We start from the raw sequence: 72,089 nt of genomic DNA on the forward strand, positions 1-72,089 counted from the left end.
CCTTATTTTCAGAAGCTCAAAATTAATTGGACAAATTACCATAATTTTAAATATAAAAAATATTTTAAGATTTCATTGGAAATCCTTTGAATTTAATGCCTGCCTGAAGTTCAGAAATCATAGATAATCATCAGATGCTGTTTTTCCTCCCAAAATATGTTCTTCTAGGACTCTACTGCAGTCATATTAACTTGCTGCTTGTCTCCAGTAAATGAAAAGCATGCTCTACTGGATTCAGACCAGGTGACTGACTCGACCACTGAGGAATATCTTATGTCTTGGGTTGATTTTGCAGTATGCTCTCGGTGCATTACAAGTTTGCGCCGTGAATCTATTTTATCCGTTGAAAGGACTAACGCTGGGAGTCTGCAGTTCAGTCAATCTTATCTTGATGGTTTGATTTTAACATCAACTGAAGTGGTGTAGCTTACAGAGCAAGAAAACAGCAAAACAAAACACTAAGCTGTATCATTGCCCAAATCCATATGGACCTGACTGTAAATGAAAAGAGAGTTTAAGGAATATTCCTCATTTTGGTTTTATGGAAGAAAGCCACTCAAATCCCTTTGAGTATGCAGAGGTAAGGTATGACCATTTGCACCTACTGCTTTATCCGGGTGTTAAATAATAAATGCACATACTACTGCTGCTGGCTAAGACACTGAAAAGCGAACGTCTGTGGATTCAGTGCAGTTGGCTATGGGGTTCAGACCAATTTAAAAGAAAGTACTGTATAGCTGCGGGTACATTTGCTTTAAAGTGGAAATGAACGTGTATGATCAGAGACACTAAAATCAAAAGAAAGGTACTGCAGGAAATTCCTTGAGGCAAACCACAAATTGACTTATTAGACACACAAAAAAAATAGTTCAGGAAGAATACTTTGAATATGTCACAGATTCTCTGCACTTAGTACAATATTATTTACTAATATTTGATGTGAATAGTAGACATAACAGATGAATCTGCTCCCAGTATCAACAAACACAAGCAATTATGCACACAAGCATCATGAGATGCCATTTTACAATTTGTGACACAGCAGGACACGACAAGAAGGTTTCTTTGCTTAATTGAATCTGCAGTATAATTTGAGACTACAGGCACGCTTGTTTTGTTTATTTCGGTTCAGTCACCAGGGTTGTCTGCAGTTAGGTCAGGTTCATAAATGAGGAGGTTACCGAGTGACTTTGACAGTCTTCACCCTTAAATGCGGCACTATAATTAGCGCTTTTCATAGAGTATTTCCCCAAATTTAAGTAGTGGCTTTGCCGAAACCCAATCTTAACTGATAAAAATGTTGAATCTGTAAGCAAGGGACAAGATTTCTGATTTCCATTTGTAGTCTGAGTAGTATAGCCCAGTCACATTTGATCAGTGTTTGCTCGCATGCAGTTAAACAGTCAGTGTGAAGAGCAAATGAGTGAATGCATTAGTTGAATTGCAATCTTGACACCACTTACTATTGTCTCATGACAATTCGTCTTTTGATGAACTTTTTAAAAATCATCTGCATTCATAAACCATAACCAGGGCAGGGAAAAGATTTAAGCCTTGATATCTGCCACCTACACCAGAAGTCCAGAAATACCATCTGCCAGAGGCAAAGTCATTAGGCCATAACTGAGGTTTTTCCAAACATGCATGAACTCAACCAGAAACACCTTTAGAGTGCTTAATCTGCCACAATTTGTTTGAATGGAAATGGGGTGGCAGCATTACTGGTCAATATTCTGGGGGAAAATCTAGGCTGCAGGCATCCCCAAGACTTACACCAAAACCCTTATTAATGAACCCTACTCTGCCTTAATAATAAAGCATAAGTCAAAGAAATGCCAGGCTTCTAACCTAAACAACAACAACAAAACAACACCTACTAACTGCTCCTATGTGCCCAAAACTTACAGTGTACCATTTACAAAGGTTGGGATGCAGAAAGGGGAGTGGTGGATGGAGTATAGAATATAGAAAGGTTGATGTAATCCAGTGGTTCAATCCAGAGGATGGATAGCATTGTGGTGCGTGGTTCACTGTCACGTCACAACAAGAAGGTTCTGGATGTGAGTCCACCGCCTGGCTTGGGCCTTTCTGTATGGGGTTTGCATGTTTTCCCCATGTCTGTATGGTTCCTCTCCAGCTATTGGATGTTCCTACACATTCAAAAGACATGCATAGGGCCAAGATAACTGGTGACTCTAAATTGGCCATAGGTGTGAATGTGAGCGTGAACGACTCTGTCTCTCTTCCCCAGCTGTCATATGCCTCTCGCCCTGACAGCTGGGATAAACTCCTGACCAACTGTGACCTTAAATCGGATAAGCGGAAGAAAATGGATGGATGAATGATCCAGTTTTTTTTAACAGCATATTAGGAGTGTATATTTATAATGATGGATATCGACACAAAAAGTTCACAACTGAACTGAACAACGAAAATAAGAACTCTCATAACCACTGACACATTCTTGTGGGTGTGTACATTATGCATAACTTGTCAATAACCTAATTTACATAAGCAGTTAAGAATGGAAGGAGACACAACTTGTATATTTTTCATTTTAAATGTTTTCCCAAATGAGAGTTTAATCCGCTGAACTTTTTCTGGTTTTCATGAGCTCTCTGCAAGCAGAAGCCTGAAAGCACTGCCTGCGTTTAGGTTCCCTAGAAACTGTGTTTTGTAGAGAGGCATAATCCAAATATATTGCAATGACTTCATCAGACCTCAGGTCACAGCTCTAGTATATAGAATCTATCGTTCATGACTCAAAAATAATTGAGTGGAACAGCATGGTGCCATATGTTGAATTGACTTTTGGACAAATCACATTCAACCAATGGCCACCAGCTGTGATGGATCACATGAGAGTCGCTCCAGACGTCGCTCACTGATAATATTTTGACTCATTATCAGCAGCTATCAGACTTTGCCTTAACCTTGACCGTGTTATTACAGTCCACTCTTGAATCACAATCTTAAAAGTGCACGAGAGCTTTCAACTGTGACTCTTCTAATGAGACGCACAGCTTCACAGAGTGAAGGTGTCTCTTTGGCTAAATTGGTTCTACACATTACTGAGGCTGAGTGTTGTTTCTGACAGATGATGTGAACACGATGTAAGCATGATGAAATGAAACGCAAATATCCAAAAGATAAACTAACGGCCAACAGATAGATTTATTTATTTATTTATTTGTACTGATTTTGGTTGGTTTAATATCACCAGTTGATTTTGTTGCCTGATTCGTTTCATTTGTTTTAGTGCAGGAGATATACACTGTGCATATGTCCATAAAAAATGAAATGTTTCTCAAAATTACCTTTAATAGAATAAGTTTTTTTCCTTAGTTACTTACAGAGAGGAATTTAGGAAACTACTGCAGGACAAAGTTTGTGAGTTTTAAGTTATCTTTCTGCATAAACATGACCTGAAATATCATCAGGGCCCTGTTTCAGGAAGCCGGTTTAGAAATATAGTCCAAACAGGTAAGGTGTAATTGTATTATGAGCCATAGTGCTTGGTCTGTTTGTCCCATGTAAATCAATTGCAGTTAGAGGCTACATTAATTTTCTTTCTGTAAGCACTTATTGAAATTATCTGAGCACATTACAAGTACATATTTGCTTACTCTGTATGCTCAAATGTGACCCGTTATAGCCAACAGAAAAAAAGCGGAGGCCCGAAAAACAGGTGGGGGTCCTCCACCACCACCACTCACAGAGGCTGAGCAGTTGGCCCTCAGCCACAACACAGGGAGCGCCCTGTGGCCGAAGGCATCTCTGCGGGGACATCCTCTGAGTCAATAACCCCACAAGACACAAGTGCCTACATAAGGGGTAACTTCAAAATAATACATGATGTGCATACATCCTTTCTCCACAGTCACCTTTGCAGTGCTACTCATTCATTTGATAAACTCTTTACCATAATGAATTATTTTGTAGTGAAGTTATTTTCCTACTGATTTTGCCTTCCCTCAGTCTTGGTTGTCTTTGAGAGCATAATGACAATGAAGTGTAAGGTGCTTGGTATGTTTGTTAATTGCCATTTGGTCCCTTGTAAGTTATAAGTGACCTGTATAAACCTCATATTCTATCAGTTGATGGTGGTGGTGTACTGCATCTGGTGCAGCCTCCTGTTGAGCCAGACCAACATGCAGTTGTGAGTAATACTCCACAGATTATATGAGTTTACAGTAGAACAGCAATGTTGTTTATTTCTTTACTACAGGAAAATAATGAAGAAACATTGACAGCTGTTACAGAGGAGGAAGCAACAGAGACACTTTATGAGGTTTACATCTTTTAATACTTTGTGTACAGGAAACACAGGCGACCAATAAAGCCAGTTGAACAAAAAATCTGTTCATTCTTCTTTCAACATGTTGAGGTGATGGGTCAAAGGAAATGATTGTGACATATGGTGTCTCTGACTGCTCTTCCATCTTGTATGTCCGTGGGAGGGTCAGGATGTTCATGGTTTGGATCACTGCTGATGTTTGGTTCAGAAGGACAGTGTTCTCCTCTAATTGTGGCAATGTTGTGAAGAATCACACATGCCACAATAATGTCACATGCCCTTTCTGGGGTGACCCTGAGTCTTTGCAGGCACTGGAACCGGGCCTTAAGCATTCCGATAGTCATTTCAACTCTGGCTCTTGTCCTGCAATTAGCCAGATTATATCGCTGCTGTGGGCCCGGTTCAGGGTCAGAGTAAGGGGTAAGCAAATAGGGTAAACATGGATACCCCCTATCACCAAGCAAGTAGCCAGTGAACTCTCCTAAGACAGAAGGATACACTTCAGTTCAAATGTCCCTGAAGCAATTGGTCTTTATATATTTTAAAGTATTTTCAACTCACCATGTCCAAATTTTGTGCTCAGTGTACATTCACGGAATATTTGTGAGTCATGGACAGAGCCTGGCCACTTGGCTTCCACATTTGTGATAATGTTGGCAGCATCACATATGATCTTCACAGTGCAGAGAACACAAATTAGCATCCATTACTATAATGAAATAATTTGTTAGTTTGAAATGCTACAGGGAACTATGTACCTGTACATTAATGCTGTGGAAAGACTTCCTGTTCACATAGTCTCCTTCATTTACTGAAGGAGCAATGATTGGAATGTGAGTGCCATCTGTACAGCCAATCACGCCTGGGAACCGTGAGAATAAATGTACAATTTAAGTAGTAGTTCAAGTATCACCACATCATACATTAAGTTTTGGTCATCCTGATACCTGCAATTTTGTGGCATCCCTCTTTGATAAATCTTGTGGGTCTGTGACCGGGGAACACCACAAACGAGTACAGGAGACGTTTCAGTGCAACTGTAACATTCCTGACTGCCCGACAGACGGTAGCCTTGGAAACGTGCTCAGCGTCACCAATATTATACAGAAAGCTCCCGTTTGCAAGAAACCGAAGTGCAATACAAATAATATGTACAGAACTGAGAGCATGTCCGCGATGTGTCACATGCGTAATATATGGCCTGAGGATGTTATTCAAATAAATTATAGATTGTGCTGAGAAACGGTAACGTTCACACAGGAAATCATCAGGAAATGATAAAATGTCCAAACGCGCTCTGATCACTCTCTCCCGGCGGAGAGCTCTGCGGAGAATTTGGGCTTCACGATCTACTGGCTCTTCAAGGAAGGAGCACGCCATGTCTGACACTTCCTACTGTCAGGTTTCCGACAAAGAGGCGGAGACAGTCAGGGTTAGTTGTAGTAAACCTGCTAGGGGGCAGGTTAGCTTCACGGCGTGTGTCGTCATAGTGACTCACTCAGGCTGCAGCTGAACTCGCTTTGTGAAACCGAAAACCCAGAGTTTTCGTTAACTCAGGGTATACTTACTCAGTTTTTCCACTAAACCGGCTTCCTGAAACAGGGCCCAGATTTTCTAAAGTCCTGAAACCGGATAACCAAGGTAAACAAAACAAAATAATTAGATGTCATTTTTTTTATTGAGGGAAATTATATACAAATAAATTTCTATGTGTAGAAAAACCTTTGCTTTCAGTAATGTGATCCCCTAGTCCAGCAGTAGTGCCAAGAAGACATTTATTGTTTCATCTAGCATCGTCTTATAGAAATTTTAGGTCATTTTCATAGAACAACTTTAACTTTTACCCGGTAGAAAATATTATGATGCTTCTGGTGACATTTAATATAGCCTGTATTTATATAGCGCTTTACTAGTCCCTAAGGACCCCAAAGCGCTTTACATATCCAGTCATCCACCCATTCACACACACATTCACACACTGGTGATGGCAGCTACATTGTAGCCACAGCCACCCTGGGGCGCACTGACAGAGGCGAGGCTGCCGGACACTGGCGCCACCGGGGGTTCACAGACATTTCACCATAGCTTTATGCTGTTCCCCGGTATAACAAAGTAAACTAATGTGGTAGTCGCTTACTAATTATTAAAAAAAATAAAAACACATTGTTCACTGGAGATTGTCATTTAACAGTCAAGCAAGCTACTGTATGTGTTACTGCCTATGAGCTATGCGTTTGCATTTATTGCCTTCATTCATAATTCAGGTGACAAATGGTGTAAACCACGTTTGTATTTTTACCTAATGAATAACTGACTCTTTTCTTTGTAAATCAAACTAACAGCCCCCACAAATGCACCACACTCTGACTAACACTGAGCTGGCACACAATCTGATAAAAAGACGTAAGAAAGTGGAGAGTGGGCTGATTGCAGAGGAAAGATAACAGCATCACTGGGTGAGAAATAGTAGTCAGGAAACTATTACTGGGCACTTGCCCAACTAGGTCAACTTTATAGCTACTTTTTTTTTCTGTGCAAATCAGAATTTTAATACCAGCAGGACCTTGGAGAGTTTATTGTTAAATCCTTCATTAGCTTTCATATAGACTCTCACCACCCTTTGTGCTGTAAATCTGCTTGGAAATGATCATGGATGTGTTGTAAACCGTTATGTTTTATTATTCCTCTCCACCCACTATATTATTTATTTTAGTGTATCACCCGTTCAGGACAGCTAATTGAGTTTTAAGTAGCCAACAGGCCTGTGAAGCTCCTGTGGGAACATTAACATAGCAACACCACAACAATGAATGTGTTATCAGGCTTTGCCATGGTAACATAAAGACAACTTTTAATGAGTGCGTGTATGCTGGGAAGCTGTTGTTGTGTTAATGGAATTTTTAAAGGAATATTAATTAGTAGAGTGAAAGGAAATGTAAAGTGGTTGTTTTTAAATGACAAGCAAGCTGGAAGGATGATTTCCTCTTTGTCAAAGCCTATTTCCAAAGTGCAGAGGCACACAGCCTTGCTGAACCTGTGGCAACGGTTGAAATGGCATAGTCGTACTGATGATTAGCTGTCATATTTAAAGCTATATGGGAATTAGCTGATGTTTTTGGAAATATAGTTCCACCTTAAGGAAACACTTAAAACTTCTAGGTGTTCTCTGCGTTCCTGTTGGTTTAAATGCAAATGCAAACACTTGCCCACACACACAAATACTTAACAAGCATTAGCAAAAGCAAAAAAAATGTTTTTAAGCTCCTAATCCCAGTGCTGTACACTGGGTTATATTACCATGTAAGGTAGGTTGTATGAGGAAAGAAGCGGCTCAGCCAGCAGTGGCTGCTGCTCAGTAGGTCCGCCCGTGAGAGCTCAACCAGCAAAAGATGTAAAAGTATTTAGAGGTGTGAAATGAACCCTAGATTGTGAGAATGAGCCACCAGTGGATATAAGATATGTGCCTGTTGACTTTTCTGCAGGGTTTTTTTTCTCTATGGGGATCTGAATATGTTTGCTTTTCTATGCAAGACTTAAGAGTTGGCAGAGAACCATGAGCCTAAGGTTCTGTTTGGCAGCTGATATGTGCATTTCTTGTGGCAGGCTGGAGAATTTTGTGTTTATACTCCAGAAATGATGTCTGGATTTGTACTTTGCTTTCAGGTAATATTATTTTTATACAAGTCCAGTCCTTGTACTTGTAACCATTTTCAGAGGACTGTATGTTTGTTAAGCTACTTAACACTGACTCGTGAATCTTTCAAGCATAAAATGACAGCAAAATCAAGCAGATTGTCACGGCTGTGACGGCAGACGTGTGGGGTTGTGGTATAAGGACCCAAACGCGGGCACTGACATAGATATGGAGAGTGAGCTTTATTTAGTGAGGTGAACAGGATACAGGAGGAACGGAGAATGACATACAGAGAAACCAAGAGAAACATAAACTGAGAAAACTAACAAAACTGACTTAAAAACCTACATACAGCAGAAACACGGGGAGACAACAAAGACAGACCAGCAACAAGCAGGAGAAAACACAGGGCTTATATACTCACGGGGGCAATCAGGGAATGGGATACAGGAGGGCACCACAGCTGGGTGGTGACGAGCAGTGTTGGGAAGGTTACTTTTAAAATGTATTCCATTACAGATTACAGAATACATTTTGGGGCATGTATTCTGTAATCTGTATTCTGTAACGTATTCCGTTACGTTACTCAATGACAGTAACATATTCTGAATACTTTGGATTACTTAATATATTATCATGCTTTTTACAACTACGTGAATGTACTATTGCTGTGTGATTTATTACTGTTACTGAAGGTCCGCGGCTCCGAACTGTAGTAAAGGGACCTCTGACTAATACGGCGGGGTCCCTGTCGGCTCGTAGCCAAAAAATAGCTTTACTTTGTTGTGTGGGTCAAGTTTGCTAGCAGAGACAGAGAGAGGCGTTGAAAGGCTGCTCCAACGGAACTTATTGTTTTCGGAGGAAAACACGAACACAGTGTACAGTCGAGTCTTAATAGTGTACTTACTCTTCTTGGCTGCAGTGGTTATTATTATATTTACATGCTTCCAGCTCCCGTTTCTGCTCAGTGACAACTCTGCTTTTCCACTCTCCTTTTTCTCCCTCCTCGCGCTCACAGACACATAGGTCGTGTCCAAATTCATGGGCTGCATCCTCCTGAGGACCCGGCCTTCGCGGTCTACATGGGCCGGGTCCTCAGAAGGTCGGGTAGGCCGGAAGTAAACGGCCGTGAAATTGGACGGTCTAGCCTTCTGATTAGCGTCACCGCTGTCTCGGTGGAGTTTAATAAACTCGGCCGTCTGCTTCTTGCTATCTAAAATATAACAGGACGCTGGCGTAAACTCTCGACCGTCTCACACGTCTGTTTAATCAGTTTTCTGTTTGACGTTTAGTCAGCTGTGTGAAAACCAAGGAGGAACCCACCCGGGGGATTAATAAAGTTTTATTTTATCTAATCTAATAACTTTAATCTCAGCCAAACCGATTTACTCACGAACAAACAAAACACTGAAAAAAGCCCAACAATAACATTTTTAGGTTGTCTAAGTGACTTATATATTACGTTTAACCCGAGCAGCGAAAGTCCGCGGTGATCTGAAAATGATGCGCCGGGAGTTGTGCCGTTCTCGGCCGCATCAGTAACCCTCGAGCTCCCGGCTAGCTGTCGAGCTGGTGGGTAGCAGACGTCTCCGAAAACGTCGAAGCACTTTTGCAAATATGGGATATCTTGATAAACCGAGCAAATATTTGATGTTTACACAGCTACTTTCTCGCCTGAAAATATGTTAAAAGTTTATTTTGTGACCCAGAAAGATTAGTATGAGTAATTTTAAAACTTAGTAGCGGCCGCCATTGTTGGAAACTGGAGTTTGGCTGGGCCGCGCTATGAATTCTGGGATATGGTGGGCCACGAAAGACGCACCCGACCCATCCTTCAAATTCGGGGAAAAGGAGGACGCATTTGTCGGCTGCATTTGGAGGAGTCTACGAATTTGGAATTTTCTGTCAAACAAAACCCAAACAGTCCTGACCCGCCACAATATGAAACAGGAAGTACCGCCGTGTAATCCATTTATTTCAACAAAGTAACTGTATTCTGAATACCACCTTTTTAAACGGTAACTAACGGAATACAGTTACTCATATTTTGTATTTTAAATACGTAACGGCGGTACATGTATCCCGTTACTCCCCAACACTGCTGACGAGACAGGGGAAACGTAAAGTGAACACACTGACATAAGACAAGAACCTTCAAAGTAAAACAGGAAATACAACAGGTATGCAAAGACACGAGCTTAACACAAGACATGGCAACAGGGAGGAAACACAAAGACATGGGACCAGGGCAGGCACAGAGACACAGAAGAAAAGGAGCTCGAAATACAAAACCTGAAAACAAGAAATTCCCAACAAGAATGAACCTAAAACATAAGATAATAATCAAAACCAAAACCACTGAGTCCTCAGACTCAGGACCATGACACAGATATCAGACAACTTAGCAAAAAATTATAATTTATCCCCCTTTCTTTATTGAAATTAAGGACAGGCAGTGTGTAGTGTGTCCTTAAAAAATTCAGAAACTGGACAAGTGATCTAAAGCAGATGAATAGTATATCTAAAATCAATTCTTAAGACACAAGAAAAAATATCCAGCAAAGACCCTGACTGGACAGATGCATTGTGCCCTTTACCGAAGGCTTATCAGAAAATGGTCTCAAAGGAGGGGTGACTGTCAGGATGCCATCCATTAGTGAGGGGAAAGGGGAGGTGGTCAGGAGAGAGATGAGTATGAGTGGCATCTGTAAAACACGGTTGAGACCCTGTCATGGGTTGGGGCTGCATTACAGCCACGGTGTTTTGTTAAAATTGATGGAATTATGAACACAGATAAGCACTGTCACATTTTGAGCCACCATACAATGTGGAAAGCGTTTTATTGGTAACAACTTTGTATTTCACCATGGCAATGATGCGAAACACTGGCAACGTGATAAAAGTCACCTTGATAGAACACCCTACAATGAAACACAATCAGCATCATCAAAGCAGTCTGGGATCATCTTAACAGGTAACAGAAGAGAAGGCAGCCACCATATAAAGAAGTGTTTTGAACGTCCTTCAAGAAGCATGGAGAACTATTGCTGAATAGTGCTTGAAGAAATTACAAGAAAGCTTGCCTAAGAGATTTCAGGCTGTGTTAAAAATAAAAGTCGTCATAACTAATATTGTTTTTTAAACTCATTAGAATTCTATACAAAGTGCATGAAAATTTTTTTGCCTTATATATCACATTTCCCTGTATATTCGTACATCCATCCTTCCATTCTCTACTGGAGCCTATCCCAGCTGTCTTAGGGCAAGACGCAGGGTACACCCTGACAGGTCGCCAGTCTGTCGCAGCGCTAACACATAGACACTTTCACACTCACATTCACTCCCACATTCATACCTATGGGCAATTTAGAGTTTCCAATTAACCTATCCCCACCAACTTATACTAATATTTGCACATGTTCCAGTAAATACCTGCACCTATTTCCCTTTGTCTTAGCAAAATATAAAGAGATAAGTGGTGGCTCAACACTTTTGCACAGTAGGATAATAACTGTTATATAAACAAACTGAAAATCATGGAGTTTATAACATTACATTAACACACTATATACAGTATTCACATAGCAAGTAAATATCCTGTTTGGCTTTGAAATCAAATACAAAACGCATCTGGAACGACCACATTTTTGGTATTTATAAGCGTCTCAGCTATGACAGCAATACCTCTAATTATCTTTTAGTGCGAAAGTTTACTTTTAGCTGTCTGATAAATGTTGGTTCTCTTTGTCAGGTTAAGTGTTTTTGGCCTTATTGTTCAAACATTTTGTCACATTGTGGAGGAGTACAGGGTCTGTGTATATGTGTGCGTACACACTTGTATTACTCATGTTACTGGGGCATACCTGTGATTATACAGTCACAATGTGAGGACCCGCCTCACTTTGGAAAAAAGTCATCATAACTTAAACTACTACTGAGTTCAGAGGGGGCTGGTTTAGGGACAAGGTACTGTTGGGTCTCCAGTAAATTAATGTAAGGTAGCGTAATGTTATTTCAAGTGACATAAACAGAAGTGGTGAGAACAACTGCATGGGGATCATAGGTCACTGAGACAGGCAGTACCAAGAGTGCTGTTGAACTTGAGTGCAAGTTAAACAAATAACCACATCATGAGGACTATAGATGACATGCTGTAAAATTCAGTGTAGAGCCAGTTGTACCTTTCCTTTGTGACAAACAGCAGAACTGAAATGAGGGTTGAGATTATGAAGCACTCATGTCAATGAGATACAGGGATGTGGTCATAAAAAAAAAATCAGATCTCAGAAGCTTAAAATGTAATTCAGGTTTTGACCTCAGACATTTTCATTTACCAATTCTTCTACTTTACTGGGCAGCAGAGAAAGAAAATTAAGACTTTTTTATTCATCTTATGCTTCTGTCTTTATAACCATGGCCAGGGACTCTAACATAGTCACTCCATGACTATGTTAGAGTGTCAGACCCAACTAATTTGACGACAATTGGCAAGTTCATAAAGACACTTCGAAAATTACTCTTGGAAGGATATGATATTGAAAAAGACAATCACCCATTGTATGTATAAATATGTCAACTCGTATTTAAATTATAAATATCGTGCCAGCCTTGTTGATATAAGTTTTCTTGTGTATTGTGTGGAATATGTGATGAGGAGAATTAGGTAAATATGTGGGATTAATAAGATGTTGAGCAGGGGTAGGAGTTAATAAGTATGTGCATACTTCTTCCTACTCCTTTTCAGACCAAACAACTGTTATCTCATGTTAGACGAATGTGTTTTATTTTATTATATTTTTCTTGTTTGTCTGTACAAATACGTGTGTGTGTGTATATCTACACATATATTCATATTCGTAAATGAAAATACATGTAGACGAGTATATATTGGTTTTTTTTGTTTGTTTTATTATGTCTGAAATAAATAAAGATACAAATACAAAATACAGGACTGGACAATAGTTCATACCAGATTACAAAGTTTCAACATTTTATTGTGCAGATGTGGTCCTTTCTCTTCTCTAACCCTTAGAAACATTCAATACAGCTTTAGAGCAATATAGTTTTGTCTCTTTGAATTTTCAATAGTCCGAGTAAGATATAGCTGCCTACATGTGTAGAGGTGGGAGCAAGCACTGCCTAAAGGTTACAGAATCTTTTTTCCCCCATTGTTGGCCTGAACTTACAGACTGAAAAATACGTGTAGGAGAAGCGATGAGTAACAGCATTTTCTCCCCCTCTGCTGCTCTCCAAGTGCCTCTGAGCAAGTCACTGAGCATCAGCAGTGGACTCTTACACTCACCACAATAGGTATCTCCCACTGTCAGTGTTTAAAATGTCTGGAGCCCTCCCTCCTCTGCGTTTACTCCCTCTGGCACTTATAATTAAGGATGTGCTGTTAAATCATTTTCCTGCTAAGTAAAGGTTTGAAAATACCAAATGTGTCCAGAGGAGGATTTTCTGAGTGTTTTTATACCTGCGTATGCCTGTGGGTGGGGTAAGTCATCCTCAAAGTGCAGCTGAAGCTCAGGATGTTTACTGTATAAGTAGTGACCACTTTAAGGAGTACCCTGCAGTTCCATGAGTCACTAAAAAGGTAGTAGTTCTCATCCAGCCCCCATAGATTTGATGAGGTTCTGATTTGCTGAGCATATGCAGAATACAGAGTTGTATGGGTGTGAAATTGTGCATAGCTATCTGTAATGATGTAGCTGGTGTAAGGTACTTTGGGCTGCTGGGTTACCACATCAAGTAGTTCCACTTGTTTGATATCTATATATCAAATTTCTAAACTCCTACACTATGCAGATGGTGATAATAATTATTATTCTCTTATGTCTGTACATTAAGCATACATTTATATATGTATCAGGTGGCTGGCTTAGCTTAGCAAAGCAGGAAGAAACAACCTGGCTCCATCCAAAGGTACAATAAATATATCACCTACCAGCTTACTGTAGAGCTATTTGCCTGCCTTGGGATGTGTATTGTTTCCCTGCAGCCTTCAGTCTTTGTAGAGATATACCCTGGGATAATAGTGGGCAAAACTATGAGTTATATGTTAATTAGTGTGCACTTTTAGCATTTGTAGGTGGTTTCACTTGCCTCGAAACAAAGACAGACTTTCTTTCCCCTATTTTCACTTGAAGCTAAGTTAACTTCCTGCTGCTTAGAGCTTCATAGTTACTGGAAAGTATTATCGATTTTCTCATCTGACACCCAGAATGTGAAAAATAGTATTTCCTAGTAAGTTGAATTATTTATACATAATGACAGTATATAGCCTGTATCGCTCAGTCTGTGATCATGGAGTTGCGATGCACGCACTAGCGCCTGTTTCTTCAGGTCACGCTGGGTCAGCAGCTGAAAATATGAAAGCATTTAGCGTGCGTGTGTGTGTGTGTGTGTGTGTGTGTGTGTGTGTGCTTCGCCGCATATCAAATGTGCCAAGTTTACAACAACAGGGTTTAGAAGAAGATAATGTTTCTGCATGCTGATCCCTCTGTATAACTTGGCTTACTTAAAATAAAAAATTGTAAACACGTCAACATCCCAATAATCCCTTTCAGGCAGAGTCTCCTAAACTATAGTTCACAACCCCAGTGAAAAATGTGACTCAGTGTTTATGCCCTGCAAATACAAGTGCCACAGATACAATGCAATTATACAAATACAGTCAACAATGTTATAAATAATTTATACAAAAACCCCTAAACCTTCACACACAGGACAGTGATTTATGTTTTCCACATTGCTCTAAGAAGAGGCAAGCATAAACACCTCAAAATACTGAAATAGGAGCACAGTCGCCTTTTTGAATAAAATACTGTAATGTTATTTATTTATTTTATTTGAGGTAGGGGCGATTTTACTTGAAACTAGTATGTCTAGAAAATGCATTTCAATGGCATCACATCACAGCTGAACTGAGTGTTAATTCATGGACTCCACTTAAAAGCGCTGAATTCCCCCTAATGAGGCATTTAATTTAGAAGAGCTAGTATTGTCTGCCAGTCAGTAATAGTATTTTGACTGCTCTTCCTGTGAGAAATTAGTCTCTCAAATTGCCTTCACAAATACCCTTTTAACAAATCTGCATTTATTTGCAAATTGTCACAAGGAGTGTTACATTTATTGAGCATTCATACTGTTGAAGGACAATCATTAAATCTGAATAATAAACTGAATTACTAAGAGCTCAACTCTGTCTAAATCACAAGATGTCATTACTGTTCCCTATTAACTTTATAGAGCACTTCATACACTGTATGAGAAGTCAAGAACAATTAAAGAGCATCACTGGCAGTTCTTAAGTCAGACCAAAATGACATTTTTGAAATTTGAGCAATATAAATATCCTCTGCTGACTCTTTGGGTGTCTTCATAGTGACACACTCCACCTTGTTTATTTATTAAATAGTTCTATAGCTATCCCACTTGTCCATATTTTATCCATTCATCCATTCTCTTGTGTTTATTCTTATCACAGTCACAGAGGGGCTGGAACCTAGCCCAGGTACCATAGGCCAAGAGGTAGGTATACCCTGGACAGGTAGATAATCTGGAGCAGAGTTAGCACAGACAGACATATAACACAGATTCATACCTATGGGCAATTCAGAATCATCAATTAACCTATCCCCACTAATTGCATATTTTTGGACAGTGGGAGGCAGCTGGTGTACCTGGAGAGAGTGCACAAATACAGGAGAAGAACACGCAAACTCCACACAAAAAGGCCCCCACGAGGTGAAGTCAAACTCAGAACCGTCTTGCTTCTTGCTGTGAGGCAAGAGTGCTAGTCTCTGTGCATAAAGTTTATTTTACTGTTGGGTCTGTATGATGTCAGTGATAGCAAACATCCCTAATATCGTTACAGTGAAAGAAAAACAAAAGATAAGTCCATCTATGAAATGTAAGTCCTTTTTTAAATGAGAATTTTCAACATAGCTTGTGTAAACATACTAGTTTGTTTTAGAAAGAATTCATATAAACAGAAACAGAATTATATTATACTGACGTTTTTCTTTTTTAAAGGGTCAATATAATTAGCCCCCTGAAAAACGGACTGTTTCATTGATCCATAGAACAAACCACTGCTGTGTAGGGATATGCCCAAAGCACATAAAATCAAGTTAAAAATAAAGGGTTCTCTTCCAATTTGCAGGTATAAAAACTTCTATAAAAAAAAGGGTTTGAGCTGTCACTTCAGAAAGCATCGTGCCAACAACAAAAGACGTCAGTTTAGACTTGATGTTACACACCGGCCCGAAGCCGGGGTGCAACACAACAAAAAGATAAACCCGATACATAATAACGACAAAAAAAAATCACACCACGGCAGAATGACGAGAGTTGGTTAATTTATTTACTGAACAGGTAGCGAGCTTCAGGGTGGGCGATGCCAAAACAACAAAGAAAACACACTAGAAAGAAAAACAGAGCTAACTTACCTCCCACGATCCCAAAACAAAATACAATTCTCTAACCTGTCTCCCTACCCGAAACAGGAGAAAAGAGGGGAATAAAAGAAAACGGCTTCCCACCCCTACAGCTACCAAGCCCAGGTACAACCCCTTTTTCAGCATTAATATTGCAGCCCCGTGCAGTCACACACCACGACGGTCCCCAGACACACAGCTCACGGGAAACCAGGAAGTCTCCTCGCCGACCCAGTCCAACCCCTTTTGTAGCTGGCCTCTTTCCTTCCTCCACCAATGGGTGGCCTCCACCTGGAAACAAGCAACACTGAATACAAATACAAACAATAACAACACCGTACCGCAAATAATGACCCTGGGTCATAACACTTGAGGAAAAAGGATTGTTGATTCTCATAAAACAGGAGATACAAAGTGAATTACTGCATTTTCCAACTGTCAAGAACTGAAGTGAGTAGTAGGAAAATTTAAAGAGAGCCACACAGTACAGGACAAATCTGGCAGAAGTAGAAAGATTTCAAAGACTATCTGAAGAAAATTTGCGAGTGATGTGTCTAAAGATGTGTCTGAGAATGTCACGGTCTGGGGGGCAGACCGTGGGGGATGTTGGAGAAAGGACCCAAACGCTGGACTTAATGAAATGAACAGTGGGTTTATTTACAGTGAGGTAAATGTACACCACACATTGAATCTCCAAAAGTGCTCCCTCGACTCCCGTGACGTGTCTTCTCCCAAGTGCTGGTATCCCGTGCTCTCTGCCCCTGTGCCTTCACACACCCCGTGTGTCTTGCAGTCCTGTGTTCCACTCTCCTGAGGAAAAAACACAGACACAGCCGTTATGGCACCAACTCCAGCAGGCATACACTGACCAGCACTACAAACACTGACATGGAGTCTAACTCAACGATCCTGCGCCGGAGGAAGCTCCATCGCTCTGTTAAGTAGCTCCCCCGACGATCCTGATCAGAAGCAGGTGTGTGGTAAGCTAGGCGTGACCAGCAGCTGGCAGGGCCACACCCATCAGGCCTGCAGGTGGCTGTCCTTCATCCTCCAGCCTCACACACATACACACACCAGCATGGAACACAAGAGCACAGTGCAGCAAACATACATCCAATACACTAATAACAATAAAGGTCCACACTGTTCACGAACCCCGAGTCCCCGGCACCGGGTCCGTGACAGAGAACAACTGCCAAGGCACTAGTGAATGTCTAGACAAGTCAGAAAACAGTCACTTGGACCCTGAACAGGAGTAGAGTACGAGGTTGTGGACCAAAAAAAAAAAGAGACACCTTAAAGCCAGATTAAAGTATGGAGAAAGATTATGCATACTAGATGCAAGTCCTTTGGAACTCTTTAACCAAAGAGATTTTGTTAGGAGAAGAAAGGGATAGGTATACGTCCCAAAGAAGACAGTGGCGATGTCTGGAATTAGGAATATCATCAAGGTGGAAGAAATCATGACAACCACGTAAAAAACTCCTGGTGAAGAAGGCCATTAACTCTGGATGCACTTGAGAGATTTACCGAAGAAAAATGAGCTGGATTGGTTTAAGGTGTGTGTGACTGACTGCAGGCCGTTTTTCAGCAAAATGGATTCACATTTAACTATTACCAAAGCGGGGCTTAAATTTGACCCTGGTGGTTTTATAGTTTTTGTGAAATAATTTTGTTTCTGTCTTAAAAGTACCATTATGTCAGCCTCCCCCAAAAAAATCTAAGATGTTTGGGAAAACTGTGGTGAAGCTTATTTCTATTTAACAGGGAACGTCAGGTAACATCTGTGAAATATATTTTAAAAAATAGCTAAGAAGAGCTAAGAAGAAGCTGTAATATCCCTCTTAATAATTAGTAATAAAAATAAAGCTTTGATTTTCATATCAAGACTTTGTGACCACTAAAATTACTCGGGGAAAGGGAAATGTATTGACGTTGTGTCCAAAAAGAGACAGCGATATTTATAATAAAGATGCATAAACATAAGCAAGAATCATAACCACAAACAGAAAACATCTACTGCACAATCTCACTGTTGACTGGAGACCTTTTCTTGTTGCAGCTGCAGACAAACGGTTTAGGAGTTGATGACAATGCAGACTTGACAGCTTGACATCCCCCTCCCTTTCCAACGCCTTCGATGCTTGTGCCCTACCGGGGATGATAGCAGTCAACTGGACCAGCACAGATGCTGCAGGACTGGATGCGCTGTCTACGCCGGCTCTCTCTTACCCTTTACCCGCCCTGTTGCTTGTCTCGTGTTTCTATGGTGTATTGATAGTCATGTGCTTTTGTGCTGAGGTGTTTTTTCTTTTATCAAACTGTTCTCCCACTAGGAGCTCAGTCTGAGTGGAGTTTTTTTTTCTCCTCCTCTTACCTCATGTAGTGTATTTTCGTTGTTTTTTTCCTATCAGCCTACCTTCTGACATGTCTGCCCAATGTGATGTTTGTGTAAAGTTGGTCAGAAGGTTCCTTTGTGAGTGCACATGCGCCATTAGCGTGCTGCCTGCTGTAACCCCTAATTTCCCTCGGGATGAATAAAGTATTCTGATTCTGATTCTGATTTTTGAAACTGAATCAGGAGAGTTTTGGCCGATATCTTTGTTTCTCCAATATTCTTTTGAATAATAGTAAAGATTCTAATGATGAAACTTGCTTAGTTTCTACCACTTTCCATTTCTTTATTTCTTTAATGTGCTCCACGAGAACAAAACGACAAATGTCATTGATATGTCCTTAAGAGGACATACCATCTCACTCTTAAATGCGCCCAGACTTCATCAACATTACTTTGAAAGTACAAAGAATATTTTAGAACTAATGAAGCATCCATGTGTGTATCCATCTGTTTATTATTATCCACTGTCATTAGAAATTCAGAGCTCTTAAGTCTTTTGCACTGACATCCCTGCATTCAGTTTTAAAAATTACACTTTTGCTCCCTGTCTGCAACCAGGTAGGAGGATAGGAGTTGGGGCCATCATCTCTGCTTGCTTTTCAGTAAAAGTCACCACCCACCACTGATCCACACATGCATAATCAAAATATCTGTTATTCTGCATTTAAGGTTAAAGTTGCAGCTAGCTTTGGCAACCACGTTTTACCTATCGAATGCAATCTTTTCCATTTACTCCTCTTACACTCAGCCAGCCTTTGCAGACGTTGCTTTTTATGTTTTGCAAGACTATCAAAAACTTTGCAGCTGAAATGGGTAGCTGTCCAACATGATGGAGATGAAAGGAAACTCTTGTGCCCACACTATGAGAGCGAGAGGTGTATGCGTGGAGGACTCAATCTGTGTGGCAACAATGGATTAGGCTTTAGTGCAGTAATGCATCTTCATTAACCCTTTAAGACCTACCATAGAACCAAGTCCGCCAGAGCTTATATTATATTTTTACATGCTGTGGAGCCATTTTTGGGAGCATTTCAAGTTGCTATACATCAATACAACCATTATAGCCCAGATTTTAATAATATGTATTCATTAAGTGCATAGTAATTACATAAATTGCAAAAAAGTGCAATAAACTACAAAAAAATTGAAAATCGTTTTTGATTTTTTAACATATATTTGTAGTTAGAGAAATTTAAGAGGCTTATCCCTCAAAACTGTAAATACAAAAATGTTGCACAAAATGGTTTCCCACCACAGGAAATTTATTTTGAGTGTCTTCATAGTTTTATTTTTGAAATACACCAATTTTTATACACTGCAGGAAAAACGAAAATAAATATTATACTGCAAATTTGCAAAAAAGCAGCATATGCATCAAAATAAACTATTTCCAGCAGTGCAATATGAGTCCTAAGCATCCCAGAAACGACACAGAAAGTCATAAAGTCAAAGATAACTTTTAAAAAGAGCAGTATAGGCCCTGAGGCCCTGATCGCAAAAAAGACTACATTTCCGCGAAATGACGTCACTTCCGGTTTCGGCCAGGTAATGGCGGAAATGCAAAAGTTCGCGCTGAGGTCTATTCCAACGTAGGAAGTGTTTTGAACAGCTGATCGGATCGGCACAGCGTGTTTCTGGAATATTATGTTCCTGCAAGCGCTTTTTATGCAGTTTTTGCAAAGCTTTATGTGGAAGGAAACCGTGACCTAGGACAAGCTGATGGCACAATATGTAAGTACAACTCCTCCGGTTTCATATGCAAAAAAAATTTTTGCGCTGTGGTTGCAGTGCTACCGGATTTAAAAATAGTTATGCAAAACGGAGCGTGCCCGCTCCGATCGGCTCTAAAGGGTTAAAGTCATTTTGCTGAAGTGGTTTCTGAAGGGTGGTGTGTAGAGAAAAAATTGAGGAAAAGGTTAGGGAGACGGAGGAGAGTTGAGAGGAAGAGGACAGCTGTGACTCCCCTCGTGGAGAGTCTGGAAAAACAGCTGGTGCTTTCCTACCTTTGCCTTACCCTTCCTCCTCCCTCTCTTTATTTTCCCTGCCAGTTTCTATTGCCGGCCCAAATTACCCAACATCTTCATTAATGTCTCATTACAGCTGAGTCAGCCACTGTAACCTGCTGCAATATATGCAGAGATGTAAGGCAGGGGACACATTTCCCCTGCTGTTCAAAATCCATTTTTTGCCTCCATCTTTCATAGATACAATAAACCAGTGAAAGTCAGTGCTTTTTGTAGTATATATGCAAATACTGCATTCTTTATATGCCAGCTATATAATGTATCATAAAGTACAAGGACAGGATTAAGGAAAATAGTCATGAGTTTAACTTGTTTGTGTATTGTCAATGGAGATTACCACATATGATTTTTTTATTTTTCTATTTTGTTAATACCATTAAAGAAAACACTATACATTTTATAGACATAAATGGGCAATATAAAGCATAGAAGCATGAGGGTAAAAAAATGTATGCAAAAAATATCATTTTATGCTAAGCTACAAAGCTAACACACACCTTAATATAGGTTTAAATTACCCAGGCCCAAGACACCAGTGTGTACGTGGCCTGCTTTTGGGGCTCGTGCTCGTAGGACATGCCTGAAAAGCAGGGTAAGTTGAAAATCTTGTCTGATATATATTGTATAATTCAAAGAGGATGGAATATCATAAAAATGTATCATAGCTAAATGAGGCAATTCTGATTTTTGGACTCTTAACCAGAGATGGACAGCTTTCTAGTTTTTTGGCAAGTATTTTCAGACGACAACAACTAGAACTTGCAGTTAGAGAAACACACTCAGTTTCACAGATTGGGAGGACTTGTCTGCCAGGCAGCAGGAGGATTTGATGCTTATTTGAGAGATCCAAGGCTAAAGCTGTGCAGAGATAGACTTTTCAAGGTTCCTTGGGTGGAGAGCAATGGTTGAGTATGAACAAGCAGGTAGGAGGTGGACCAGCTGGGAGACGACAGGTAATTTTTCCACAGAGAAAAAGTTTTAGTGGATTCTGGGCGACAGAGAGACAAAAGCTCACTGCTTATGATACACAATTTTACTTATAGCGAAGAATTTTATAATACGTCCATCACTGGTCATTGTCAGTGAATGGTCAATATCTCGATGGCAACTCTACAACCTCTGGCCCTCTTTGGTGAAGTAATTTTCTGTAAAAGTTACTACACACCACAACATGATATGTAACTCAGCTGAAGCAAAACTCTTCATGCTCATAAGAAAATGTGTGGCAACTTCTCTGTTAGGAATTTAGCATGATCTACCTTCAGAAGGAGACGTTTTATCGGATAGAAAGAAACAAGTCTGTTTGAAGCACGCTGCCAGCTCATTTCCAATAACGCCACTCCTACCATTTCTGTCTGTATCAGCCTTTAACCATTTATGAAGAGGAACTCTCAGGTCAGTCCAAGTTGACTGCTAAGTGCTGTCTGAGTTTTGACTCCGCATCCATGTTATGGCTGCACTTAGACAGCTGAAGGAGGCCTTTTAGCTGTAAACCTGACCTTTATTGAACTCTGTCTATAATACATAAGTTCAGTGAAGGATGCATGGTTGCATTTTAGTCTGTTAGCGCTGAACCTCATGAACCTTTTGAGTCATTCTTAACATGCATTCCTTCCTCCTGAGCCACACACACACACACACACACACACACACACACACACACACACACACCATAAAGCAAAATGTAAAGAAGAGAGGTGGCTCAAAAAAAAGAAAAAAAAGTGATAACTTATTAAACACATACATCTCGTTTCATTAAAGCTTCTGCAAAGTTACTACAAAATTTGAAAAGCAGTCTTTGAAAATTAAGATGATTGGATTCATAAGAAGCCTGAGAAGGAAGAGCATGCGATTTGGATAATATAATCAGCAGGTGCAGATACACGAGCGCAAACAAATACGGTGACAGTATCTCTCCTCAGTTTTTTTACACCTCTGATTGCTCTCCTTGGATACCCTATTTGCATCTTCGTGCCTCCTGCCAATGATGCAAGTGAAGGACATGAGAAGAGAGAGGCTGAGGCAACAGGCATTTAACAAAACGAGACATCCTTGCCTTGGATGTCCTTCGGCACAGCTCTGTCTGAAATTGTTTCATTATAGTCCAACTACAGCAGTGTCTTATGACACTGGAGCGTGCATGAAAACACATTTACTTGCACTTTAAAGTAAATGTGACACAATTTGGTTGAGCACGTCACCCATTGTAGTGAGTCTGGCAGCACCATTTCTGTCAACATGATGCATTTAGGAGCTATCCTTCAACAAGACATATTGACATTGATTTGCAGGTTACAAACAGGAAGATGGAAGACATGAGTTAGTGCAGTTAAAGCACTCACCAAGGCACTAACATGAACAACCAGCTCAGCTAATGTTGTGGGTAAAATTTGAGTTTCTTTGAAACAAGGGGTCCTTAGTTATAACACTGAGGCCCTGGAACAAAGCTAACTACAGTTTGAGGCTCATGTCATACCAAATAACAAAATAATCAAGTGTCTTTCCTGTGAACAGTTACCCCTGACTCTAGGTTAAATAGTTTCAGTCCATGTGGGCATTACTGGCTTCGGCTCCATTCTGCAGTTAGGTAAATCTAGCAAAATGATGAACAAGTTAATTTTCTCAGATAGAAGAGACATTTCAGTCAATCCGTAAATTTGTAGACACCTACACGCTCAAGCTACAAGCTCTAGTCAGGCTTAATAATTAGCACCTGTGTGGGCGTACTGTGGCTGCACTGGGCTTTTAAACTCAGCAACATCCTTAAAATGTTGTGAAGCTGTAACCAGTTGGTGTAGTGTCTTCTGTATTTTCCCCCAAACTGCTCATTATACCACAATGCCTGTTCTCTACAATAAAATGCCAAGTACACATGTACAACTGTCTGAGAGTCTTTTAAGCAAGGCCAAACAAGTGTTAAGACACATAACTCAATACAGAACAGAGCTATGTATATACAGCTGCTTATAGGGTAACAAGTATGTTTCTTCAAAGACAACAGTTTTCCTTGAATGCATTTTTTTAGCTGTGCTTTGTCCTCCATCACTTAATCACTGCTCTTCAGCTTCCCTAACAGGCTGCAAGGGTACTTTGTCAGTTCTGCTTTTAGATAAGTGGAAAATAAATATAGGAGATTATTGTTATTATTATAGTATTACTGGCATAGTCAGATGACTTGACAGTCTGAATGGAGAGCTCCCTCTGTTAAATTGTCACTTTGTCTGCATGGAGAAGTGCCTTAATTTGATTTAATTCTGATTTATCTCTCATTTTACCCGAGCCATTTGTTACACTGTAATATAGTGTTTTTATTTTTTAGAAATAAACCCTTTTCACTGTAAGAGACGTATGTACAAGATCCCGCCGTATCTGTCAGTACATCAGATCAGTCATTTGAACTTTAATCAAGTTAAAAAAAGACCTTCATGTTAAGCTTTACTAATTTTTCTTATTTCACCTTTTAGTTGGACAACAAAGATAACAATGAGACACCATATTCATTGATTGGTGTAGACAGGGATGTTCCTGTCCCTTTCATACAATTTAAGCCCAAGGCATTATCAGCCAAAAAAAAAAAAACTTTATCTTTTTCTTTTTTAAATCAGATACTGAAAAATACAAAAAAGTATTCATAATGGCTATTGTGGCTTAGTGGATGTGCTGCTGTAGAACATTGTGGTTCACCATCAATACTGCCATGCCTCACTGTCAAAAAAAAGAAAAAGAAAAAGTTCAGCATGTTCCTCTGCTATTCACTAGTCTTGCCTTGACAAGAAAGTGCTGGCCATTTAAAATATCCATGCTGTGTTGAACTTCATTATGGTTTCTTTGGGGTGGGGGGGTGATTGTGGCTCAAGAGTTGGGAGTTCGCCTTGTAATCGGAAGGTTGCCGGTTCGAGCCCCGGCTCCGACAGTCTCGGTCGTTGTGTCCTTGGGCAAGACACTTCACCCGTTGCCTACTGGTGGTGGTCAGAGGGCCCGGTGGCGCCAGTGTCCGGCAGCCTCGCCTCTGTCAGTGCGCCCCAGGGTGGCTGTGGCTACAATGTAGCTGCCATCACCAGTGTGTGCATGTGTGGATGACTGGATATGTAAAGCGCTTTGGGGTCCTTAGGGACTAGTAAAGCGCTATATAAATACAGGCCATTTACCGTTTTATTTTATCCCTATCACAGTGAAAAGCTAACAGAAGTATTTTTATTTATTTATTTTTGCTTTTAAGTGATGAGGTTGAATAAGTCAACTTAATGAAATGGATGGATGAATCTGGACTCAGATAACAAACTATATTCTTTTAAAGAGAGGCCCATGGCTGCACTGATAGACTTCTCTGTAATAACTTCTGGGTCAGTTATATTATTACTTAATAGCTGCCCTACCATCTGCAGCAATAAAGTGTTTCAGCAGCAGTGCCAGACGATCACTCATAGAGATATCTAATACCAGTGCCATTAACTGATCCTACTTATATTCCTAGTTCTTGGTTCTGTTATTAAATCCTGATTCGTTTCCTATGTGAGGAAAAAAAGAAATACACAGATCTACAGTGATAATCTATCATTTTTAATACAATAAATCCAACATTGGCATGTTTGATTAACTTTCATGACTTTGGTTCCGATGGACTCTAAACCTGGTTTTAACTGGAACCAGTTCTTGACTCCCTTCCTTGCTCAAAGTTGAAATAACTAAAAGTGGTGAGCACAGAAATAAGTTGCTGAGTTGCAACATTTTCTGACACAGTGCTGTTTGCCAGCGTTAGCTAAAAGAAATGAGAACACTAACTGACACTCGGGGAAAGAGAATGAACAACACTGAAAAAGTGGCCTTAAAAATCACATTACACGGGAATAGCGTTGCATTTGTGAACACAGCACAGCATAGAATATAGCACATTAGGTACATTTTTAGACTGTGAGTGCGTTTGCTCATGTGAAAACGTGCTCACTGTAGATATAAACGTACTTTACCTCTACACAGCTGTCGTCATGTAAGACATGGATTCTTAGTGGCCAGAGTACAGGATCCGTTTTGTCAGCGCTATGTAATGTTACTGAATTCACGCAGGTAAACTTCTATTTTGAGCTGTATTGGCAATAAAAATGAGAACCTTATTGATCTCTATATGATAGATATCTTTATGGTCAGAGTTGGTAAATGGAAGTTGTGTATGTTGAAGCAATGTTGTTGTTGGGATGTTGAATTGAAGCTGTTATATCATTGTGTCATACACCGACACTGTAATGACAGTCGAATACTGTGGAATAGCCAGAAAAATGGTTCTCCTCCATCTCTCCCCTGTCACCCAAATATAATTAGGCCACTCTCTCGGTTTCATTCTGTCTCTCGCCCTCTCTCCCTCTTTCTCTCTTTCTTGCTCTCTGACCTTAGCGTTACAAGCTACCACTTATTATCACAGACATACAGACACTCTCATCTCTAAATCTGGCAGGATTTATTCACTCTGGCAGCTACGTCTAAGACACTTTATCTCAAGGATATAATTGAGCTTTTTTCTTCCATAGTTTTCCAGAGACTTTAGGACTCATAACTCTCGTTCTCTTCTAAAGAAAGATCATAGCAGGTTTTGAACATTTTTTTCAGTACGTATTAAATTACCATGTTCCCCTGTTGATACCAACAAATATGCTGTGTACAGGCGAAAGATGTTCTTAAGTATTGCGAGTTTTATTTAATGGAAACTAAAGTACATTTTGCTTTAATAGATGATTGTTTAGCTCTTTTTTTTTCAACATTAAAGACCAGCTGTCGTTGTCAGCTGTGATGTCATGGTCTTGGGTCGGTGACCCAGTGTTTTTGGTTATGTACTTTTACTTTTGATAGTTTTGTATTTTCTAGGGTTTAGTGGTGTTCCCTCTGGTTGGTGTCTTCCCTGCTTGTGCATTCCCTTAGTGTAGTAGGTCTCTGAGTCTGTGTCATTACGTGTATGAGTTTCCTGTTTTACTTTGAAGGGCTCAGTCTTATGTCAGTGTGTTACGTTTCCCCCGCCTCGTCAGTTGTCATGTCTTCTAGGTGTGTTCCCCTCCTGTTTCCCATCCCCTGATTCCTGGTGTGTGTATTTATAGTGTGTGTTACCTCGTCCTCGTTGCTGGTTCGTCTGTGTTGTTTCCCCTCGGTCTCCCCGGACCTCCCCGCATCTTCGTTTCTGGTTTGTTTTGTTAGTTTTACCCAGTTTAGGTTCTAGTTTTATGTTCCCAGTGTTGTTTGTATTTGTTTAATAAATACTCACCTGCACCTGAGCTGCCGCATTTTGGGTCCTAATATATTCCACACGTCTGCCACACCGGACGTGACGTGAAGCTTTGTGTCCTTCCACCAAAAGACGTCAGAGCAGACACAGAAACACAGGACCACAAACGCTTTTCAGTGTTAGTTAGTTTTATTGCAGGAAGGTTAAAAACGAATCTGCAAATCAAAATCTTTACAACAGCGCTGTTTTAATCACTCTTATCAATCAAAAATACTTTGGATATTATGAGTCAAATCAGCATCAAGCTGCTGCACATAGCTATCCACTAAATTCCTATGAAAAACTACTAACCTCTTTTGGTCCATATTTACATCTCAAGCTCATTTTATCATTGTTATCGTTGTACAACCTTGTCTAAAAAAACTAAAAAAAAAAAACCCAACCCACTCTTGAAGATTTTAAGCCCATCTTTCCAAAACACTTCATCATAACACATGAGAAAGGCATGAATCCAAGGTTAGTTAGTAGCATAACTATAACCCTTAACAGGACTTCTCTCAAGGAGAAGCTATTTCCCTTTCACTCGCTATGCCAAGTTCAATTCCAAAACAGTCTTAAAACATAGTTAAACTAAGAGTTTAATGTCAAAGATGTTTGCATATACATGTCATAATTGGTTGCGTGCAGCTTTGAAGCAGGGAGAAGACCATTAGGAATATTGGGAAAATCAAAAACTCCATCACAGGTGACTTTTTAATCTCTGCATCATTACAGCTACACCTAATAACATTATGCAATAAAACTTTCAAAGGACATTTGCTGAAGTAGGAAGTGGAAGAAAGAACTATGTTCACTTAAATCCAGCTGCTACTGCTACGTTCTTAAACGAATGACTGTGATTAGTGATTCATACGTAGGTCACTTTCGTAATGTGTGCTGAGTTGTGTAAAATGTCTGAAGAAAAAAAATATTTTATACAAGATGCTGTGCTTGAAAGCAAATCCCTGTCAGTTAAAAAAAATCAAGAGAATTGATTATTGATTTCAATCTGGAAATTCATACCTGCTCCTAACAGAGGTTGATGGATCTAATAGACTATGGGGCTGTGGTGTCGCCACAAGCATGCTTTCACTAAATAATATGACATAGTTAATGTATAACTTCATCATCATTTGCAGCAAAGTGTCAAGTTTGCCAACTCAGCACCCCAGACAATAAGGGCATTGAGGATAGGCTTCCCACATGGAAATGGGTGTTTCCGTTACAAGCAATTACGGCATTGATTGCTTTGTTTGGACTGTTTAGACTCATTAACCCCGGTGAGAAGATATGTGAATGTTTTTTTTTCTTCCTATCTGACATCCACAGCTCTTTTTGTAATAGATACAAATACTTATAGGAGTCTTTCATAGTTATTTCTGTTTTGTTCAATTGGAATACACACCAAACATTCCCATGCTGATCCATCTCATCTACTGCATTAGATAGTGACAACCTGGTATAACTGAGTGAGAATAATATTCAATGTACTGAAGTTAGTGGAAACTAAATAGTATAAAATTAATGATGGCAACGTATTGTTTGGTATAGTTTGAAGGATAGAAGACAAAATAAGAGACAAACTGCAGAAGAGTTCTAGAGACTTGATGATGTGCACTGAAACTGTTCTGGTGGCTTCCTGCGGTCCTAAACCTTACGCTAGTTTGTCCCCACATAAGGATAAGAATGCATTTATTGAGCTTCACGTGGGAAACTCATTATCTGCATTTAACCTATCATAAATTTTAGGTGCAGGGGGCAACAAGTATGCTGTACTCGAGGACCAACTCCAGATGTGAGTGGATGCTTCAGTCAACGATACAATGACAGGAAAATTAAGTCACTGGACCTCTCGGAGAAAGCCAATGCGAGCACAGTGAACATGCAAACTCCACACGTAAGTGTCCTGGCTCTTGAACCTTTGATCCTCTTGCTGTGAGGCAACAGTGCAAAAAATGCAGAAAATTATAGGTGAAAAATTCCCTGTAGTTTAGACAGACTGAGAAATTTGTCAAACAGATTAAAAAAGCTAAAGTCCAGGAGTCTCATGACCTATATGTTCATCACATAATATTACTGAGATTACTCAGCATCCCTCACAGTGGCTGCGTCTCCCCTCCGACTGCCACCGACTGCTAACTCTGCAGCAAAGGAAAATTTACTGTGGAAATCACAGTTTGAGGAGCTCATAAGGAGGAGAGGTTGTATCAAGGTGGAAAGGGGAGTACAAACCAATCGCCAGGAGCGTGTTGTAGTGAAATTTATATTTTAGAAATCTAATTTCATTTATCTGCTCCTCGTATGTAGGCGGGCTGAAATGTAGTTAGCTTTAACAAACCTCCAGGAAAGATTTTAGCATTAAAAATAAAGCGGCAAGGTGAAAGGGTAGAGCAGTGCCATGTACAGTAATGAACAGGCAGAGAACACACAGAGATATTGATTTGGAAAAAAAGCTGGAGTCAAACAGTGAGGGAGAGAGAGTGAGAGAGAGGAGGAGATCAGAGGTACCCAGGCACAGAGACTGGTGGCCTTGTGTGGGCGGATGGAGAACTAGAAGGTTTCTCTTGATGTTTTTGTTAAAGGGCACTTTTGTGATCTCTGGTCTCGGAGGAGTTTCTCACAACAAACCCCTTTTGCGCTGAAACCACTCAAACACTGGGTCATCGCACCGTTAGTGATGAAACATAAAACAATGGCTTCCTGACTGAAGCGCCGTTGTTGCTATAGTGATGAGTGAGCCAGAGCAGCTGAAAATCCCCTGGATGGAGAAACAGTAAATAATGTATTATCAAGGCACAAACTATTGCTGCTGCCGCTGCTGCTCTCTGCACATGCAAAGACTTCTAGGCACAAATTATTGGTGTGTTTGTGTGTAGCTGGATGATGATGTAGAAGAAGTGAAAGACTGTTGTTTCAGGTGAGTGTTTTGAAAATAACTTCATTAATATGGTAATGAAGACAAATCGTGCTTAATAAGAATTGATTGTTTAGAAAAGTATTTTTTTCTTCATTACAAGATTGCTGGATCCCTTAAAAAGTGACATGAACTCCCCAATGAAGAACAGCAACGCCTGATGATGACACTGAATGGAAAGTTTCGATCACACAGAGAAATATCATGGTTATCTGTTCAGTACATCACAGACTGAGCAAAGCAACAAATGATGCCCACAGTGGCAATGCAGAAAAAATGATAAAGGAGGTTGTTAACCTCATCAGCGACACACAAAAAATGATTGTGTAAAGTTGGTTTCGTTTAGCTCCTGAATTGAAATGATGGCAAAAAATGTCAGTATGCTGTTTCTACTGAGGCAGGTTCCTCAGTAATGTACCCCATCCCATGTTAAACCAGTGGATGCCTGCAGCCTGAACCCATAAGAATCAGCTGACTTTTTTCGACAATAATATTACACTGTTCAATGGACCAAGGGAAAAGTTTGCCTTCATGCCATGAAAGTGTTCAGAGCTGCAGGCTCTGGAAGTGCACATGGGTGGCTCAGCTTTTTGTGCTTTTTAAATCAGCTTTTTTCCCCCTGTTTTTGAGCCTCACACACATTGACTTATTAAGACAGCTACATGGAAATTTCAGGACCAAAAAACACATTTAAGCTCAGATAAAAATCAAAACTCAAGTTTACCACCAAGTTTCAAAATCTAAACTGAAAAATAACGTTTTTATTCAGCATGTTTTTTTTTTCTATAACCAAGTCTGTATAAATGTATGGTCTGATAGTGATGCTCAAATTGGATCAATTAAATATTCCTGCTTTAAAGTGACTCAAAATCACTGCACAGTTTGTAGTAGACAGGCCAGTCTATTGTGCTCATTTCACGTTTGGCCTCTCCAAAGCATGAAATGCACACGCATGCAGAAGTTGCAGTACCTGCAGGGGGCGATAATATATTAAAGCCGAGAAGTCGCAAGTGAGCAAGAAAAGTATGAAGTACATTCCAGGGTCTGTAATTGCCAGAAATGATTAAGCTGGGCAGCTAATATGTATTTACATGTAAGTGTGTTAATAATGTCTGTTTAAATGCTTCCCCGCGATTACTGAATTGAAATAAAATATCACCCTCTGCTGGCTCTCAGAGTCTGGCTCTAAATGTTCCTTTTTCATTAAAATTCCAACCTTTAAAAAATATTTTTCACATGGTGTTGTTAGAAGAAGTTGTGGTGAATTAAGATGCACATTTTGTAGTTCATTTTCTACATGTTATAGTTTCAACACAACGGACATCTTGCTTCACATTGTTTAAGACACTAGGTGATAAGGATACGTCCTTATCACTTCTCCTACCCACCCTTCCTTGACCTTAATGACATTTTCACTGAGATCAAGGAAAAGCAGTTAGAAAAAGGAGACAGGAGAAACCTTTGGTACACACATCAGAATTCAGGTAAAAGGCAAAAGCAACTCCAAAGCAAGAAGGAAACACAATGAAATGCTAAACACAAAGGGCAGACATCACCATTTCCCACACGTGGGACTAATAAAGGTTTATCTTATCTTATTTACACACACATCAGGTACTCGGGGAAGTAAACACATCTGGGAAAAATTAGGTATAAGTGAAAACAATTTGGTAAAATGACAAAATTTGAGACAAGACACAAAACACATTCACTAATAAGATAAAAACAGAAAATGACAAATAAAACACAGAGGCAAGACACACAAACAGCAACTTGAACATTAGGAACACCAGGGAGGCTCGAAATGACAAACTGGTGACAGTCTATAACAGATTACACAGAGTATAACAGAGTGATAGAAATAACAGTTGGTACTCTGATTGTTTGAAGTGTTTTCTGATAAAAACAGATCCAATTAAAAAGGACATTTTGGTTAAACTTTCAAGGGTCACATTACCAAATGTGTTATCGCATAATTAAGGTCTCCTCTTTGCTTACACCAGGTTTATCTTTTTGCCTTCTGTGTCAGACAAATAAAAACTTGTCCTTCAGCCCTAAACATTTCATGTAGCTCAGGAAAACTCTGGAAAAACTAAGGCCATTTAAAAGGTGCCAATTTTTGACCCACACACCACCGTCATCCATTCATAGTGTGTCCATGTGTTTGATCGGTAGTATATGAACTGTAAATTTTCATAGCATGAAAGTTACGAATATGAAAAACAGATGACTGAGTGGGACAAGTGGGAACTTTACTATGTTTTATGGATTGTGACTTTCTGTTCTTAGAGTTCTTGGAGCATTACTGATGACTGTGCAAATAAAACACTGCATTTAGAGCAAGTTTTTTAAACATTTTTTCTTCTTTTCTCAATTTTTTCATCAAATCCAAAAGATAAATAAAACCCAGGTTTACTTGGATATTTATATTTTGAGAAGAAATGATTCAATGAGCAGTAATAACTGCTACTAAATGTTTCCGGTCGTTTCAGTAGCAAAGCTCTCATTGGTCCAAATGCTTTCCAGTCATTGGTTATGAAGGTCAAAGTTACCAGAGCCAGTTTGCTCAATAAAAACAAGGTTCCCTCCTCGGCCACAATTTTCATCTGTTTGATAGAAAACACTTGATTCTGATTATACCTTCAAATTGTGGAGAGATACAATGAGCACAGAGAGACAACAAACAACAAAACAGCCAACAGAAACACTTATCGGCTTAGTGAGTAAACACAAAACAGTAGCAGACATGCAACAGTGGATTGTTTTCCTCTATTAGTAAAGGATCAAGTCCAGTATATTAGTTTCACTGGCTTTTGTTTAGACAGTAGAAAAATGGGATAATAATTTAAGTCATGTAATAACGCAAATAATAAAAAAAAAGCTGTATACTGAAAAACTTTTTCTGCATCTTGAAGCAAAGTTGGCTACGTTTCTAATCAGATTAGTTCTGACTTTAAATAAGAACCTTATTTGTTTTCAACCAACATTTAATTTATGAACATGCACATGCAAAACAATATGACCCTGGATTCCAGTATGATTGTCATGGCAAAGCAAATGAAGCAAAACAGATGAAAAAGGAACAACACAAAACTGTGCGAGCAGAAAACACAGCTCAGGCAGATAAGGCTCAAGCTGTCAGATCATCGCTTTTGAAGATTGTGCACCAACTTGAGTTCATAGTGCAGGTGAAGCTAGAAAGTGACTTTTGAGATTTCCTTTTATCTGAGCTTAATGCTTTCCTGGGTTAGTGCGTGCTTTTCTTTAATTCCTGGTATAAAACATTAACAGACAAACAGAAACACTGACTCAAACATGACCACACAAAGCACAGCAGAGCTGAATGTGTGCTGCTCTTATCTTGTGGATTAGAAACTGTATTTGTCCATTAACCAGGTTGAGAACTTGGTCTTTTACACTAAAATGTAACCATATCCAGATTCACACCCATTCCTCTATTTGTAGCTCCAGAAACGAGACCAATAAATGACGTTTTTAGGTACTTTTTAGATAGAAATGATGAATTAATCGAATGCTGATGTACATCTATGATTAAAGATAGAAGTCGAATTCATGCTCAAGCACGTGCACACATTTTTACAATGAGTAGGACTTATAAAAGAGAATGAGGAACACACGCAGCTTAACGAATCTGACAAAAACACTCAGGAAGCAAATCCATTGCCTTTGTGCATTTGAGACACAGTTTCAGCTACAGAGTTCTATGCTTGTGGCCTCTGGTCATTCAGGTCATTCACACCAGTTCCATTTCCACCCTACAAGTTTTCTTTCGAGGCAAATTTGTCGTGCTTGTGAGTCCTCAAATTTCTCTCCATATTTTCTTAACATCAAGGTAACCATTAATTTGTGTTTATTTTTACTTGGATATGGCTCATCTTGCTTGAACTATAAATAATCTGTTAGATTAAATCGCAGTAAATGCACCATGTTTTCTTTTTGTTACAGTTACCTTACTTTTGCTGCATAATTCTGTTGATCGCACAGCCTGCCACTTGTACTACGCCCTTGTGCTGATGAGGCTGATTGTAAAATATGAAAGGTGGTTGCAAAACAAACTCAAACCCTGAAGACTGACAACAGGAAAACATTAATAAAGTGAATAGGCTAAGTGTTGCATCTTTAGCAGTAAGATATAGTGTCAACTAATACAGATAAAATTGCAATAAGTCAAATCTTTGAACACCCCACACTGACACAGAGATTCAGATTTCATGGAAAACAGTACATCCTGGTGTTCCATAGTTATAATTGGACTGGATGTTAAGACTGTGTGTTGCCTTTGCTGTTTAATTGCTGCATAACTTCTCTCTCTCCCATGTGATCCATCTTCTACTCCTCCGCCTCACCAGAAGAAGCAATTCATCGCTCTGGAAACCGAGCAATATTTTCATTATCAGATGCCTCCTCTCCCTCTGTCACTGGGCTAAAGACGGATGTAGGGGTCATCAACAGGAGATCAACCGCAGTATCGCCAGTCTTCATCTTTTGGGAGTTTAGTTGAGCAGCATAATGTCCCTGATAACTTTTTTCATCACTCTACTACTCTACTGCATAATCGAACAAAATTTCTCCCTCCCTGTCCTCTCTCAGCTCCTAAAAAAACTTAATTCCAGTCCTCTTGAGCATAGATTGGATCAGTGTTTTGTTATGCTTTCATTTCAGTTTTGTCTCACTCAAGTTTTTGTCACTCATGGGAAGGAGACTTGGCATGCACTGTAATGCATATAGCCACATGCACACAGTGGTATCCTTTTTCTGCTGCTTTCAGCTGCAGGTGCAGAGGAGATTCGTGGGAAAGGGCAGTAAATTCCATTTCACTTCTCTGTGTGTTCCCAAGTATGGTCCAAATCAGTACCTGTCAATATACCCTCTGCTTTTTGTGAGTTTTTTATGATCTTACAGGTCAACATTGAAACACTGAAGAGGAAGCAGAAAAAAAGTATGTACGCATTTTATCTTCCCTGACAGAAAATAAGGGGTTCAAGACAGAAAGAGAGCGGGAGAGAGGGAAAAATCAGAAAAAAAGACAAGACTAAATAAAAATAGTTTAAATATTCATGTTTCTTTAGATGATTTATTCATGGGTAGCTGATATTCTCAGTTATTTATAAAACTGCTTGTGTGCCACCATTGTTGACAGAAGTCTAGCTGCTTTGTGTTCATGGAGGAAGGACACAATGGAAAATTGAACATGAAACATCAAGCATGAGCTCAAATGATGCCAGAGTGAAGGCTAGCTGTGACTGAATGTCAGCTGAGGAACACAGGAGCAAATTTTCTTAATGTGTGTGCATTGCATGCCACTGCTTTTCCAGCAGCTGCTGAGTTACTCAGTATTTATTCTTATCCATGTTTCTCTCCTGGCTTAAGATTTTGACCCCAGTTTCAGGCTGATGACGGGCATTGACCCCATGAATCCCACGATACCGGCTTGGGTTTGGTGAGATCATCCACTGCAAGGACTGTGCAATTTTTTTCCCAAACCCCTGGTAAGTGCTGTTGTAAGTTAACTGATATAGGCATCACAGAAACACTGCAGCCAAACCTTATTCAGTAGCCCTCAAGCACGTTTTATTTAACAGTGAAATAGTAGACATTATCTATCTGTGTCCTTGTCCTCATGCTGGGGCTCAGGACAAGCACATACGCACAGTCAGATACTCTGTGACAACAAAGAGGAAGTGAGTATTCTTTCTTAATATTACCTTCAATACCTGCTCTGCCCAGCAGAGCATGGCCAATCTGCATTGTGTAATCATCACGAAGGAAGGGAAGAGAAAAATTAGAAGTGGTGTTAGGATGTCTTAGGATGTGTAGGCATGCAAATGACCTTTATGAACACAGGGACCACATGGACAACTATCTACCTACAAAGGAACCTGGATCATCCAAAAAGGTGAATGTTTGACCCTTTTTTTTTTACATAGGTTTTAAATGTTGCACCAACATCTGAGGAGGATGGTGGTTTGTGGTAACTAGAAACTTTAAATTCAATGTGAAATAAAAACTTTTACACTTTATTTTTTTTCAAAATTCTTGTTCTGGTATCTTTGGCCTCTACAGGTGCAGAATGGTAACTGTGTAATCTTTTCATTATGTTATGAAAGAATAGAAGATTTCCGCTTGGAACACAGCAAGCTTTCCACCTGAACCTTTTATAACCAGGAACATATCGCTTCTGCGATTTAAAGATGGACAGCAGCACAGTCAGCGATGAATAAATAATAGCACAAATACAAACAGCAAAATAGTGAAAGTAAGCGTCCAAAAAAGTTAAACGTCAAAGCTAAGAAAGCACAAAGCTTCAGATACAAAATGCCACACAACAAAGTGAACAAAGACAAAAATGTGCATTATTGTTGCTGAAAGCACAGCTTGTTTTGTATGCATAGGAAACTGTAGTTGTCTCCATTTTACGAGCGTGCCCCTATCCCATTAACAGTGACAAGCTGCGCATGGCAATTGTGTATAAACCTCTGGTCTTTGATGGTGAGCTGGTGGGACACCAGCGTGTGAGCCAACCTGCCTTACACTCACTTTCAATGCTCAGGTATGGTCTGCAGGTAACATTAGCAATTAGCAAGTAAATGACCTTCAGTGATTTTTCACTGAAACAGATGAGTTTCCTCTTTCTAACCACCTTGGCCAACATGTGTGATGTAGATAAGCTGGAGTGTGTAAAAGTTGTTAACAACACTTTTAGTACAGTACATCAGCAAGGAAAGCTCTGACGGTGATTGAAAGTGAACCTCAGCTCTGACCATGTCCTGTCTAATAAAACAGGCAAGTTGCCAAGCTGCAGGCTCAGCAGCGCTTTCAGATTACCGTCGATGAGAAATCACTTGGATGACTCAATGTAATAAATGTAACCAACTGTTCAAAAAAGAATTTTTATTCCCCCTAATAAATATTGACAGTTAATCATGTCACACACGGTTCAAGTCTTTTAATTTGTTATTAACGTATTTAAATGAAATGTCTCGGTTTGCCTTTCTGTATAGGTCACTACAAGCCGCTCGAGCTGACTACTACAGTCTCAACAACAACATCAAATGAAAGGGAGACTCCAGGTGATGGCAACATCAGGGCAAATGTTTCACATTATATTAACACATTTTCCCTTGCAAAGAAATGAAATTAGAAAGTAGGTGATATGAAAGTACATACTGGGAGCGGATTTCTTATTACGGTTCATACTAATAGCTTTAATTTTTAATATCTCTGACTGTACAGGAACATTGATAATAATATTACAGAAGCAAGGTCAAGGCTGCACAATTGGAAATTAGGACCTCCGAGTCTTACATTTTCCCACTTTTTGTCATTATTTGACCTTTACACTCACTTATTATCTGTATGGAAATTAGAGTTGGACAACTGTTTCAAAGGAAATTTCAAGTAGAAGATAAGATAAGATAAGATAAGATAAGATAACCTTTATTAGTCCCACACGTGGGAAATTTGTTTTGTCACAGCAGGAAGTGGACAGTGCAAAAGTTATGAGGCAAAAATTAGAATACAATAAGAATAAATACAGTACACAGCTGTACAGAATAGAATAAAATACTATATACAGTAGAATACAATAAAATAAATATACAATAAGATAAAAATAGAATACAAATACAAATACTATATACAACTGAGTAAAAATACAACGATGACAGAAAGGATTATTGCACTTAGTATTATTGCATATGTATGGATGTGTGTGCTTGATCAGTTAAAGTCTTTATTATGGAGTCTGACAGCAGTGGGGAGGAAAGACCTGCGAAATCTCTCCGTCCCACACTGTGGGTGCCACAGTCTCCCACTGAAGGAGCTGCTCAGTGCTGTCACAGTCTGCTGCATGGGGTGGGAGATGTTGTCCATCAGGGATGACAGCTTAGCCGCCGTTCTCCTGTCACTCGGTCGGTGATGATGCTGATTGTAACAAAAAAATTCAAGAAAAGAAATTCAAAACCAGTATTGGTTTGTACTGTAACTTGAATTTCAGTAAATATTTCAAATTTGTTCAATATCATATAATTAACTCAAAATTCATCCTGAAAAAGCATTTCCTAAAAAACACATTCTGCACTCACGCTTTTCTTTCACACTTGCATTCTGTAAATAATTCAGCGTAATCCTGTTAACTTCCTCCGGGAGAAACTTTTTCTCTACTGTCTATCTGAGGGCTCCTTTCAAGGCAGCCTCACACGTCAGATGGAGAACACATTTCCAACCTTATAGACTATAGTGAGAGCGCTACACTACAACCAGCGTGGGAGTATGCCTTTGATACCGATGTGTGTTTGAGTTTGGTGTTCACCCCTGGTATAAAGCATCACTGACATGGTTTAATACAGAAAGAAGAATTGGTACCACTTTACAATAAGGCTCCCCTTATAGATGCTAATAAATAGTTTATAGCTATATTATTAATTAATTTGTAAATGCTTTATAAACCATTATTAATGGTTTATTATGCATTAGTTAAGGGTGAGAAAGAGGAAAAAAACTGACCGGTTTCTTGCCAAATAGTGAGCCAAGTGTGTTCACCTATATATTTCATCTAGAGTTGCTATATTAAACATTTCAGACTAAGTTACTATCCTGTAAGCACAATCAGCATTTGTAAACATATTTTTTATCATATAAAATTGTACTTCAGAAATGCATTATAAATATCCACAACTATCAATCGGAGCTTTGTTGTAAAGTGTAAAGCATAAAACCATTTATAAATGCCAAATGGGAGCCTTATTGTAAAGTGTAAAGCATAACACCATTTATTAATGACTACTAAACATTTATAAATGACAAAAGATAGCTTTGTGGTAAAGTTTAAAACATGTCAACATTTATTAATCACTAATAAACATTTATAATTGCCAAAAGTGAGTCTTAAATGTATAATGTCACCATTTATAACACTTAGACCTAAATTACAATCAGTGCTTGAAATAACATTTAACTACTGTCAAAAATGGCAATGTATTGTAAGAGTAACACATGTAACATTAAATGTGTTTTTTAAAACACCAAACAGTCACCCACTCCAAAAAAAGTTCATGCCAGACTGGTTCAAACTGGAAATATTTTTTGTATGTCCTTAAATAAGCGTCCCAGTGGTCCATCAGGGTGTCGCGAACCAAGCCAAGATGACCACTCAAGAACCATCAGGTGTTCCTCCAGCAACTTCTCAGTGCGATTTCCTCTTAGTCTACGGACATGTCCTTTGATGGTCATCCAAGCCCTTTCGATATGCTGTGTATGACTGCCAGATTGAGGATCTACAAACCACCTGCTGTGATTTACAGTGTAATGTCTGTACCCTATGTTTGTCAAAACATTTTTCTAGGCTCTCCACTCATCACTGATAATGGCACTACCCAACTTAACATGCTGTCTGATCAGAGGAACAAGGTGGCGCCTTGATCGTTTTTCAACAAGTTTTAACACGAGCCTTCGCCTTTTGTCTTTAATTCCCATCATTCCAAATACCCATTTCTTCCTTTTCCATGCATTTCCAAAGCGTCCACGTGCATACTGAAAACAAAAAGAATAAAATTAAACAGAATTAAAATGAAAAAGAATAAAATTAAATATCTACAAAGAAACATTCAAAAAGATGGTTGCTTCTACTAATTTCTTTTACTTATGGTAAAGGTTTCCATGTTTAGAGGACACAGTCAGATCTGCATTGATTCTAACAAACCTGTCTGAGAGTTTACCAACCTTTCGCTGATGACGGAGACAGCTTTCATCTATAACCACAAATTCTCTGTCACCACCAAGACGGTGTCCATTGTTTATTCTGTGTCTTTTAATTGCACGTATACAAACATGTCGAATGTGTCTTGCCATGCTACTTAGTGTTCTGGAGCTGCCAGCCACTTCATCATCGATCATATCTATTTGTCTGAGCCTGAGCCCTTGTGAAAATCTGTGATAGAAATTGAGGCAATTATTACTTACTGAGGCCCTAATTTTATTTCACAAGTCTCGTATTGGTGTTCAATTATGAAAGGTGCATTGCTATTAATGTCTACATCTACATATACCTGTAAATGAACTTCATCCAACTGAAAAGAGATGTTTTTGATTTCTCAAAGAGGGAGCTAGTTCTAATTGTTCTGGAAACTTTCCTATGACTTGCTCTTTTGCAGCACCTGAGAACATATCAATGAGTTAAGTAAAGAAATGGACCCTTAAACAAGAGCATTAATTGAAAAGATAATCACAAAATTAAGTATGAAGAAAATAATAATGAAAAGAGGTTAATGCTCCCTCTTGCATTGATAACCGAAATATTTGGTTATATTTACTACATGCACTACATTATCATGCATTATACATACCACATATATTGGTCTTTCTTCACCACGGAAATCATTTTCATCTTATGGTGACAAACAGGACATCTAAGCTTCTTTTTTAGCAGGTGTTTCTTCTGCAGCCATTTAATGAGCCTTAGTGCCTTATATTTAGTTTGTTTTCCTTCTATTCTGGCGCGCAATCTCATTCCCAAAGACATTCTGGTGGGAAAAAATGAGTAATTTATTTTATTATCACCTCGAAACACCGTAAAATACTCTATGGGAGTCTAGTGCAAATCGGTTCAGAGTTAAAGAACTTCACATGCTATATAAAACAAGCCCTATAATCAAAAATAGTCCCACGCAAAAAAGAGGATTGTCTCACCTGTTATAATGTATCTCCGACTTTGTTATGTAGATCTAACCCGCTGGATTCATGCTAAAAAAATATGTTCTGCTGCCAAAGGGAGGGAAAACAAATTTAATTTAAACGCAGAGGAGCTTATACAACCATCCAATCACAGTTAACTTTATTAAGGAAAGCCCCTCCTCTCAGAGCGCGACAGGCAGTGGAGCGCTCTGGAAGGTCAAGCCAAAGGGGCACGAACAGACACACTGAAGGCGCTCGTTCAAGTTGCTGCGCCATGGATGGAGCAGCAGAAGATAAAAATTTGTGTGCGTCTGCGACTTACACAGTTAGCACACGTTCGAAGAGATACAAAAAGCAGAGACTGGATGATCTAGATTGCACTAAGCCAACGACGTCAGCAGTTAGACATGAAGGTGAGTATAATGCTAGCTAGCTAGCTACCGAGCCATTTGGCTGCTAGCTACAGTGGCTAACTAACATCACATAACATGTGAATAGCTCTATTACTATTGGTTATTCCAAACGATTGATATCACTTAGTTGTATATTTTTAGTTTGGTTTATGTGCATCATTAAATTTATATTAAACACCCTGGTAAGGCAGTACACAGAATTATTTGCCTTGTTTTAGAAATGTCTGAACCACCACATGTGTATATAACATAATTTTTACAAAGTGGCTTTTTATAAATTCAAGTTGTAACCGTTTTTAATCAATATTTTATTTGAGTTTCCCAAGTTTAGATTATAAATTATTTTAGTATTGTAATTTAATAATTGTTTGTTCTTTAGATTCTTCTTCTAATCCTGCCCCTACTGCAACTGCCCTTCTTAACAAGGAGCGAGAGAAACTGACTTTTCTTAAGGAGGAACTGGAGCGCGACACCCTGATGGACCACTGGGACGCTTATTTAAGGACATACAAAAAATATTTCCAGTTTGAACCAGTCTGGCATGAACTTTTTTTGGAGTGGGTGACTGTTTGGTGTTTTAAAAAACACATTTAATGTTACATGTGTTACTCTTACAATACATTGCCATTTTTGACAGTAGTTAAATGTTATTTCAAGCACTGATTGTAATTTAGGTCTAAGTGTTATAAATGGTGACATTATACATTTAAGACTCACTTTTGGCAATTATAAATGTTTATTAGTCCTTAATAAATGTTGACATGTTTTAAACTTTACGACAAAGCTATCTTTTGTCATTTATAAATGTTTATTAGTGATTAATAAATGGTGTTATGCTTTACACTTTACAATAAGGCTCCCATTTGGCATTTATAAATGTTTATTAGTCCTTAATAAATGTTGACATGTTTTAAACTTTACGACAAAACTCTCTTTTGTCATTTATAAATGTTTAGTAGTCATTAATAAATGGTGTTATGCTTTACACTTTACAATAAGGCTCCCATTTGGCATTTATAAATGGTTTTATGCTTTACACTTTACAACAAAGCTCCGATTGATAGTTGTGGATATTTATAATGCATTTCTGAAGTACAATTTTATATGATAAAAAATATGTTTACAAATGCTGATTGTGCTTACAGGATAGTAACTTAGTCTGAAATGTTTAATATAGCAACTCTAGATGAAATATATAGGTGAACACATTTGGCTCACTATTTGGCAAGAAACCGGTCAGTTTTTTTCCTCTTTCTCACCCTTAACTAATGCATAATAAACCATTAATAATGGTTTATAAAGCATTTACAAATTAATTAATAATATAGCTATAAACTATTTATTAGCATCTATAAGGGGAGCCTTATTGTAAAGTGGTACCGAAAAATTTATTATACACTATAAATAAATTATAAATTCTTCACTCTGCACCTTTACACAAGCACATGGATAAAAGTCACTGTAACTTAGTAGCTTATAGACATTATTCTATCAATAAGACTGGATGAGAAGTTGAGCTGCTAACTACTCAAAGTCACAACACTAGAACCTGTCACAAACGCTCACGGTGTTAGCTTGCCTTTCTTTACCCGGGGTGAGTACTTTTACGCTTTATCTCCTTTTTTCCCTTGATGTAGGCTTGTACACGACCATATCCATGCCAAGTCATCAAGACCTCTGTTGCTAAGATAGCTATTCTTGAATTCAACTCCATAAGAGTCTCTTTAGAGTGTACATGACAAATGAAGTACAAAAAATCAAAAAGCCTAGACGCTAAAGAGAGATTAAAAAAAGTTGTATCAGGGATTCAGATGCAGTTCAGTGTGGACAGATGGCACATAGACTCCAAAGGGCCACTCACAGTAAAAATGTAAGTACTCGTTCTACTTGTAAAGCACTCTGGATGAAAGCATCCACCCAGTCATGTGTTAAGATATAATGCAGCACACCCATTAGGTTCCTGAGCAAATCTCTGATGTTAACCCTTCCCTCTAACTTCAGAAATAGTTTTGATATTTCCTGCTGCAATTTCATTCCTTCTCACCTTATCATACCACCCATTTTTTTCATCCCTCTCCCTTTATGTCACCTTTAAGGCAAGCAGTGCCATAGATGAGAGTGGGTTGGCTTCAGAGGAAGCCAATTTACTTGGAACATAAAAGAGTAGCACTTTTCTTTTCATTTGAAAGATGCCGCTGTTGCATTCTACAATAGACTGGAAGGCTGTCAAAACTGTCCTTTGAAACCAATAAGAAGACATTTCACAGTAGCAGACATCTTTAATGGGAAAAAAAGGAAAAATTCAGGCTAAATATATGTCATTTCAGGGTATGGATTTAATGCAGCAATTTCTTTTTCTGAACAGATGGAAAAGCATTCACCCAGAACCAAACAAAACTATCTGAGGAGATTCTTTTGGCTTGGTAGTAGAGTTTCTGCTATAATTGAAGCCATTGAGGATCTTTAAAGGGGGTCACAGCGTGATAAATCCTCACCAGTGAAGACAAGTGCAGGGGTTCACAATTGAAGCTGACATGTAGCTTTCCTTAAATATACCTTTCAGAAGCAGAAGCAGAGAGTATTTGTTCATGGTGGTCGTGTGAGGATACAAAAATAGATAAACAAAATTGAAAACAGACACAAAAATGTTGTTTTCAAAAGGATGTTTTTTCCCCCCATGCGCTCTGTTTTTTTTGTGAGGACGATTGTGAGTCATTGTGCTATTTCCTAAGCTCTTGGTTGTGTGTCCAGCGGGCAACATCGGTGTGTGCTGGGAATAGAGAGCTGCAGGTTACATATGGCAGCTATCACAGGAAGCAGGACCCCTAGCGACTCCACCTGGAACATTACATGCAGCTTCCTCCTCACTGACCTTTAACTGCACTCAGCATCCCGCGCTCTCTTGCCATCAGGCACTCTGTGTAACTTTACCCCCCCCTTAGCTTTGGTTTTCTCTTGCTTAAACAAAAATAATTTTATAAGAACTAGTAAGTTTAAAAGAGAAATGCTATTCTGTCTTGCTCATTCATGCATCCCTCCATCCATCCATTGCACTTATTCAGCTGAGGGTTGCAGAGGGGCCTGTCATAGGGCAGGGGGGGTTCGGTGAATATTAAATTTACCTTATGTGAATTTCACCTGTCATCACTTGAAGTGTTTATTAGCCTGTTGACATAGTTTTTTTTTTTTTAACTTGATTAGACTTTAAGGGTGAAATGCCAAAACTCTATATAGGTTTCAAAAAATAATTGTACTGAATACAGCATGGAAAGCTTTTGAAGCTCCAGTGGGATATATGTGGAGTCTGATAACAGCTTGCATGATTAATAATGAGAAAAACATATATATCTTGGCATATGATGTTAGAAAAAAGTGGATTCTCTGACCTCTGTACCCGATCTCTCATCTCTGAATGATGCAAGTGGCTTGAGGCTCCATTATAAGGTCTTAACAAGCACATCCAAATACCCAACCTTACTATTGTCAGTTGAGTTGGATTGCAGGTAATGTTGACATAGAGTTTAAGAGAAAAGAAATATGACAAGTTTTTTAAAAAGACTATAACTACTTCTGCTGTATCCTTTGTTTTGGTTTAGACATGGACACGGAGAAGCTGCATTCAGCTTTTATGCTCCATATATCTGGAACAAACTCCCAGAAAGCCTCAGATCAGCTGAAACACTCAGTTTATTTAAATCCAGGTTGAAGACTCACCTGTTCTCAGCTGTATTTGAATAAAACACCAAATCCACACTTTTAAGCTTCAATTTCAAAACTTACATTTTAACTACTGATTTTATCTACTGTTCTGATTTTATCTACTGTTTTTAATCAATTTTAAATCATGCTTTTTATTTGTTTTTGTTCTTTAATGTCTCTGTAAAGCACTTTGAATCACCTTGTTGTTGAATTGTGCTATATAAATAAACTTGCCTTGCCTTATTTACAAGACCAACCGTGTTGGTGAACTATTTTATTAAGTAGTTCTAGTTTTATATTTAACCTCCTAGGACCTGGAATCCACATATGTGGACTTCACATTTTGGGTTGTCTCGACCAAAATACTACATTTTGCTCTACAAGGGCCTGATATCCACTTACGAGGATGTTATACTGTCACTGTTCTATCGAAATTTAAAGTGAATGTCCCCATATGTGGATCTCATTTTTGTCACAAACAAACATCAGGTTAAAAAAAAATCAACAAAAAAAAAAATCACGCAATTTTTTGGTTTTTACATTCGTCAGGTCCCAATCAGCCCAAAGACAAATTAAAAATGCATGCCATGAAAGAGTTCGGGTCTTAGGAGGTTAAAGTTTATTAATTATAATAAATATTGAAAAAATACACTAACTAGTTAAACAGTAACAGCAGGACTTCATTAAGGCAGTGATGAAAATGTGAAAGTACAAAGAGCATGCTTTTTGTCTTCCTTCGTCTACACGGGAGAAACATAAGGCTTGTTCAAACATTGTCATTGCATCTTTTTTGTTTTTGTGTATGGCTGGCACACACACACACACACACACACACACACACACACACACACCCTTTTCCACTCTAGCCCTTTAGTGCTGAAGACCTACATTTCATTTACTGCATTGGGGAATTACACTGAGTGTCTTTAATGGCCCTCACTTCCTCTGGCTGCCCCCCCCCCTCATACTTTTTCTTGTCAAGCTTGTCTGCTTGTAATCACCCTCAAGTAAAAGCCAAGCTTTGAGTATGAGGCCGAGAGCAGCCGTTAGTGTGTGCATGTTTCAGTTTTAATGCCATCATCATCTCCAAGGTCAGTGGACGGAGGCATTTGGGCCATGCGCCAGAGCAAGCTGTGACATGAGTAGGACAGAGCCATAAAGTACATTTGATGCCTTTTACCATAACTTTGCTACAGGCTCTTCAGCACTAAAGCTACAGGACTGGATAATAGCTCCTCTTGGGCCCATAATTCAAAATTTCATGTCCAACCCTTTGAGTACTGAATGAAAAATGTACTGCACTTTTTTCTAATTTAGGAGATGACTGATGGAAGGCTACAGCTTTACAACCATAGGGAAGCGATTTTAGTTGTGTACATGAATGAGTACTTCATTTAAACTCTGCTTGAGGTACTTTCCAAATAACTGCTAGATCCAGTTTTTCTGTGTGTCAGAAATCAAGCATCAAGTATAATGTAATGATGGTTGCTGTAATCATGTCATTTTAATTTCCATCTTGTTTGCCTATGACACATGTATACAGTGCAATCAACCATAGTCATAAGAACCATTTACGTTGTTATATTTCAATCCTTTTCTTGTCTAAACCAGTTAGAATTTGTTGTTACCACTGGCATGCTTTGTGTTCATGCTGCCTTTTAAAAAATGAAAGAGGTGCTAAGATGATGTCATATAGTCTGACTTTAAACTCGTTCATTGGACAGTGGTGCGTCATTCTGCGTCATTAGGGCCACGCAGACCCAAATCAAATTCTAGTGACTCACAGCAACTCATGCAGCACTTTATTGTGCCTTCTGTGTTTGTTTATTTTCTCCAGAAACAGCTCATGAAAAAATAATGTGGGAAAGAGCAAGGACTGCAACTGGACCAAATATAATATGTCATAAATAATGACAAACAGGACAAAAAAAAGGCATACTGTGGCTGAATAGTTACTGTTCGCTTGATGTGTTCGACTCGGTTTTTTAAGATGGCGCTTGACATTTTGTAGAAAGCCTCATATTAGACTACACGCCGTTGGAGCAGTATGGGGCGTCTGTATCCAGTAAGGGTCCTAAGGCTAGACCCCCTATGCTAAGCGAGCCTACCGCAGACATGAGCGAGACAGATAAATATGAAGGCATGCCGGCTCGTCGCCCGGATCAACAAGGTCAGTGTCAGGTGTTGAGGAACCAGGGCGCCTTGACGAGAAGGGTGGAACAAGAAGGCATCGGTGGGCAAGAGACGAAAACAGGGCGTTGTTGGAATGCTACTACGCAAGTAACCCCGGCGGAAGGGGCTACATGAATAGGATGAGGGACCTATGGATTCCTCGATACCCAACATCCACAATGACGGCGAAACAACTAGTAGCTCAGTGTTCCAACATTCTTGAAACCTGGACCCCCCCGTAGCCGGTTACCAAGATTACGTGAAGTACCCTCAGAAGATGATGCAGCACTACGGACGATACCTACAGCCACGATTACCGACACTAACAAGCTGATCTGCAATACGCAGCAGTGATCAGTGAGATGCTTGGCTACAAGTTGAACAGCCACAAGGGGCAGTACCCTCCATGGAGAAGGAGGCTAGAGGCTAAATACAGACAGACAGACAGACTATGCTGAGGTGTGCTGACCATTTTCTGAGTGTTGCAAATGAACGGAAAATCAAAGACAAGCTAACCACGAAAATGGGTTCGTCAGAAGGGAAGGAAAGGAGGTGGAGAGGGGAAGAAACTGAAAAAGGAAGAGGCCATTATCAGAGATAGACATGTAGCTACATACTGAAAGGTAAGTCTCAGACACCAGTTTAGACAAAAACATTGCTAAAATATAATATTCTTATGTTCAATCTCAGTAAATGTTTTCTGTGACACTTGAATGTAAACACAATTTAAACATTTCAGAAAAGAATAGCAACAAAGAATTAGAAGGCATGCATTTTAATTAAATAACAAAGCAATACTTTAGTGTCCAACAGTCAAAGGAAAAAATACAAATTATTGCATAACATGGCTGAAGGACAAAAAGTCTTATAATCAACTAATTTGTATATAAGTCATTATATCATAACATGATGGTTTATATTATTGGCTAAACTTTTCCTGAGCAGTTTCATTTCATAATAAATAACTAAACCAGAAATATCAATGTGACTCTTTTTGTCCAGCCCAGCTTGTTTAGCATGCAGTTCATTCAATATAGACTTAACCAGCCCCTCATATCAAGCATAGCAAGCCTGATCTCTCCGAGATTACATCAGTCCACTTTTATCTTTGCAAACTCAGTAATGTCCTTCATGCCTCTGACCGTCAAAATGAGAGGACCAACCTCTCTCCGACTGGGAGGATTTGATTTTTATGCTAGACATGGATCAAGGCGATTATGTCTGTAATGAAAAAATATTGTTTCATGTTATTGCTCATACTATATTTCAATCATGATATGGTTTAAGGGAAGTCTTTTATAGAGGGGGGCTAACAGCAGATTAATAAAGTATTCTGATTCCTCTGCCACACAGGCTGTCATTGTCAATGCGGAAATAAATCATGTCATGAAAACACATTTCATTCATCTTAAATAGTCCTTATATTTGCATAGAATATTCCTTGAATGTGACTATTGGTGACTGTTGTATAATTTCATTGAGCTGTAAAGTGCCTGATGTCTTTGTTTGTTTGCAGTCTTCCCTGTTTCCCTGCACCTCCTCCCAGCCTCCCGATCAACCTACACACTTGTTTTCCTTGTACTCACCACAAGATCATCTGTCTCCTTGCTTATAATAATAATCTCTTAAGCTTTTGCTTAATTTTTGAATCCTTGTGCATTTTATCTGTTCGATTAACTGTCCTGACACGCTATTCAAAGGTTTGCCAGTCTGCCTTGCTCTCCTCTACTCCAACCTCCTTCTCCAGCTCTTTCGCTCAGCCACAACTCACCCAGCCTGCCACGTACATTTCCTGTCCTGTTCCACTCCGCCACCTGCCTGCTTGCCACTCAATCAAAAGCCTCTCTCCCTCTCCAGCCTACCACTCCTCACATTCTTCCACCCTTAGCGTCACTCAACCCTATGCCTTTGTCAGAGTCAACCCTAATTGCTCCCATTCCCTCATTAGAGTCTAACAATAGACTGTCATTACCTGTCGCCAGTCTGAGTCTATGCTTTTCTTTTAACCTCCACCAGCTAATGACAGCATGACCAGTTTATGTAAAGCAACTCAGGACAAGCTCTTACGTGTTTTTTGTTTGTTTGTTTGTTTGTTTTTTGAAGAGTTTCTATTGGTTTACCTATGCACTTATCACTTTTAGTCATTAAGAAGTGATAAACATTGGTCTCAGCCTGAACATGGAACCCAGAGGTGGAGCACAAAAAACACAAAACAAAACAAAAAAACAGAACTAACCGTAAGATTAAATTATATTCACTTTACATGGTTCTGTTTGTTGGGCTTTTGTCTTTACTAGATTTTAGCAAGGGCTTGGTGGTTATCAAAAAATATCAACGAAAGACTTTAAAAACATAAAAAGCAAACAAATGAACTTTTTCTTAAAGTTCATTTGTTTTAAAAAACTGAAGAAATGAAATACATGTATATAAAAACGAGATGCTAAGGACAGCTAGATTTAGAAGATCGATGATAACCTTTCATTTCAACCTTTTATATAAAAACACATCAATATATACACATTCACATATGTACACATATGCATGTACACATGTATGTACACGCAGTACACACATGTGCTTTAAGAAAATAAAGAAAAATCTCAATGACATGAAATAATTACTTAATCATCAAGTCTGAGATGGAGCAGGAAAAGTATGTACATTCTTATTAGTCCCTACCCCACGCTCAACACTACTGATTTACCATATTCCTCATTAACCCCACGTCCCTGTATAAACTACCCCCACATGGATGTCATAGATATACAATAATTCAGATATAAATTAACATAATTCATATTCTTCCAGAAGCAGGTTTCTTTTTTTTGACTAACATGATGTTAGTTTGATTTGTTTGGTTTTTTGTTTTTTTAAAATCTAAATTTAAGATTTTGGACCGTTAGTCAAGTATTTGCAGCGGGAATATTTTTCAGAGATAATCTAGAAAAAACAGTGAATGAGACATTTTCTGCACTTGGCCAAACTAGAAACTTGACAAAGTTGTATGAATGGCACAATACTACAATACTAAAAAATAATACAAATATTTAGTCATGCACTCATTCATCTATTTTGATAACATTACTTTCAAAAAACCAAAAAAAAGAAAAAACCTAAAGATGCTTGATATGTTTCTGAAATCATTACTGGCTGAAATTACATGGTGGCAGTGACTGAGGAACACTCATGTGTATTACAACTCTTTTTAGTAAATTTCCTCAAGCAAAATTAATACTGTGTAAGGTTTTAACTACTGTATACTGTCAAATCTGAAGAAAAAAAGTTAAACTGTCAGTTTTATTTTCTTTTTCTCGGTTTGACAGTGCCTCTATTCACAAGGGAATGTCCTCCAGGCTATACGAGTGCATTTGCTTGTGTTCTTTATGAAAATGCCACTGAGCAGGTCCTGGAGCTCTCTGAACACCAATATCACTGTTGTCAAAAACAGCAAGAGAAATATCTGCTAAGTTTACTGTATGGCATTACTAGTGAGGTTCTCACTTTCAGTGGTGAGATATTTTTACTCTTGTGTTTGCAGTTACTCAAATAATCTGGTGTTTGTGATTGTCTTATCACTAAACACTGGAAGTTTAATGCCTCGTGATCCAACTGTCACACACATGCTTTTTAAAAATGTATTTACTTTTTATAAAAAACAAAATGCCCACTGATGCACTACAGTCCTCCAACAAAACCTGAACCTTGTTTTTGGTATGTAATGGTTTACTTTAGGTCAGAGGATAACAGCTTTCTTTCTCCCTCAGATAATATTGAATCTGTAGAGGCCACTTGTATTGTCAGTCTATTGCTATCAGTGCACCCAGCGATCACTCTGTGTCCCAGCACTCTTTCACCTTAGGTAGATGAAGAATGATGAGCTGTTAACCTTTACTCTGATGGAAATGAAAGGGCTGATATATATCAGTGAGCACCACAATTCTCCAGCCTCACACATTCACTCAGAATGGTTTGACAGATGGATAAATAAATGATAGATGGATGGACAGATAGGCTAGTGCACTCCATGCTGATTGTTTCGACATGAACAACAGTGGATGTACGCACAAAAAAAAAAAAAGAAAGAAGAAGAAGGTCTTGCTCCTCAGGAGTCCAGAATAAGGGGAAAAATAGACTCAGGAATAACAGTCCATATTCATCCCGATGACAAATCAAATTTGAGCAGTTGCTCACCGTCGTGTAAAAATACTCTTTCATAATCAGTTATGAGGATTTGTGAACAGGCATTTAGCTGAAGTTGGTGATGAGGCAGGTTTGAGAGGCATGAATGTAAAGCCAGGGCCTTCAGCAGATCTATCCCGTTTAAATCATTGCCGGTTTGCAGATCACACTGACATCCATCAGACACGTCTGAGTAGGTAAAACTGAAAAGACGAGCTTGCTTTTCCCTCATTACCACCAGTGACTCCCTCATTACACAAAAATTGGATTCAAAACTATGCCCTTTGTATGAAACTACACTTAGTGTGAGCAGACTTCTAATAAGGAAAGCATTGCTTAGCAACTCGATGAAATAGGTAATAAAGGTTAAAAATATAAATTGTGCTGCTTTCAGCCTTAGTATAAAGCAACTGCCTGTGTAGAAATTTGTGTGACAAATGAAACATGCCACGATAAGTTGCACCGTTTTCCAGTTGCTTTTGTCTTTCAGATGTCAGGCCTCCACCTATGTGCCAATTAACTTTGAACTGGCCAGTGTCTGTTGGCTGATCTGGGCACAGTAGCCCAATCGCTCGCCAGTTATTGTTACAAAAGAACAGCTCCCTGGCCAGCTGGGTGATTTCGGAGGCCAAAATGGAGAGAAAACGATGCGTTTTCAAACGAAAACACATTAGTGTGGACGTAGCCTGACTCTCTCTGAACTTTTGTGTTTGGGTTTGTGGGGGAAGGCTGGACAGGTAAGATTGGGGTACCCCATACAGATGCAACAGAGCTAGCTTATGGTTTTGTATGTTTTTAACAGCTAGGCAGACCTTTTGTTTTGCATATTGTTTATTTAGACTTTTGGGAAGCTGTAGGTCTCTTTTTGTTTTAATCATTTCTTTGATTCAGCTCAACTGCCTAGTCCTCCTCCCCCACGTTTTTCTTTTGCTAAGTTTATTATTGTCGAGGCATGGTAAACGATGAATAAATATTGCCTGACTATTAACCTTGCTGTTGTCCCTCTCTTTCATTAATTTTGGTTGTCTTGTGTTGTTAATTGTGCATAAAACAAAGATCACCAAAAACTTTAAAACACCAGTTTCTTATTTTTGCTTCAAACATCTGTTGTATGTTCTCTGTAGTACATTTATTAAAATGAGTCATAAATGCGTTAAAATCTTTCTCTTGAAACTGAAAAGCTGAGGTTCAACACTACTAGTATTGTATCACATCAAAACAAGAATCTAAAATATATTTAACAAAACACATGATTCAAAACGTCAAACACTTCTATAACAGAAAAATGTAAACTCAATTTCATTGAATATGAAAAATCTCAAAAACAACACAAACCGTGGACCATGCAATCATTTCAAATGATATTTAAAAATGAGCTAAAATTAAGTCACTGAACTGAAACTCCAACATTTGTAGTGCTGGTGCTTTTAGGAGAATTCACATTTAGCTTTGTAGTTTTATATCACATATCATATGGCTTGTTGTGCAGATAATTGCATTAACAGCATTTCCAAGCTGTATATGATCAATATTTTAGGGAAATTTATGAAATTGTAGGATTTTATTTTTACATTATAACCAATTAGCAAATATCTGTGACTTTACGATATATCCGTATATAGTCTTTGGATGCACTTTGCCTACCAAGCTTGCTAGCATTATCTGACAAGTACAATCCCCTGTTGAAATGAGGATTACAATCAAATAGTCAATTTTGCTCAGCCTAGTCCTGAGTAACGTGAACAAGATGATTCTGTGACAAGCAAACCAAATAAGAGCTATAATGAAAGATTGTTCAGTGGTTATTGTAAGTCCTCTAGCACAAGAAAGGAGGCGATTCTATCCCACTGTTCACAGCAAACAGGTCACGTAAGTGTTAATTAACAGTGTGTTTTCCCTTTCATGTTATAAACAGCTGATATGTTTCGTGCGTTTAAAAAAAATAAAATAAATATGAACTTCATGCTGTTTTTTAAAAATGTGCTTGTTATTTTCACTTCATAACTTAAAAAAAAAAAACACCTTATTGATGGATACTCTAAGCTGTTCCTTTATTCACATGGGGTTACCGTAGCAAATGTAACCACATGTTTTCTTTGACAGCGTTTTATGTCAGATGCAACTCTCGCAAGGATTTGTGTCTCCTCCTGGTTGAGAATCAGGGAGCTTTCCTCATGTTAGTCAAATGTATTGTTAACCGTTACCTTAGGTAGCCACTAGAATACCATGTATACAGATAATTATTGACATAGACAAATTGACTTTAAGGCTTGCCCTTTAATCAGTTTCAGTCTATTGGCTGTATTCCTCGTCGTTATTATTATTATTATTTAAATCGCACATGAAATTCTAATGATGGTGTTTTACAGTATGGGAAGGAAAACATGAATAGATGATGAGCAACATATTTCAACATGACAAGCATTTTGTTTCACAACCCAACAACTAAAACTTTTTGTCAACCTTGGTAATGAAATTCTTCTTTTTATTTTGACGAGCTTCATGAAACTGTACTTCTGGTGCCAAAAATCTACATGAAAATTATTCATTGTGAGGTTATTAAGTAGCCTACAGTAAATGCTATTGGATTCTTTCACTTATGAATTCCCATTAAAAGGTAAAGGAGAAATGTTAATGTTTTCCACTGAGATGGGGGGGGGGGGGATCATTAAAACATACAAATTTGACAGAGGTCATTAAAAAACAAACAAACGACATTGGGAATGATAAAATGCTAACCTTTAGAGTGCACCATGCCTTATGCGTATGCCTGTGTATAAAATATTACACAGTAGAATATCACAGTGTCATCATTATGCAGTTATATTTTTGGTACATACTGTACATGTTTCAAATCAAATCACTTTTATTGTCACATCACATGTGCAGGTACATTGGTACAGCACATGTGAGTGAAATTCTTGTGTGCGAGCTTCACAAGCAACAGAGTTGTGCAAAATACAATAATGTAAACAAGCAAAATACAAGAATGGCTACATCTGAAACTAATAAATATATGTACAATATATAATAGTATATGCATTTCTGGATGTGTATACTAAATATTTTTCTACGTGTGTGTGTGTGTGTGTGTGTGTGTGTGTGTGTGTGTGTGTGTGTGTGTGTATACACATATTTTACAAATTAAATAGAGTAAACAATAAATAAAATATATAAAATAAAATATACAGAGTTGAATATGTGCAAAACAGTGGCGTTACTGTACAGTGTGGAGTGCATAATGTTGACGTTCCAGTAGTGAAGCTGAGGTGTCTATGACGTGTTCAGCAGTCTGATGGCCTGATGGAAGAAGCTGTCTCTCAGTCTGCTGGGACCGGATGCTGCAGAACCTCCTTCCTGATGGAAGCAGTCTGAACAGTTTATGGCTGGGGTGACTGGAGTCCTTGATGATCCTCCCCGCTTTCCTCAGGCAGCGCTTCCTGTAGATGTCTTGGAGGGAGGGAAGCTCACCTCCAATTATCCGTTCAGAGCACCGCACTACTCGCTGGAGAGCTTTGCAGTTGTAGGCGGTGCTGTTGCCATACCAGGTGGTGATGCATCCAGTGAGGATGCTCTCAATAGCACAGTTTTCCTCTGAAACAAGGTCAGGCGACTGTACAAATAATTTGGCACGTTTTTTGAAGTCCTTCAGATCTTTATGCTCTTTATGTGACCCCCAGCTTATGATTATTTTTTTGTATTATTATTTTATCTCCACCCAGCAGCTTTTTCGGCACAGACGCCTCAAACCTCACTGTCAATTGTTGGCCATATATTCCCTCTTCCCAAAGCTCATTCAAAACGCAGGCCTCTGCAATAATACCATCTGCATTATTTAATGTGTGCATAAATGTGTGTGTGCGTGTTTTCTATAGAGAGACTGGGGCTCTGTCCATATATTAGCTATCGGACAAACTTGCAAAACTCTCTCATATATCACCGTTTTCTGTGAACTTCAGCCTCTTCTTTCCAAGCACATTCATACACAGATAAACATCACTGAAGAAAACCAAGAATCTTGAGCAGTAAGACTCAAGAAGCAACTTAAAAGAACTCTTGGTTTTCCTCTGCTTGGAGCTGACATCCAACTTTATCTCTGGTTTTCTTTGTTATGGATGTGCAATGATATTGTATTTGGACAAAAGTGTGGCTCAGGATGTTCAAGCTTGTTTTCTTGAGTCAGACTTCACATAGAAGTGTAAACACAAAAGCATCTCGCAGATCATTCACACTAATCAGTTAACAAAAGGAAATGTTAGGCCACCATAATTAGTGCCTTAAAAATAAAGCACTGAAGTGACTTTCAAACGGAAGTTATTTCAGTGTTGAAGCTTTTGCCTGTCGATCTGTTTATAACTCTCAGGGCTTGGTATATTTACACACACACACACACGCATGCATAAGTGATTCTGTAAATAAACCGGCATTTATAAAATAAAAAGCAGATGCAGCTGACATGACGTGGTGGGAATTATGCACATGGTACTCATAGTACAACAGTGTTATTGTTTTATTGAAATCTGCATGCCAGAATCTGAAATGGAAATAAAATAAAATGTTTGTCTTTTAAAGTCTTTTTCAGTATGAACACTGAATAAATTCACATTCATTGATGAACCACAGCTCTGAATTATGGTCATGAAAGTTATGACATATATGACAGCTGCTGTGTTACTGATTGTTACAGATGTTACTCTTCTGCTCTTGTCACTGACACGTCTGATGATAGCTAAAGCATTCTAAGGCAAAGGTGCAAAAGAGCACACATTCATCACATAGCTAGAAGTACAAATATGTGTATGAGTACTGATTCAAGTATGAGTGAATAAGTACAGGATCTGAAATACACAAAGTCAAAAGAAAATAGTAACCTTCCTTTTAAATGACATTTCTATAACCCATTTACTATCCAGCTTAACTGAATATAATGTAATTAATATAGTATAAAAATAACATTAATATAGTGGAAAGGAAATGTTATTTCAATTTCAACTTAACCTGTAATGAATTTAGTCAGCTTGAACTTCCATTATGTAGAACATGAGCAGATAAAAAACAAACAAAGGGGAATTTTAAAACGTAGCTCTGTTTGCCGTTAGCTACCCACCTACTATATGGGTACGTCTACATATTTAAACACCATATTGGGAAGATCAGGTGCAGTGTGATGATTCATTTTGAAATAAGTCACAACAACGTCTTTTGTGAGCTCCAGTAGATTTGGGTACAGGATGTGATCAGCTGACCTGTGCTGCTGCACTTTGTGGATTTAACCAGGATATAAGCAAATGTTACATGAGCTATAATTTTCATGATGCTGGTCTGATCATTAGTTTAAATATAAATTGATGTTGGAAACGTGGCATATCCTTGATGTTACCCAACACTGACCGTGAGCACCATAGCCGCTCCGCACCAATCCAGCATCTTATATAAAGTGCTGCAAACTAACTAGTGTAAACTAACCAGTAATTTCATGCAACCTTAGAATAACACAAGGGTAGTATACCTGCAGGACGTTTCACAATATAAACACCTAACCTCAGCAACCGGTGTCCTGTTTTTCAAACAACTTTCTCCATCATCTATGATTAGCTTGCAGACAAAGTGTGTGACATTTAGGTTTGAATTGCTTTGATGCTTGAAAACACGCAGTGATGCAAAATAATCAGTAACTTCCCTGAAAAGCTTTAAACCTAAAGGAACAAGGCTGTTTAAAAAATGCAAAGTGTAGAAAGTAGAGATTTGTGTGCAAAACTTTGTGGCGTAAAAGTAAAAAAATTATAAGAAAAAAAATACTCAAAGTACAGTTAACTAAGAATTCTATTCAAGTACAGTAATGAAGTATTTGTACTTCATTACTTCCAACTACTGCTCAGGTGTTAATATGAAATTGCAAGTTAAAGGCTGTTTTCACTTCAGCTTATGGAAATAGAGGTAATAGTTTCACAGTGATTAATATTTGGCAAACAGAATCAAGTGTGTGGTTTATAGATCTGACAAAAAGAATACTCTATATTTCACATACATACATTTTAGTCCATATACCTACAGAGGAATTTAGCCACAAGTTTTATGCATCTGAACCCAGGAGCGTTTCAACACACAGGTATGGACAGCAAAAGAAGATTGCTTGTTCACTCCTGTGTGCAGGAAAATGAGGACAAGCTGATCGATTTATCCTTTTGTATTCCTATCAGTGGGATATCTGCCTATCGGTGCTTTCTCCTCTACTTGTTCTTATCTCTATCTGCTGTGCATCAGTGTAGGTGTGAGGCATTTGATCGAAAATGATATTTAATTTGGTTGACATTTTTTTTTTTTTTACACAGTCAGTGAAATCTCTTGTTAGATATCATTTCTCAGTTTTATCTCCGTTCTCTCCTAAAGTTACTGTATGTCACTGGGCTGTAATTCAGACAAATGCCTCTGGTTCGCACAATGTTAGCTTTTACCGGGACCTTTTTTATAGACTTGACATTGCAAGTTTGCCAGAGAAGAGAGTAGCCAGCAGGATCGCCTCTGGCTGTCCTCCCCTACCCCTGACCACTACTGTGAGCACTGATTTGGGATACAAGATCAAAGGTTGGTCCAATATGACACGTGCCAGGTGTACTTCTACATGCAGTATAGAACAGAGTAGTCAAAACAAGCAGTGAACGAATACATGAAAAGCTTCTTGTGTGTGTTTTTTTGACAGCTGAGACTATCAACCCCCAAAACTCTTCAGTGGAAATTGTAATAATTTTCAAGCAGAGTCATCAGGAGGGCCAAATAGTGAAGAAATGAACAAAAGTGAAACATAATTCATATTTCAGGAAGTAAAAAGATCACAGTAAAACATGGTTTATTGGTTGGACCTGTGGTCTGAGATAATGGAAGCTGCCTGGTGCAGGCGAGAGGCTGAAAAGCATTGGGGAGATTGGCTAAAGAACAAAGCTGTGATGAGTGAAGGAAGCGAAGAGCAAACTGGTGGGTGTTCAAAAACAAGCATTAGTCAAAGCAGAGTTCAAAAAAACAACACAAGGAAGACGCAAGTCTAACACAAACACGGCTGTAGTGCCGGAAAAAGTACTGAACAATTTGTCAGACAATTGTGAAGGTATAAATCCTGCTGGGTCCTAATGAGTGGATGTGCTGGTTAGGTATACCAGATGATTGGCCAGAGAGGCAGGAACGTGGCACCATGCTTGGACAGACAGACCTGCAGAGAGAGACAAACAGGGCAATAACAAGGTGAAGCACAGAATAAGAATAAGACAACCCGGATTACATCTTAGATTTGTAACTTGTCCACTAGTTGTATACCTATTAATTGTACTTAATGTCTGTCTTGCAATCATTAGTATACATAAGCATAATAAATGAAAATGGTAAGTATAGTCTTAAAGATTATGGTCAGCTTTTTAACATTGCCATTGTGGCCATGTCAGCATGTTAGCAGTTAACACAGCTGAGCGTACATCGTGCTGCTTTTTGCTCGATCCTCTGATTGCCAAATTAATAAATAAGCCATTTCAACTATAGTGAGAATTAATTAAATCTACATCAGCTGTAAACCTCGTGCTTAACATACATCTGAAATTTGTTTTGTTAACAGAGTCAGCTGATTTTTATCTTCGTGAGTGTTCTTTCTTTTTTTTCTAAATGACATCAGAAACAGCAGTATGCGACATTACGTGATGGCAGAGCTTCAGTTCATCCTTTTTTTTTTTTTTTTTTTAATAAATAGGACAGGGGGAATGAATGAGAGAAAGAGGGGGAGAGAAAGAAAGAAAACCAAAGGGGAGAAGAGACGGTGAGAAGGGGGGGGAAGAGAGAGAGAGAAAAAAGAACTCCTGGGTCACCTGTATGGAGAAAAAAAAAAAACAAACAAAAACAAACAAACAGAGGAGACAGCAAACAACAAAGAGCAACATAATAATAGAGAAAACAAAGCACCATCACAATAAACTAGCTAGTCATAGATATCAATATTTACTAAATAATAAACGATATTGTGCAGCACGCAAGATAGACAGCGCACAGTGTGCTTTGAGGCAGCAGCCAAGAAAGCTTTAGTCCGCGTCTGTGAATACCCATGTGTGCATACCTGTGTGGATCAGCATGCTTGCATTCCAAAGGTTTCTCCATGTAATGATCTGCTAGGGAGTGTGGGGGGGCCACAGCCCCGTCCTCCAGGGTGTGAAGCGGGTATGGAGGAGATCAAAACTCCAGACATCCAGAGGCCCCCAGAACACAAGAGACCAAGGAAGACCAACAGAGGGGCAGCTGCGCCACTGTCCCAGTAAGAGCTGAGGAGAGTCCCAGATGAGGGCTCGCCCAGCAGCCGCGGAGCAGAAGTCAGGGGGAGTTGCAGTGACGCGCCCGTGAGCTCCGCCGGCCCCCAGCTGTGCCTGAGTGACCGAGCCCCAGGCCCCAGGCCCCGACAAGCGGCCGCCAAGGAGTGAGCCGGTGTGTACCCGGACGCCCACCCCCAGACACAAAGAACCACCAACACACCGACACCTGAGGGAGTCCGCCACTGGCAGGGGAAGTGGTGGTGGGTGGAGATAGGCCTCCAAACCTTGGAGGGCCTGAGGTGTCCCCAGAGAGGTGGCGCCTGATACCCAACCTGACACGTGAGTGTTCTTTAAGTCTTCCAGGATTTTTCTTATTCGAGTGCTTCCTCGTGAAAATTTAAAGTGACTTGATACTCATGAATCATTTTGACTTCAAGGAGTTTAACTGTAATTTTCATTTTCAAAATCCCTTGTGTGGCCGGGTATCGTTCTATTCAATGTTCAGAGCACATTTACAAAGAGGGTGGGTAGGAAGGCCCTCCGGGATGTCAGAATATGTTGAGCCTTGTGGATTTCTAATGCGTGAAACATCTGTGGCGACGTATTCCTCATTGATCCTCCGTGACATTCCTGTCCTTAACCTTCTCTCTTTACTTTAACATCAAAGTTAGAAAGATCGAATTTAAATAGCATATGAGATAGAGTTGGTGATTCTGGTAATTCCTTGGTAGAATTTCTTTGTTAATATTTCGATAGCTGATTTATCTGCTAATTGACCATTTTCCCACAACTTTGTGTCCACAGTGGGAGGCATCAGTGGATGATTTCACAGGCAACATTTTCTTGCCTAAGTACATCACCATTTACCAAGCCATTTCACACATTTACATAGTCTTCCTCCTACAGCAGTTCAGAGCTTCTTGGGGTTGACTGTATTTATCCAATGGCACAGTGGCACATGCAGACAAATAGCACATTTTTTTGTCTTGGAAAATTGATGTGTTCTGGATTCTTTTCTGCAAGTTTAATGTGACTCTTCCATCTGTTCATTGTCAGAATTGCAGCAGATGTGTGGATAAAAAGACAAATATAGAAAGACTTGGTAGCAAGAAGTTTGGGCTTTTATTCCTGATAAAGATAATTCATTTTGATATAATCTTATTGTGTATTTATGTTTGACTAAAAAGAATAATGAGAATCCAAATTTCTCTGGCCTCTGGCCACTGTCAATGATTGAACACCACTAATATTCATCCAGATTGTCTATTAATAACGCTGCTGCAGGGGCCATGTATTATTAGACCCGACTCTGCCTATAAACAAACAAACACCTCAGGGATTCATGAGATAACACCTTGATTCAATATCTGTAGCTGTGATAGATCATCATTCATGCAAGCCATCTGATGGACCACACTCTGTGTATGTGTGTGTGCAGGAGAGTGAGCGAATGTACGAGTGTGTGGCTGAGGGTGACAGAGAGACATTGGGAGCATCAGCAGCATCAGCCTCAAATAAATGCAAACCTCACCTGCTCCTCAATCTGTAAAGACTGTAAGTAAAATGTGTGTGTACAAGATGCACAGGATGTAGCTTTGTGTGGGTTGTGGAGGTCTGAGGGAGAGTGCACGTACACACTCCCACGTCTGTCCTTCTTATACCTCGCTGACTTGTAAGCAGATCATCGAAGCAGCAGAGGACAGAAAGAACCCGCAGAGGATTAACAACAATAGAAATCTATAAAATATCTTGACATCATCTGATTATTCACTAGACAAAAAGAGACTGCTGAACAACAGCATGCACTCTGAAAACGGCAGCTATGTAACACAGTGCTCACCTTTGATGCTGATACTCGTTTACCAGAGTTACTTATAGAAAATATGTTAGCCGTTTTTACCGCAATCTGTTCTTCTCATTTGACCTTGAGTCTTTTATATTTAGCTTATAGAAATGAATGTCTTTATCCTCCTTTAGTCATTTATTTAATTTGTTCAGAAATGTTCTACATGCTCTACATTTACTTTATGTTCTGTTCCATTTGAAGCAGAAAGTCCAGAAAACCAAGTTGTTAAAATTTTCAGCTGCCTTCAGGTTCACTTTAATCCACTCTACTATCCATCTAAACAGCAGTAAAAGTACAGAGTTCTTAATCTGGCCTACCACTGTAATATAGATTACTGATTAGACTCAAGAACATGTTCCAGTAGTATTTTTAAGTGAAACCCACCCCCCAAAACACAGGCAATGCGTTGTACTCCAGGTATTGCTACCAATGTCTGCATGGCTCTACCTTGCTAAAAAGCAAAACATTGCCTCCTTTGGTAATTTTTCTGATTACTACTACTGGAACATGCTCTGATATTTAACTTCTGAATGTCATCGTATATTATGCGGTAAAAGGAACACTACACTCGTTTAAGTTCGATTAAGAATAGCATTTCTCTTATATTTGTGGATCCCTAAGAATATAATTTGTACCTTTCCACATAAACTGTTAGTGAGCTGGTGACAGGTAAAGTTTTATTCTCATGCATAATTCATAACTTGTTTTGGGGAGTCCTGTTATGCAATTAACCTTATATGGGAAGGCTGTAGCGTCCTGGGAGTTGTGCTGAGGTTGGTGTTTGTTTAAGTTTTGTGGATAACACATTTTCTCCGGGTGTTTGTTCTGGCAGGTCTGTAGGGCATCTTCTCTCTTGGGTTTCGAAATTGGACTGTTGGCTTTAGAGGTATGGAGCTAAAGTGAGTGATACAGAGACACTGAGTAAACTCAGAGCTTAGATTTGGGCAGAAAGTTAGGGTGAATAGTTTTGTGTGTGTTTTGTAAAATGTTTTCATTATTTAGGTTGATGCTGAACTTGTAGCCCCATCTTTTCCTTCAGTGTTAGATTTTTATTCAGAAGAAAATTTGCAGATACAGCTTTCTTGGTCATGCATTGTGTCAGATGCCCCCTTTCAACTGACACAATTTTAGTTGTAGAGGCTGTTCTGTTGTATTTCCATGGTATTGTTCATGGGCTGTAGTTTATTTATCTTTACCCTCCAGTTATATTTAATATTTTCCTTCTACCTTGTTCAGAAGACTAGGAATTCTTAAAGTATTATGTATGCACATCTCTTTCACAGAGCTTTTCTCCAGATGATAATAAATACTAAATATTGACTCTATTTATTATACTATGCTCACTTACTTACTTCCTGAGGCAGTGTGTCCATTCATGACCTGGTTCAAAGATAGGAACCCCAAGAGTCTCTACTCTGTGTTTCAATCATCCAAAAGCATCTCCGCCAGCTGTTGAATGAGAAGAGATGGCAGGATAATAGTGGGCTTCTTTCTAGTGTAATGTAGATCTTCTGTATGTTCTTGTGAGTTACGTATTATCCTCTTTCAAACGATGCAGCTGTAAGACTCAAATACAGCTAATATATTGTCATCAGTCTTCCTCCTGCATCCTCACCAGTTTGACATAAAAACTGACATCAAGGTTTGTTGATAAAACAGCACTGTGCACAATGTGTCTATGCAAACAACAGAAAAGGCTGCTGGCAACCAAGTTTGGCAAGCTCTAAGACACAGATGTTACGGCTGAGAGGGCCCGGCTGTGGGTGTGGACTCAAATGCAGACACAGAGGGAGGCAAAACGGGCGTGAACACAGTGCTTTATTTACAGTGCCTAGTTAACTTACAAAGCAGGAAACTATGAATGCTATGAACTCTGGAAGCTATGAGGTCAAACTATGAACATGAAACTGAGTGCTATGACTAGGTGCTAGATTTCATGGACGGATCCTGGGAATGGAAAAAGGGGCAGCGGCTTGATTGGAAGTACGCAGTCAGTGTTGCAGGTTAAAGTGTCATGCGAGGAGGGGTGTCCAAGGGGTTCCGGGTGAGGAGTGTCCAGAGAGGGTCCAGAATATACTTGGAGCAAGGGACTTGGCAGGGAGGCAGGCAGGTGGAGTCTAATGATGAAAAGGAAGCAACCAGATGACAGAACCAGCGTTCAGGCGGAGATGTGAGTAGTTTAGCTTGGGAAGCGTGACTGCCAGGTGGGTCCTAGGACAAAGAAAACACAGTGAGGAGAAATGCAATTGTTAAGGGCTCTCACAAGGGCTTGGTGGCCTAGCACTGACGTGAGTTAGCAGAAAATCTGGCAGAGGTCTGTTGTGAGTGCTTGTCTTATATGCTGGTGACTTGATTGGAACCAGGTGTAGAAGCTGATTGGAGTCTCTGCCTGAAGGTGGAGCCCAGCGGAGTGGAAAAACCCTGCACTCACCCGGGCCATGACAACAGATAAACACAGTTAAATATTATTTTGATGGGCCTGAGTGCGAATGTACTTAAGCCTACTTCCACAGACAATAGCCAACTGCAGATACAAGGTGGAGGTCATTTAAAGGATGACTGCAAAGGGTAGAATTGGTTTTTTGCTTTGGTAGACCAGTAGGAAAACTCTGCCTGTCATCCGTTTCAAAAACAACAAAAAAAGGTCTGAATGAGATTTTTCAAGTTCGTCTGAACACAAGAAGACTGCTGGCCTAGGAGATACAATAACTGCACAAATGTAGTCCCATATGTCTAAAAATAGATTTTAAAAAGATCACTAGAATTACTAGACACATACTTAACATTTAATGAACAAGCCTTTGATATTGGATTTGAATGGAATGAGTCTTTCAGGGAAAAAAAAATTAAAGAGCCTTAGAGTCATCTAATGCAGTTGTTATGCACCAGTCCACATCAAGTAAAGAGGCCAACTCAGGACAAGGACATGTTGGATGCCTGTTTAATCCCTTGTCTGGAGTTTAACATAGTGTGTTATAATAAATTTAGAAATATATTTATTTATTTCCTGTATTTTCACTTCCTTGTTTTTCCCTTTCTGATTTTGAATAATGGTGAACCTTGCTGACCTTTCTAAATGTTTAGACACATAAATTCTACTTTTTCTGTGGTCTCCATGAAATATATTACCCCTGTTATTATATACCATGAAATATATTGACTGTTGCAAACCCACAATATCTTGTCCTTTTCTAGCTTCACTTACATGCAGAGCTGTAACTGGTCCAAGCACTCACAAACCTTTGGTTATCAAGTTGATCCAGGGTTTCCTAATCTAGCTGTAGGAGTACTTGGAAGATGTGCAGATGCAAACATGTTAAATACGTGAATGTATATAACGAATGAAGAGCAAACTTTAGTTTTGTTACAAAAAAAGAAAAAGAGAGGTTAAATATGCATTACATGAATTAATCCTGTAATTCTGGCCTAAGAATTTTTTTTTTCGTTCTTTCACGTTTTTAACATGTTGAGTGACAGTAAATCTATCTAACTGTGAATATAAATTCTCACTGAAAGAATCATGAAAAGATAAAGGCTTTAGATGATCCCCAAAAAGATCAGACAACCCGGACCTTCTTACTATAGGTGTGCCACATAAGTTACCTGGTAAGAAGTGAAACTCTTTCAAAACACTGATAATCCAAGGTTTAACCTGAAGTCACCTTGCTAAGTCCCAAATCTTGCTTTGTAGTACAAGTTCTCTGTTCTCACTTGCTCCCTGACAAAAATCTTACCACTTACCCGTCTTAACATAAATGCGCGTCTGGTCCCTTGTCACTAGTATTTGAGAGGGATATTACCAGATTTATAGGAGCTTGTGGACTCTCTGTGCCTTTCTAGTTCACACAGACACATTTGGTAAACAATTCATCTTAAGTCAGAACCATCCTACGGAATTTACCATTCACTTGCAACACTTGGGTAACAGGTGCAATCGACCATGCTACACTGCTGTAATTACCATGGCACTCTGCAGTCTGCCGTTTCATTACAGGTCACTGCTGTACATGCGACATATCTAATGCTCAAATACCCGGCAAGAAATACCATGACATAAATAAGCGCTAACCCACACATTTTCACAGATACACAGATTAACGCACACAAGGGCTTTCTCTCTTCCCCTTTTCTCTCTCTGTCTTTTACACGCTTGAATTCAAGTAAAACATTACAGTAATTGTTTGTCGCTGGGAACATATTTTCCTCGAGTAGCTGAACTGAAGAGCTGAAGATTTACTGAGTGACAAAAATAAATCTGTACTTGTATTGGCAGATGTATTCACAAATATAATGACAAAGGAACTTGAGAAAAAGGTGCATTGACTCTTGTCATGTCTTCAATGCTTCTACTTCCATGACAAATATCTGCAACTTTGTTACCTACTTATGACCATTTATAGAGAACAAAATGTCAATGATGATTTGAGTGATTTCTTCATTTATTAAAATATGAATGACTACTACTGCATCTTTAGACATGTGAGCCAATGAAACAGCACATATTTGTTCCATTTAAAAGAGCTAAGATTAAGCTATTATTCTCAGTTGCTGTAGGCAGCTGGCATTTAAATTTGTCTGGCAAGACTACATGAATGAATCTTGTATTCGTTACAAAATGATAAAAACATAAAAACAAGTCAATGATACAAACAAGACTGGTGAACCATAGAATAGTGAATGTCAGTACTTAACTTAATCAAGTGCCTTTCCTTAAAGAGCACTGGTTATCAGCAGCATGATGTGTTTATTGTTGATTGCCTTTATGAACAGTGTGTTCAGCCTAAATGTAAGAGCAAGGATATTCTTCTGTAACTGAGGCCACATCGTCCCTGATTTCACCCTTTACGTGTTATTGTAGCAGAGGGGATTTATTGTCTCGCACTGTGTGGCCAAAGTATTTATGTTTCATTGCCATCTTGATGGGATTGACAATTTCTCTTTTTCGTTTACACGATTAGCTGTCCAAGGTATCCTCAGAGTCTTTCTGTATGGCCACGTCTCAAATGCCTGCAAATTTAAAATATTTTTATTTAGGAAAAATATAAAATATAAAATAATAATAAGGAATATTTTGCAACTTATCTGATTAACTGACAACAGGTCAGTAAGGTGACTGTGTTTGGAAAGAGCATCTCAGGCAGAGTTTCTCTGAAGAAAAGATTGAAATCTGGAAAAAACTGCACATCAGGAAAGATACCAGTGCTGAAAGGTATACATGGGGTTTAGAGCAACATACGCTCGTATCCAGACAACCTCTTTTTCAAAGAAGGCTTTGCATATTTCAGCAAGACCATGCTAAATGCAGTACTGCATTTATTACAACAGCATCCCTGCACAGTAAAAACGTCTAGGACTGAACTGGCCTGCCTGCAATCCAGACCTCCAATTGAAAATGTTTGATGCATTAGTTTTCAATTTACTTTTATTGAAATGAACCAAATCAGAATCACAGTCACTCAAGGCTCTTTATGTTGTAAGGTACGGATCCTACAATCATGAACAGTCATGAAATAAGAAATATGACAGAGATGGCTGAGCAGCTAGAATCCTCTGTTAACAGGAGAGGGGATGCTACACAGTGGTAAACATGGCTCTGTCTAAACTTTGAAATGTGTTGCTGCCATTACATTTAAAATGATGATTTGATCATCCTGATTTAAGCATTTCATGCATTTATATGCAGTCGTTGTCTATTGCTTATTGTGCTGAGACTGATCAAGTTTTCTTACAAACAGGGTTTGATTGCCTTTAATTTCCCAGATTGTTTATCTTCATATTTTCTTTGTGTACTACATGTTCAGTGAACATGTAGTAACACTTGTGCACTTTAATTGTTTTTACAGAGGGTAAGTAGGTTGCAGTCTGCTAGGACTTTGCCTTCCTTTCATTGCATGTTTCTATATCAGTTATGTTCACTCATTCTTGTCTTTCTTTCTCTGTTTCACTCTCATTTAGGGCCATTCACATTCAGTACAATAACCCATACAAACGCTTATTTCTATTCATGAGTTTGTCTTCGTCTCTCTGTAGTTCCACCCATGAAAATGTCAACACTGAGAATGGTCTCCCATGGGGTGGTTTTATGCACCACACCTGTGAACAAAAGGTGCATGCACATTTACCAGACTCTGCTTTTGTTAGAGCTCCACACTGCCATCCATGGACATCTTATTACATTCACATTTCTGTCAAAACCTCTGGACATGTCCTTGTTCTGACTATTTAAAATCAGTCATTTTACTGAATGCTACATCAACAAAATATTTAATCCACTAAAAAAAAACTGGCCTTTGACAACTTTATGGTCGTTATCTGTTTTCTGTATAGAAAAAGGCTTGCGACTGTTGTTTTTGTTCACATTGCAGGCAAAAATCTAAATAAAGAAAATCCCAAAACATCCTGAGACTAATATATTTCTAAATCATCCGACTCTTTAAGACAATTTCTCTTTGAACACAACTTATCATTTTATTTGATAAGAGGTTTTCTGTGAGAGCCACACTTAGACTGAGATTTTGCTCTAATTTATCCGTCAGGTTTTGCCTATATTCAGTGAAAAATATCATGTGTTAGTCTACGTTCCAAGATTTGGCAAATGCTGTAAACCCCTTTACCTGAGAATAATGTATAATTCCCTGACAGGCAGATTAAGCCAAAAGCATTTCTTTTCCCCAAAATCATAACAAACAAGCACACTGTCCCAGACCCGCCACTACCTCTGAGACACTCCTGGGTTTGATGTACTGCTGACTGCCCATTTTGTACCATGTTCTGTTAACTGGTCAGGGGAATCCCCTTTTAGCAGGGGAAATGAAAATCCTGGCCAAATGTGTTGCTTTGACCACTGTGGGCACACCAAAGGTAGTTTTTGACATATTTTTTGATAGCATGCCTGTCTCCATCAAAAACACAGGGTAGTTCTCCTGGGTAGTTCAGTTTCACCAGCGGGACTGCTTCACAACTCAGTGCCTCCAGAGCAGGAGGAGGGGGGGAGTAAAGCAAAGCGTGATTTTTCTCAGCTATTTTACTTTTAGTCTATCATCTCAGCATCTCCTGAGAAGGTCATTTCTTCTACTACTGCGTTAGTTACAAGTTAGTTACAAAAAAACTTCCAAAACAAAACAAAACCCCAGCAATAATAAAAATATAGATATATACCACCATCACTCACTCACACACACACACACACACACACACACACACACACACACACACACTTTTTAAAATCATTATTTGGCAAATTTTTTGTTTGGTAAAATTGAAAACCTTCTATTTGAACATGTAAAAACAGGGAATCTAAGTAGATAAACACTACTAGTACATGTTTACATGATTACATTTCTGATCAAAATCCCATTACGTTTGCAATAAACTGTAAATCACAATCCACACAACGTTAACGCCGCAGGCTAATGATGGAAAAGTCTCCAGCATCACTAAGGTGCCAAATCTTGCTAGCCGACTGACCAAGTTGCACACAAGTGTGGCTGTGCAGTGGGAATTTACCTTCACAGCTGAAACGTTTGCTGGATAAGATGCATTGTTTATCTACAGCTTATGTATTTGGACATGATTGAGAGATATTTGCAAACAGTGGAGTTAAGATAACAAACACTGGAAATATCGGAAAGTCCAGGCTTCTGATTGCATGATTGCTTGCCTGTTTTTGTGTGCAGCTCGATTTTTCAGCTTGTTTCTTTGGCCAGCTTTTTGCGTAGTGTGTTGATGTAGCTTCTTGTGTTTTTTACGTTTTGACTCGTTTTTGTAAAAGACATAACACCACACACTATATAATTAACACACATGCAGGAAACGTGTGATATTATTTGAGGCGCAGTTAAAGGCGGCAATAAATAAAATACATGCAAACAGAATTACAAAACTCATCCAAGTTTTATTACTGGTTAAATCTGCCTGTTATTTTCTTGATTAGCTAACACTAAAAAGCTTTAGCTGTCTTTACTGTATATGCAGTAGAGCCTTTGCAGTTTATCTTTTTAAAATTTGACACACATCTTTGGGATGTGTGTCAAATTTGCTTGTTCCCTTTGTGCTTTCATAGGCTCTCTCAAGGCACCTCAGATTCCTCCCAGAGTCCAGACACACGCTTAGTTTAATTGGCTAAACCGGCTCTATGTGTGAATGTGAGCACCGAAGCAGTGCCTCCTCTGCAGTGACTACCTGAAACTGCACAGCGACAAAGCAGTAGATTAAAAGTTCTGCAGAGTAGCTGTTCATTCTGTTCTTCCTTTTCTCATTGATCAATGAAAGTGAATTGCTTTAGGAATAAATGCATGATTAATACCGATACACAGTTCATACGCACTTACATTGTTCCAAGGTTACACTGTACTCCTTCAATATAATGAGAAAACCTTGCAATATGTTTACACCCATAAAATAAAATGCAGGCACCTTGAAGGGAAATGGCAATGTCAATACACCATAATCTATCCTGGTGCTGATGTTGTCTTATCCCTGAGAATATCAATACTATAAAGGATTCAGTAGACTGAGCTCTACATCCGGCTCTTTGCTTTTTTCTTGTGAATGATGGAGAGACTCAATTCAGATGTAATGCCGAGTTCACCATCATCAGCTTTAGTCTAACAAGACAGGCTCAAAGTACCATGACGGGCTCTCCAGGGAAGGAAGTCAACAAAAACCATACAAGTTTCTTCTTGGCATAATATAAATTCCAATGTGTTTGTCATTTTAAATTAATGCTTGGCCAACTATTGTCACTGTATTGGCTGCTAGCAGTGAGTAGACTGAAGACTGATAACAAAGCAACTGAGGATCCTTTTTCCCCTGTTGCCACTGCATAAAAAAACAAATTTAAAAAAATGGATTAGGTGTAAACAGAAATGTGTCATTGTTCACATAATTAAGTCAACTTATAATCTTTGATGTGGTTTCCCAAAAGTCAGCCTAATCTCACTAAATTAATCAAATAAGTGTATGTATTTTATATAAACTAACCATCTGTCAAATTCTAAGGCTTTAAATATGTCAAAAATGTTTAATAAGGGTAAAAATATTTACTTTTATGCCATTTTAAATATGTCAGTTCTTACTCAGAGAAACGTTTCCTTCTTAGATCAAAACTTTTTTCCTTTTGCTGCAAGAAACATCCGTTTTTGACAGTCACTCAAAAGTTAAAGAACAAAACAGAATCTTTCAACACTTTATGCTGTAAAGTAATCTATATTCACATTGTAGAGAATACCTCTGTCTCTAAAGTATGGAAGCCCGTTTCCGCCACTAAAAAAAAAAGGATCCATAACTCAAAATTTCGAGTTATTTTCTCGAAATTTCGAGTTATTATCTCGAAATTTCGACATATTAACTCAAAATTTTGAGAAAAGCAACTCGAAATTTCGAGTTATATTTCTCGAAATTTCGAGATAACAACTCGATATTTCGAGTTATGGATACTAGCTTTTTTTTTTTTTTTTTTAGTGGCGGAAACGGGCTTCCATACTAAAGGGATCATATCTTGGTGCAACAGAGAAAAATAATCAACGTGTGTGTCAAGTATAGAAAGTATAATTTAGTAATAAATTACTGGTTTCTCCAAACTAATAGGGTATATGAATTACTGGTCTGTATGTCAGTGGATTGTCTGGAACTTAGAACTGAAACTGCAGTGAAACATGACGGTTGTTGCTCCACTCCTTGCATTGATAACTAAGAATACATTATACATAACTACCATTAAACTTTAAACACTCACAAAATCTCCCGTGGTCAAGTTATTCGATCCTGTGCACCTGTTAAAACTTCTTTTCTTCATTTAACAACTATGCTGTAACAATGAAACAATTAAAAAACCCACAAAATCTTGTCTCTGTATAATTTATTTTATTAAGGAAAGGTGCAGATATATTCTGAAAATATTCTTTTGGGAAGTCTTTTTTCTGTGCATATAGTTTAACTTGCACTGTGTACCTGAAATTCTGCATAACTTATATTTTCTTCACTTGCCACCAAATGCCATCCATTCATCCATCTTCTTAAATAGATATCCAGCAGGAATAAGGCTATTCCAGCTGCCACAGGGCAGAGAGCCAGCTGAAGAGTTCACCAGTCTAATCAAGGTGAGTGTAATAGTTCTTACTTTACATATATTAATAGTTTCATTAAGTTTTATCTTTCGATCTGAAGCAGCATAATTTTTTCTGGAGCTGCAGGATATTTGTCGGTTCTACAGCAAGGCGACAGATGAGTTAGCAACACTCTTAAAATCTGAGAAAGATAAGTTTATTGATTCCTGACAATCCTGAGAGCAGAAAATCATTAGGGTTGGAATAGTAGATGATTATCAGAACGTTCAGTCAAGCAGAGATAGCATCACATATAGATATAGGAATTGCTTGACTTGATTTGCTTTCACAAGAAGCAAATGAGAACACGTGTGTAAATGGAGTCATAGTTATCTCCCCCGAAATAGATCAGACTAGTGTAAATGTGCTTTTAAAGTCATGCTGCATTCGTTTTTTATGTATGAGTCACTTGTCTGTTGTCTGCACTAAACTGCTTCACCATTGCTCTTTTATTTGAAACTTTGATTTTTTCTTTTTTGCATTGGTAGTTACTGTCAGACAAATGCCACATTTATTATAATAACGATAATGTCTGTTTTTTTAAGTGTAGCAGTGGGGTTAGGTCTGATGTGGAAGTGATGATAATCATAACTATTATGACTAATGCCTAACTTTAGCCCAACTCCAATTTTCAGGCTAAAACCTAGTCTCACTGCTTGAACAGCCCTTAAATGAAGCTTGAGTTCAATAAGTAAGATCGGTTCTTTGCATGACTACCGTTTTCCCACACCGTTAATCTCAATAC

At 38.8% G+C, this 72,089-nt stretch overlaps 1 pseudogene; it reads right to left on the reverse strand.

Moving 5' to 3' along the window:
• Positions 1-38,813: 38,813 nt before the first annotated feature.
• LOC146582584 (uncharacterized) lies at positions 38,814-40,905 on the reverse strand (annotated as a pseudogene).
• Positions 40,906-72,089: the final 31,184 nt, after the last annotated feature.

The sequence above is a fragment of the Mchenga conophoros genome, linkage group LG2 (genome assembly GCF_057382185.1).
Source record: "Mchenga conophoros isolate Kocher_MC1m ecotype Shallow Benthic linkage group LG2, M_conophoros_male_GT1.1, whole genome shotgun sequence".
NCBI lineage: Eukaryota > Metazoa > Chordata > Actinopteri > Cichliformes > Cichlidae > Mchenga > Mchenga conophoros.